The sequence below is a fragment of the Sorex fumeus genome, unplaced genomic scaffold (genome assembly GCF_029834395.1).
Source record: "Sorex fumeus unplaced genomic scaffold, SorFum_2.1 ptg000003l, whole genome shotgun sequence".
Lineage (NCBI taxonomy): Eukaryota > Metazoa > Chordata > Mammalia > Eulipotyphla > Soricidae > Sorex > Sorex fumeus.
The window spans coordinates 57,749,902-57,821,990 of NW_026606060.1; the positions used below are offsets into that span (position 1 = coordinate 57,749,902).

General features: G+C 38.1%; 2 protein-coding genes and 1 non-coding gene across 3 annotated transcripts in view; all 3 read left to right on the forward strand.

Annotated features, from left to right (window-relative positions):
- The first annotated feature begins 16,989 nt into the window (after positions 1-16,989).
- On the forward strand, positions 16,990-52,545 carry LOC130024205 (natural killer cells antigen CD94-like). The gene is made up of 9 exons (XM_056114852.1): positions 16,990-17,068; positions 19,104-19,196; positions 19,339-19,413; positions 21,048-21,137; positions 44,674-44,756; positions 46,067-46,184; positions 49,051-49,122; positions 52,096-52,244; positions 52,489-52,545. Exons 1-9 carry the CDS (start codon positions 17,062-17,064, stop codon positions 52,543-52,545), a joined length of 744 nt encoding a protein of 247 aa, XP_055970827.1. The 5' UTR covers positions 16,990-17,061.
- Positions 23,797-23,903, forward strand: LOC130029106 (U6 spliceosomal RNA). The gene has a single exon (XR_008793275.1). It is a non-coding gene; the product is annotated as a U6 spliceosomal RNA (small nuclear RNA).
- Positions 52,546-71,073: 18,528 nt separating the features above from the next.
- LOC130028821 (indoleamine 2,3-dioxygenase 1-like) overlaps positions 71,074-72,089 on the forward strand; it is a 16,081-nt gene continuing 15,065 nt past the window's right edge. The window contains exon 1 of the mRNA XM_056119670.1: positions 71,074-71,172. Within this exon, the coding sequence (XP_055975645.1) occupies positions 71,074-71,172 (99 nt within the window). The remainder of the gene's footprint in view (positions 71,173-72,089) is intronic.

Here is a 72,089-nt window from a genome sequence, read left to right on the forward strand (position 1 = left end):
ATTATACAATGATCAAATACCCATACCTCCACCAGTGCCCATTTCCCACCACCATGGATCCAAGTCTTTTTTTATGATACCCAAGAGTAATCAACTTTAAACATACATGTTTTTGCTTAAAGGTCAAGAGAAAAGGTCTTTTCAGTACATCTCAGAGTCTGAACATACTTGAGCTTTAGCCTTCAAGAAATGACCAATTTGTCACCCCTTTGTGTTAGTTCAGAGAACCCAAGCTACCCAACAATTCACCACAAGAGACTGTTTCCAGCTACACGGGGGTGGACACACCACAGATAAAACCAACACACTCAGGGCCAGAGTAATAGCACAGCAGGAAGGGCGTTTTCTTTGTATAAGGTCAACTTGGATTCAATTCCAGGCATCTCATATGGTCCCCCAAGCACTGACAGGAGTAATTCCTAAGTGCAGAGCCAGGAGGAATTCCTGAGCATTGCTGGGTGTGACTCAAAAAGCCAAAACAAGAAAAAAGCAAAAAAATAAAAAATAAAAACCCAACAAAGTCTTTGTATCTCCTACTGTTTAGTTGGATTTTGTTAATGAGAGAGAGAGAGATTTTTCAGTTGTTTATCCAACATATTTATCAATTAGTTTGCCTTTATTTGATTAGTTTTATTTGATTAGTTCATTATTTTCTCTTTTCTTTTTTTTTTCTTTTTGTGTCACACCCGATGATGCACAGAGGTTACTCCTGGTTCATGTACTCAGGAATTACTCCTGGCAGTGCTGGGGGACCATATGGGATGCTGGGAATCAAACCCCAGCCTACTGTGTGCAATGCGGCAAACGCCCAACCCGTTGTGCTATCGGTCCAGCCCCATTGATTAATTCATACTTTCTTAAAGGGAAAGTGATGGCAATACAATCTTCACCATGATGTTGACGTCACGCCTTCAATTTTTAAATTTTTATTCTAAAACCTTCAGTTTTTGGACAACAGCTGGAGGTATACTTGGAGCTTACTACTCTCTCTGTACCTAAGGATCACTCCTGGAGGAATTCAGGGGTGCTGGGAATCTAACTCAGGTCTGCCACATGCAAGGTAAATACCTACCCCCTACGATATAGTTCTGGACCCTAAAAACTTCATTTTATAAGTCTCTGGTACACTGTTTTATTTTTAGCATCTGTTTATACTGCAGTGACATATGATAGCAAAAACCTACTTTCCATTCCCATCTTTCATAATATAGTAATTGCTTTTTTACCAGTTAGCCCTTAATTTTTGTTCTACTCATTTAGGTTACCATGATTTTACTTAAGAGTATGATTTAGTTTTTTATTTTTAATTTAGCAACCATTTATATTTGGTTTTTAAATGAATTTAATTTACTGGGCTGGAGTGATAGCACAGCGGGTAGGGCATTTGCCTTGCACGCAGCCAACCCGGGTTTGATTCCCAGCATTCCTTATAGTCTCCTGAGCACCACCAGGAGTAATTCCTGAGGGCAGAGCCAGGTGTAACCCCTGTGCATTGCTGGGTGTGACCCAAAAAGCAAAAAAAAAAAAATAATTTACTCAGATAACATTGGTGGCTGGAGTAATAGCACAGTGGTAGGACTTTTGTCTTGCATGTGGCCGGCCCAGGCTGACCCTGGTTTATTTCCTCCGCCTCTCTGGGAGAGCCCGGCAAGCTACTGAGAGTATCTCGCCTGCATAGCCACACCTGGCAAGCTACCCATGACATATTCGATATGCCAAACACAGTAACAACAAGTCTCACAATGGAGACGTTACTGAGCCCGCTTGAGCAAAATCAATGAAAAATGGGAAGACAGTGCTATAGTGTAACATTGGTTTACATTAGTGTTATATTTGTATAGTTTAAAGGTACTGTGTTACCATACCATGTTCACCACCAAGGTGCCAATATTCACTCACTAAAGTTCACTGAATACTATCAGTCTAATCTGTCACCTTTGGTGAATATATTTTTTTTCATTAGGTTTAAGAACTTTGTCTATTCCCTCAACTTGTTTTATTTATATACCAAGTAAGATTATCATTGAATGTCTACATTACCTTTTCAGTGTTAAATCTTCTACCTAAAAAAAGTTTTATTTTTCCATTTACTAATGTCTTCTATTTCTTGTAATAATGATCTATTGTTTTCACTTTCTTTGTTAATACCTCAATACTTGATTCTTTTGTAATGGGAAGTATTTTATTTTTTATTATTTATTTATTGGGCTGGAGCGATAGCACAGTGGTAGGACGTTTGCCTTGCATGCAGCCAACATGGCTGACCCGAGTTCGATTCCTCCGCCCCTCTCAGAGAGCCCAGCAAGCTTCCGAGAGTATTTTGCCCGCACAGCAGAGCCTGGCAAGCTACCCGTGATGTATTCAATATGCCAAACACAGTAACAACAAAGTCTCCAATGGAGACGTTACTGGGCCCACTCGAGCAAATCAATGAACAGCGGGAGGACAGTGACAGTGATTTATTTATTATTTATTTTTAGGTTTATTTTTTCCCCTCTTCTTGAAAAAGGGCATTTTTTTGTATGTAAAGTTTCTTACAATGTTAAATTAAATTGATTATTTAATTAAAATAAAATTAAAACTACCAGTAATTTTAAAATATTTAAAACTAAATATTTCTGGGGACGGGCACAGAGGCCCAGCTCTGGGCAACAAAGCTGAACGGCTCCAATTCCAACAGGTACAGCCCGCCCCCAAGGGCCTGGGTTCCTCTCTGGGCACGCGCAGCTAGAAACAGCCCCGAGACAGCCGGTTTTCAACCCCTGATCCGCGTGGGACGGGCACAGAGGCCCAGCTCTGGGCAACAAAGCTGAAGGGCTCCAATTCCAACAGGTACAGCCCGCCCCCAAGGGCCTGGGTTCCTCTCTGGGCACGCGCAGCTAGAAACAGCCCCGAGACAGCCGGTTTTCAACCCCTGATCCGCGTGGGACGGGCACAGAGGCCCAGCTCTGGGCAACAAAGCTGAACGGCTCCAATTCCAACAGGTACAGCCCGCCCCCAAGGGCCTGGGTTCCTCTCTGGGCACGCGCAGCTAGAAACAGCCCCGAGACAGCCGGTTTTCAACCCCTGATCCGCGTGGGACGGGCACAGAGGCCCAGCTCTGGGCAACAAAGCTGAAGGGCTCCAATTCCAACAGGTACAGCCCGCCCCCAAGGGCCTGGGTTCCTCTCTGGGCACGCGCAGCTAGAAACAGCCCCGAGACAGCCGGTTTTCAACCCCTGATCCGCGTGGGACGGGCACAGAGGCCCAGCTCTGGGCAACAAAGCTGAAGGGCTCCAATTCCAACAGGTACAGCCCGCCCCCAAGGGCCTGGGTTCCTCTCTGGGCACGCGCAGCTAGAAACAGCCGCGAGACAGCTGGTTTTCAACCCCTGATCCGCGTGGGACGGGCACAGAGGCCCAGCTCTGGGCAACAAAGCTGAACGGCTCCAATTCCAAACAGGAGACATTCCCAACTCCTCGCCCAGTGCCAGGGACTCTTTCCGGAGCCGCGGCCGCTAACGCGGCCGCGAAATATTTTCCCACTACATATGCCATAGGAACCATAAGCTAACTTCTTAGATGGAAACTTCTCTATTTTAGCTCAGCCACTAGAAATACAGTTGCCAATAACTCATAAGCCTATCTTAACTCACACTGCATATCAAGCAGAATAGTAACACTGAACGTGAAGGACTAAACCACACCTCTCACAATGGTAAAGCAACGCAAAAGCCCACCAAACATTCATATTGAAGAGTCTAGCCCAGATGACACCAACAGTACTGTAGTGTTAGACAACCTCTCTGACAAGGAATTCAGAAGGGAGCTACTTAGGATGCTTAGGGAATTAAAAGAAACAATGGAAAGCAATGCCAATAGAAGACAAGAGGATCTGAAGGCAGAAATGAGGAAAATGCAATCAGAAATGTCAGACCTGAAAAATCTCGTAGGCGAATTGAAAAGCTCAGTGGAAGGCCTCATCAGCAGAGTAACAGCGGCTGAGAACAGAATCAGTGAGCTCGAGGATGAAGTTCAGAGACTCTCCCGAAAAGAGCAGAAAATGGAAAAGAGACTCACAATTCGGGAACAGATGGCAAGAGAAGATCGTGATGAAGCCAAGAGGGGTAACATAAGAATTATTGGAGTCCCAGAGGGACAGGAAGAAAACCTCGATGAAGAAGAAACTGTCAAAGACATCATTGCTACAACATTTCCAGAGCTGAAGAAAACTTGTGACCACATTCAGGAGGCCCGAAGGGTACCAGCTAGAAGAAATCCGAATAAAAATACCCCAAGACACATTCTGATCAAAATCACCAAAACCTTAGACAGAGACAAAATTCTGAAAGCAGCGAGATCGAAGAAAGAAATCTCTTACAAAGGAGCATCCTTAAAATTCACAGCTGATTTTTCTGATGAAACCCTCATGGCCCGAAAACAGTGGTGGGACATAGTAAAAAAACTCAATGAAATAAATGCCTCCCCCAAAATACTTTTCCCAGCAAGACTCTCATTCATAATAGAAGGAACAACACACAGTTTCACAGACAAACAACAGCTCAGGAACTTCATAGACTCAAAACCATGGTTACAAGAACAACTAAATGGGCTACTTTAAGGCAAGAAAGGCCCCTCAAATACACCCAATTTTAACAGAACAATGGGACAAAATCCCATAACAATAATCTCTCTCAATGTCAATGGGCTAAACGCACCAATTAAAAGACATAGAGTGGCAGGATGGATTAGAAAATTGAACCCAACATTCTGCTGCCTGCAAGAAACGCATCTCAATAGTCAAAGCAAACACAGACTCAGAGTCAAAGGCTGGAAAACAATCCTACAGGCAAACAGCTCCCATAAAAAAGCTGGGGTAGCCATCCTTATATCAGACCACATTGATTTCAGAGTGAGGAAGGTCATAAGAGACAGTGAAGGCCATTACTTATTGATCAGAGGATCTGTACAACAGGAAGAACTTACAATAATAAATGTATATGCACCTAATGAGAGACCAGCAAAGTACTTAAAACAACTACTCATAGATTTGGAAAAAGACATCAATAGCAACACAATACTAGTGGGAGACTTCAACACTGCTTTGTCACCTCTTGATAGATCAACCAGACTCAAGCTTAGCAAGGACATACTTCATTTGAGGGAAACAATGGAAGAAAGGGACTTAGTAGATATATACAGGACACTTCATCCACAAAAAGCTGAATACACATTCTTCTCAAGCGTCCATGGAACATTCTCCAAGATAGACCACATGCTGAGCCACAAAACATGCCTCCATAAAATTAAGAAGGTAGAGATTGTATCAACAATCTTCTCAGACCATAATGCGCTGAAATTAGAAGTAAATCACACACAAAAACAGAAAACTAAATCAAACACCTGGAAATTAAACAGTGCACTATTGAACAACGAGTGGATTAGACAGGAAATCAAAGAGGAAATCAAAAGATTCCTAGAAACGAATGAAAGTGAGAACACGAGTTACCAAAACTTATGGGACACAGCAAAGGCTGTGTTAAGAGGAAAGTTTATAGCTCTACAAGCATTCCTCAGGAAGGAGGAGCGAGCACACATAAGTAACCTAACCTCACAGCTTAAGAGCTTGGAGAAGGACCAAAAAAAGGAGCACAACCCGAACAGGAGAAAGGAAATAATAAAACTCAGAGCAGAGATTAACGAGATGGAAACCCAAAAAACAATCCGAAAGATCAATGAAACCAAGAGCTGGTTCTTTGAGAAAATTAACAAGATCGATAAGCCTCTAGCAAAACTCACAAAGAAAGGGAGAGAGAAAACCCTAATAAACCGAATCAGAAATGAAAAGGGGGTCATTACAACAGAAACCACAGAAATTCAGAGGATCCTCAGGGAGTACTTTGAGAAGCTTTATGCCACGGAACATCAAAACCTCGAGGAAATGGATAAATTCCTAGACTCCTACAGACTCCCAAGGCTGAACCAAGAAGACCTGGAATACCTGAACAGACCTATCACCATCAAGGAAATTGAAATGGTAATAAAAAGTCTCCCCAAGCACAAAAGTCCTGGCCCGGATGGATTCACTAGTGAATTCTTCCAAACCTTTAAAGAGGACTTACTCCCAATGCTTTTTAAGCTTTTCCACGAAATTGAAATATCAAAAACACTTCCGAACAGTTTCTACGAAGCAAATATCACACTGATACCAAAAGCAGACAGAGATACCACAAAGAAAGAGAATTATAGGCCGATATCCCTGATGAACACAGATGCAAAGATCCTCAACAAACTACTAGCAAATAGAATCCAACTACTCATCAAAAAGATCATACACCATGACCAAGTAGGATTCATCCCAAGGATGCAAGGATGGTTCAACATTCGGAAATCAATCAACATAATCCACCATATCAACAAAAGAAAAGATAAAAAGCATATGATCATATCAATAGATGCAGAGAAAGCATTTGATAAGATCCAGCACCCCTTTATGATGAAAACCCTAGCCAAAATGGGTATAGAGGGGACCTTCCTCAACATAATTAAAGCCATCTACCACAAGCCTACAGCAAGCATCATCCTCAATGGGGAAAAACTGAGAGCCTTCCCTCTAAGATCAGGGACGAGACAGGGATGCCCACTCTCTCCACTGCTGTTCAATATAGTACTGGAAGTACTTGCAATAGCGATTAGGCAGGAAAAAGATATTAAGGGCATTCAGGTAGGAAAGGAAGAAATCAAGCTCTCACTATTCGCAGATGATATGATACTCTACTTAGAGAACCCAATAACTTCCACCAAAAAACTCTTAGAAACAATAGACTCATATAGTAAAGTTGCAGGTTATAAAATCAATACCCAAAAGTCCATGGCTTTCCTATACGCAAACAGTGAGAGAGAAGAAAGCAACATGAAAAAAACAATCCCATTCACAATTGTGCCCCAGAAAATCAAGTACCTAGGAATCAGCTTAACTAAGGAAGTAAAGGACCTGTACAAAGAAAACTACAAAACGCTACTTCAGGAAATAAAAGAGGACATGAGGAAATGGAAAGATATCCCCTGCTCATGGGTCGGGAGACTTAACATTGTCAAAATGGCAATACTACCGAAAGCATTGTATAAATTCAATGCAATCCCTATAAGGATACCCATGACATTCTTCAAAGAAATGGAGCAAACACTCTTGAAATTTATATGGAACAATAAGCCCCCACGAATAGCTAAAGCAATTCTTGGGAAAAAGAAAATGGGAGGAATCAACCTCCCGAACTTCAAACTGTACTACAAAGCAGTAATAATTAAAACAGCATGGTACTGGAACAAAGGCAGAACTGCAGACCAATGGAACAGGGTTGAATACACTGACATCTCTCCTCAATCATATGCTCATCTAATCTTTGATAAAGGTGCAAGTAATGTGAAGTGGAGTAAGGAAAGCCTCTTTAATAAATTGTGTTGGCATCACTGGACGGCTACATGCAAAAAAATAGGCTCAGAACTCTGCCTAACACCATGTACAAAAGTAAGATCAAAATGGATTAAAGACCTCAACATCAGACCAGAAACCATAAGGTACATTGAAGATAAAGTTGGCAAAACCCTCCATGACATTGAAGCTAATGGTATCTTCAAAGATGCCACGCCACTGGCCGAGCAAGTGAAAACAGAGATAGATAAATGGGACTATCTTAAACTAAGAAGCTTCTGCACCTCCAAAGAAACAGTGACCAAAGTACAAAGACAGTCTACAGAATGGGAAAGGATATTCACCGAATACACATCTGACAAGGGGTTGATATCCAGGATATACAAAATACTGGTTAAACTCCACAAGAAGAAAACATCCAACCCCATCCAAAAATGGGGCAATGAAATGAACAGAAACTTTCTCAAAGAAGAAATCCGAATGGCAAAAAAGCACATGAGAAAATGCTCTACATCATTAATCATCAGGGAGATGCAGATCAAAACCACAATGAGATACCATCCCACACCTCAGAGACTGGCCCACATTCAAAAGAACAAAAGCAACCGATGCTGGCGTGGATGTGGCGAGAAAGGGACACTCCTTCACTGTTGGTGGGAATGTCCACTGGTTCAGCCCTTCTGGAAAACAGTATGGACGATTCTCAAAAAATTAGAAATTGAGCTCCCATTTGACCCAGCAATACCACTCCTGGGAATATATCCCAGAGAGGCAAAAATGTATAGTCGAAGTGACATCTGCACTTGTTTGTTCATTGCAGCACTCTTTACAATAGCCAGAAACTGGAAGAAACCTGAATGCCCAAGAACAGATGACTGGTTAAAGAAACTTTGGTACATCTACACAATGGAGTACTATGTAGCTCTTAGAAAAGATGAAGTCATGAAATTTACATACAAGTGGTACAATATGGAAAGTATCATGCTAAGCGAAATGAGTCAGAAAGAGAGGGATAGACATAGAAAGATTGCATTCATCTGGGGGATATAAAGTAACAAAGTATGAGATTAATACCCAAGAATAGCTGAGATCAGCACCAGGAGGATTACTCCATAACTTAGAGGCCAGCCGGGTATCCTAGAGGAAAGGGCTATTCAGATAGAGAAGGGAGCACCAAATAAAGGATGTTTGGAGGATCCTCCCAGGAGGGGAGATGCATGTCGAAAGTAGACTATGGACTGAACATGTTTGCCACTCAATGCCTCTTTTGCAGACCACAACACCCAAAAGGAGAGAGAGAACACAGGGGATTGCCCTGCCACAGAGACGGGGGGATGGGGGGATGGGGGTGGGAGGGATATTATCCATGGTGGTGGAAAATGGGCACTGGTGGAGGGATGGGTATCTGATCATTGTATAATTGAAACCAAAGCACAAAAAATTGTAAATATACAACTTTAAAAAAAATAAAATAAAATAAAGGGAAAAAAAAATGAAAAAAAAAACAAAAAACAAAAAACTAAATATTTCTAAAAATAATAAAAATATTTATAATAAAATACAAAATAAATTACTAGTAATTTTGACTATAAATGATATACTGTTGTTAGAAAAATGATTAAATTTAGAATGATAAAGCAGAGATATCATATAAGTATCAGAAATAAAATTACAACAATATGTTGGGGGCCGGAACTATAGTACAGTGGGGAGGGCACTTGCCTTGCACGTGGTCTACAGGTTCTATCCCTGCCATCCCAGACGATCTCCTGACCACTGCCAGGAATAATTTCTGAGTGCAGATCCAGGACTAACTCCTGAGCATTGCTGGGTGTGACCCCAAAATCCAAAATATAAAAAAAAAAATAAAAACAATTTATTGAACAAAAACTGTCCTCAGGAGTTGTACCAATGAAAATATTTCTTTACTTGGTTGGAATTACACAGTGATCATCTATATTCCTCGTTGAAGTTCAGAGCAAGATCTATTAAGAATAGTTGAGTCAACTCTTAACAAAACTTGTCTCAGTGGAGAGGATGGATTAATAAGAGGCTAATTATTCAGCTTTATATCACATCAGGTTCTTTATCCACCAGACAAGAATATTCAAATTGGGAGAAATATAAAATATTATTTTTATGATTAGTTTCCTCCAGAGAGTCTTATGTGTGTTCTTCCCAGCAGTAAAAGTATTGCACAGAACAAAATTCCTGGGGCTGAGAGATAGTCCAGTGGGTAGGGGATTTGCCTAGTAGCACGAATCTGGGTTTGGTCCTCGACAATTCATACAGTCCTCTGAGCTGGCCTGGAGTGATTCCTGAGTACAGAGCCAGAAGTGAGCCCTGACCTGAGCACTGCCAGGTGTGGTCCCCAAACAAACAACAACAAAAAAACAAAGTACAAAATTCCTGCCTTATAAAGTGTTTTTACATCACTAATATAGAATATTATTAACACATTTGACTGGAGTTAAATTTATGAACATATTTAAATATTTAATGAGTATAAAATGAATTTATTTATATAAGTTTTGACTATCTAAAAAAGTCTCACACTAAACTAACTCATTAAAATTCAGTAATTTAACTTGCTTTTTCTTTAACAAGTACATAATTTAGAGAAATAAAACCATTGGTGATAATTGCATTGTAGAAAATATAAAAACAAAAATTATGTGAAGGTATTTGTATAACTCACTTGTGATAAATTTGCATAAAAGTGTATGCATACACAGGTAAATAAATGTAAATAAACTGATGAATTCTGAATGTGGTCTATGCATGTACAACTTTCTAGCGAGTTATTTTTGCAAATTCCTGTAATTCTATATTTGCTTCAAAGAAAAATGAGAAAAAAAAGAAGAGGTTAACCAAAGACAGTGTATTTACTCTTTCAGTATCACCAATAGTTACTTTCATTTCCTTTTCTTTAAATTTCAACTCCATGGCTCTTTCATTAACCTAAAATTCTGTTACATTCCTTTTTTGTTTTTTTGCTTTTTTGCTTTTTGCGTCACACCCAGCTATGCACAGGGGTTACTCCTGGCTCTGCACTCAGGAATTACTCCTGGCAGTGCTTGGGGGACCATATGGGAATGTCAGGGATCTAACCCGGGTTGGCACATGTAAGGCAAATGCCCCACCAGCTGTACTATCGCTTCGGCCCCTCTGTTACATTGTTTAACAAACTGTAATTCCACTCTGGAGACAGTAAATTCAGAGATAGTGGATGTACTAAATGTTTTCAAATCAAGGTTCATGGGAATCATTGCTCTTCTTTTTTTTTTTTTTTTGTAGGAGTACTGCTATTTATTCAGCCACTGATTAGCTGATTGAATTGGGCATGAACTCCACCTTAATTTTTTTTCTTTTTATATTTATTTATTGAATCACTGTGGGAAAAGTTACTAAGCTTTCAAGTTTAAGTCTCAGTCATACAATGATCAAACACCTTTCCCTTCACCAGTACTCATTTTTCACCACCAAGAACCCCAGTATACTCCCCCTCCCACCCTTCCAAATGTCTGTGAGGCAGATGATTTCTACTTAACTCTTCTCTATTTTGATTACATTCATTATTTCGACAAAAGATGCACATTATTGTTTAGAATTTCCCCCAAACAATCAGAATTGCTGAAAAGGCATTGTGGAATATTTTGTTTTCTATAGCTGGTTATGAGAATCATATAATGTCACGAGGTCACGATTTTGGATTTCTGCAAAGAGTCAGATAATTACGAGATTGGTTTCTGTGTGTCTGGTGTTATGGCCATGCCGGAGAGCCGCTCGTGGGGAGTAACTCGTGACCTTGGTAGGGTGTCCCTCTTCCCACGTGCCGGTACCGCCCCCTTCCCATGAGACTGCAGTTGCCCCGTCACTCTCGGCTTGTACCTGGCTTTCCTATAAGCTCTGAGGCAGCAGCCATCTTGCTGCCAGGGGGGAAAAAGGTGGAAGGGAGCAACACCCTTTCCCTCCTGGGGAGGCATGGCGTGGTAGTTTAACGCATGGTCCATTCACTTTTCTGCCGTAAGCTTCCGGGCTCTGGATTAAGTCCTTTTGCCTCTGGAGCCATGGCCGTGCCAGAGAGCCACTTGTGGGGGACAACTCATGACCTTGGTAGGGCATGAAGGACGAGCCGGTACCGTCCCCCTTCCCATGGGACTGCAGTTGCCCCGTCACTGCCGGCTCATATATGGCTTTGCTATAAGCTCTGAGATGGCAGCCACCTTGTATGCGGTCCAGATGCATTTCTGCCAAAAGCCACTGGGTTTCAAGATTTGTTTCTGAGTCTCTGGTATCATGGCTATTAATCAGCTTGATCAGGAGCCAGAGAGGCTGTTTGTAGGTGGCGACTCGGGGTCTCATTGGGATGGGGAGAAAGAGTCAGCTCCACCCCAATGTGGTGAGGCCCCATGTGTCTCGTCACTGCAGGCCCAAACCTGACTGTCCAGTGGCCTCTGGAGGATGGCGATGACCAGGCCGCCAGGGGGAGCAGGTCAAGGCAGGAAACCTATTCCCACCTGGAGTGGCCCAGCACCAGTAACCTACTGTAGGAACAGGACACATTTCTGCAAAAAGCCACTGGATTCCGAGATTTGTTTCTGAGACTCTGGGATCGTGGCCATTAAGCAGTTTGATCAGGAACCAGAGAGGCCATGCCTCCAATTATATAGCTGAGCCGGAGGTGGTTTGTGGGTGTGTCTCCTACATACCTAACTTTTGGCCGTTTACTTTCTTGGTAAACTTTGCCCCAAGTTTTTGGGGTCTGGCCAAAGGCACAGCAACAATTTGGGGTATCTGAAAGTCTGACGTTGCCATCAGGCTGCTGATGCACTTACCTCACAGGTACAGATTGACCTGCTGGAGGCACCACACCCCCATCATTGCTTTTCTGTTATAGTATTCTTTCTTATTGAATATAGACAAAGAATTTTCTCAAAATAACACATGGATATATAGTTTCTTAATGGTACACAAGAATAAATTAATACTTACCTTTCACTGTACTTTTAAGTGTATTTTCACATACATCTAGCTGATAAAATACCCATTCATAGACTTATCTTAAACAAAACCCAACACATACAAAATTTTTAAAGAGTGTTAATACTTTCTGAAAATAACTCTTCTAGTTCAATAAATATGGAGATTGGAGACAGACACATTCTCAAAGATGATTTAAAAATGGCTAACAGACATAAGAAAAAAATTCTTCATAATTATTTTTAGGGAAATGCAGATCAAAATGGCAATGAGGTATAATCTCATTCTATCAAGAATGGAATATGTAAAACAATTCCAGAAACAGGAAGTGCTGACAAGGATGTGGCAAAATGAACCCTTATTCAGTACCAGTGGGATTGTTACTTGGTGCAATCTCCTTAGAAAAGTTTGAAGACTTCTTAAATTAAGAATAGAGTTTCCAGGGCTGGAGTGATAGCACAGCGGGTAGGGCATTTGCCTTACATGCGGCCTACCGGATTCCCAGCATCCTATACAGTCCCCTGAGCACCGCCAGGGGTAATTCCTGAGTGCAGAGGCAGGAGTAACCCCTATGCATCGCTGGGTGTGACCCAAAAATAAAAAAAAAAGAATAGTTTCAATTCGATTCAGTGGTTCCACTCTTCGGCATCCTAACACCCCTTTCCTCCCACCAAAACATAAAATATGTAATTAGAAAGGACATATACACATTATTAGTCATAATAAATAATATATTTTTATAATTATATAGTTATATAATAACCAAATATTGAAGCAACCCAAGTGCCCCCAAACAGTTTAGTGAATAAATAAATTATGGCATTTAAAGACATAAACAATGGAATACTATTCAGCTAAGAAAAGAGATGAGAGATGACATCATGCTGTTTTCTGCAACCATGATGGAACTGGAGGAAGTCATGCTAAGTGATGAGTCAGAAAGAAAAAGATAAACACCCGATGATCTCACTGAGGAATATGAACAAACAAAGCAAAGGGTTAGAGACAATCCCCCCCCCAAAAAACAAACCTGAGTTGTTATCTGAGATGGGTGCAGAGGGCTTGTGAGGAAAGGGACATAGGATAATGGTGGAAGGATTCACTCTGTTTGTGTGCTTGGTGTAGCCTCACTTCCCATTTAAAACAATTATATTAGTGCTATCATTTAAAATTAATTTAAAAAAGAAAAGAAAGGAAGCAACAATTTGTCTGCACCCACATTACTCAAATGGGTATAAAGAATGATATGCTTTTGAGCCATAAGCAGATTTTATATTTGTGCTTGTTTGTCTATGGGTACAGTGTACACACAGCACACACATGTGGACATGTACACAATGCACACACATATGTGCACACACGCCACTAAAATTTTAGCATTCAATAAGGAAAGAGAAAAATTATGAAATAAAATCTATTACATTTTTATTGTTTTTTTTATTATTATTTGGCAATGCACAGGTGTTCCTCCTGGCTCTGCACTCAGGAATTATTCCTGACAGTGCTCGGGGGAACATATGGGATGCTGGGAATAGAACCCAGGTTGGCCGCGTGCAAGGCAAACACCCTACTCGCTGTGCTATAGTTCCAGCCCCTCTATTACATTTTTAAAAACAGTTTCAATTGTTTCAAAGTTTTGGGTTTGCAAAAAAATCTATAAAAATGTTTAGATGGTTTTTCTGTATTCCTTGAACTCAGGCCCCATACGCACTGCCTCCTTCCCTGTAAACATTCTCTTACACAGTGGTGTATTTGTTAGAATCTATATGCATACAATACAAATCCAAGCCCCATTTTATTTGCTTTTTAAAAAATTATTTTAGGCATTGTGGTTTATACTGTTAATGATAGGATTTCACGCATGACACATACCCACTCCATACCCTCCACCAGAGTCCATTTTCCTCTACAGAACCATTTTATTCATAAAAAACAACTTAACTGCTTTGTAAGAAAGAATTCACTTGTATTTGGACTTGGATCATTTTACGTTTTATGTTTTAACAAATGGTGCTTACTTTTAAAAGAAAGTGAAATGTATCAAATGTGCATTTTATCTCATTGTTATTAAAACTATGCAAAAGCTTTTATTTATTCATTTATTTTTTTCCTATTTGGGGCCACACCCACCTATGCCCAGCACTTAAGAATCACTCCTGGTGGGCTCTTGGGAACCACAGGGGGTACCAGAGGTTGAACCTGGATTAGTCATGCAAAGCAAGGGTCTGACCCATAGTTCTGTCTCTCCTGCCCCAATTTTAAATCACTTATCACTGTCACTGTCACTGTCCTGTCCTCCCGTTTTTCATCGATTTGCTCGAGTGGGCCCAGTAACGTCTCCATTGTGACACTTGTTACTGTGTTTGGCATATCGAATACTTCACGGGTAGCTTGCCAGGCTTTGCCATGTGGGTGAGATACTCTCAGTAGCTTTCCAGGCTCTCTGAGAGAGGCGGAGGAATCGAACCTGGTCAGCCAGGTCGGCCGTGTGCAAGGCAAACGCCTTACCCGCTGTGCTATCGCTACATCATTTATATTGTTCATTAAATTGGTCTTGCTTAAAATAAAAATATTGCAGTAAAATTTTTTAAAATCTTGATTTGAATGTATTTTGTAAAGCAATTTGAGCTTTTTGCTTTGAAATCAATTTTCCCACAATGCTTACAGATTTTCTCAAAGAAAAAATCCCTTGTGCTATTGTGACTTTGAGTCAGTAATTTTCACTTTTTCTCTTGGGTGCTCTTACAGGAGAGGACAGACAAGTTTTTTTTTTTTCATTTAGAGAATACTTCTTAAGTATTTCACTCTTCACATGGATTATAATATTGCATAAATATCTTGCCTTTGGATGGGGGTTGACCACACCCAGCAGTGCTCATGGATCACTGCTGGCTCTGTGCTCAAGTTCACTCCTGGTGATACTTAAGGAAATATAGGTAGTTCCAGGGACTAAAAAAGGGTTGGCTCTGTGCAAACACTCTGTTTTTAAAGTTTATTTATTATTATTATTATTAATTTAAGGGGTTTTTGGGCTTTACAAGGATTGCTGAATTTTGAAAAAAAAAAGTACAGATAGTGGTATTTAAAACAACAACAACAACAAAAAACACTTTCTCTTACAAAGGTAAATTACCAGAAATTTTAAAGGAATAAAGGAATAAATTTTAAAGGAAAAAAACCCAGAAAATATTAAAGGAATAAAGTTTAAATCCCTTATCACCACTTGGATTTATACACAATCTAAACAAACATATTTTATGTTTATAATCTCTACTGAGGGTGTTTAGTTTTTATAATTCAATGAAAGTAACTCCATGTACACAATTCAAATGGAAAAGATGGCAAGCAACACTATGGAAAACTGAAATCAAATCACAGCTGTTTTGTATTTCTGGTACTATTTCACTGTTCAGAAATAAATTGACAATAAAAGCCACATTTCGAAGTCTGCTTTAAACTGGTGATAAATGTAGAAAGTGTTTCTAAATGATTATAGATCAAAATCCCTTGACTCTTAGCCTGTGCTTGCTTCACACGTTTGGTTTTTGGGTCACACCCGGCAATGCACAGGGGTTACTCCTGGCTCATGTACTCAGGAATTACTCCTCCTGGTGCTTGGGGGACCATATGGAATGCTGGGAATCGAACCCCGGTCATCCGGCCAAGTGCAAGGCAAATGCCCTACCCGCTGTGCTACCGTTCCAGCCCTGCTTCACACATTTGAAATTCCATTATGAAGTTACTCTTTTGAGGACAAAAGTCCTGCAAATAGCATGATTAGCACATTATCTATGAAGTTATAATAATTTACGTATTTGTAAAATATTGGTAAGTGAGCAGCTGTCATGTTCAAAGAACTCGAAAGCAATGGAAATCAGTGTCATGTGTCGGAAACTATGATGAGTAATGCGAACAGTTTCTGTCAACTGAGACAGTTGGAGGATACAGGTGGATCCTCCTAAGTTAATAAGACCGGGTCAGCAACTCAGAATGAATGACAAAAATTCCAGCTACTCAGTGCCAAAGAAATGAAACTCGGCAAAATAGGTGGACACAGAGATACAGAACTGATTGAAAAAGCGTCGCCTGTGTCCTGTGGAGACAGACTTCTGGTTTCACACTTAATGCTGGTTACCTCCACTGTCTTGATTTTCATATAAGTTCATTTGTGCGTATTCATTTATTATTTCAGAAGTAAATGAAATAATATATGTTAAGTGCTTGGATCTGTGTAACACAGGAAAGTAATGATTCTCATTATTGAAACTAGCAACAAATTTTATTGCTAGTATGACATACTAGGTAAATCTTTTAGTTCACCCATTTTCTCAATCATTTTTATGCTCAATCATTGCAATAAAAAACTTCCTCTCACTTGTTTTGTGATAGTTGAAAGGCTTTAGGTATGTAAATCTCATGAGAATTTCCTGTATTGTGGTTATGGAACATAGAAGTTAGTGATTTTGCTGCTTCTTGGTTGTTCAATACAACTTTGTCTCAGCAATAAATGATTTATGAGTATCGTTTAAATGCACAGTTTTTGTCTTCTTTATTTAAAATTTTTCTGATATAACTGTCTTATTACTTCATTTCTAGCTTAATTCTGTGTCTTGGCACTGTTCATGAAGGAGCAAACGGGTCATCTGGGTCAACACTGGAGTATTTCTCATGGCAGGTACGTGTAATCTCAGTCATAAAATTAAAAAAAAAAGTAACTAGGAAACTTATATTATGAATATGGCTGCTTTTAGGGCAGAGCTTAAGGGGGAAAATGAACATTTTCATGTCTCAGTACTTTTGACTTTTTTTTTTTTGCTGATTCTTTGTTTTGTAACACAAAAAATTAATTTGAAAAGTCTTTCCAAATACTTCCAAAGATCAGCTTCTGGTATTCTGACAGGGATAGTTCTATATTCTAAACGGGAATTGATTTACCAGATTAAACACGAGCAACATAATGCAAGAACACTAGGAGAGACTGGCAAATCTAAATGCCAATGACTAACAATGCTCTTTTTGTTTAGTATTTCTGTTGTCATATACCCTAAATCACTCAGTTAACAAACTGACGCACTGTACTGTTGTTAATAGCAATACTCTTTGGAATGTGTTACTGCTAACACAGAATCTCCTAAGTGTTCAATTGTCTGAGGGAAATGTCTATGAGCAAGTAATTTGGGAGTATGAGGACATTTAAAGACCTTGTAATAATTTGTTTCTTAGATATTGTGATTGAGCATATTGTAAAATGCACTTGTTGGAGGGCCTCTCATTACATTAGATTGGGGTGGGGGGCTCCACATTTTGCCTTTGTATGTGACCTCTAAAGGTTAAAAACAGCCTCTAAAGGTTAAGAACATCCCTTCCTCAGAGCAAGGGATGCCTTGAGAATAGGACACATTTCCATGATGTTGTATTTCTACAATAATAGAATGAATAAAAAGGAAGACTCTGGTTCCAGAGCAACTAGTTGCTATTTCTCACTTGGATACCTCCATGGGAAAACAAAACAAAACAAAACACTATTACAGGAAGCTAAACATTCTCATTTTTCTTACTGGGAATAGTACTTTCTTGTGAGTTTTATTGTGGAAATGAAAGCAAGAAAATATTCAAATAGAGAAGGGGTGGGGGGAAATATTGTTTCTGTGAAAATAAACCCATTTATCCATTAATGGCATGCTCATTCAGCTCTTAGCTTTCTTAATATTCTTCTAAGTTATTTTGCTCTCAGTATCCAACAGCAACATCAAAAGAACAATGCAAAACTTCCTGCATACCTGTTTGATTGGAGAATTTAAAGTTTTTCCATTTATCATTTTTAAGTAAGGTCAATTTTATAACTTTATTGTATGTGGTTGTTAATGTAGGGGAATCTGCTTTTAAGTAGGAAAAGGTTACTTCGAAAGAATAGAATCCTAGATAGATTTCCCTCAGGTCAAGGGACTTGTTGTTAAACAGCTTGTTTAATTTTTAAAATATAAGTCTCAATGCAAGTTCATGAAAGAGTACTTAGTATCTGTTGCTCTTATCTTGCTTCTATCTTATTTCTAAGTCTCTTTGCCAAGTTAAACCAAAAATAAACACAAGGTCAAAGAAGTAACTCAAAGGGTTGAGATTTGAATGTAGGAGGCCCGAGATCTAGTCCATCAGCAACCATATGGTCCCCTGATCACTGCCAGGAGTGAGCCCTGAATAACACAGGAGGATGTGGTCTGCAAACAAACACCCCTCCCACCCCCAAATCCAATAACAACAAAAGCTGAATCTATTCACCTCACTGAAGATGTAGCTGATAGAGAACTGAAAGCACGATGACCTCCCTGAAGTATTAAAAGTACAACACACAAATTTTGGTAAAATACTTATATTTTACCAATTGTGATAAAATACTTATATTGTCTAATGTTTTATTGGCAAGATGATTGGATTGCAAAACAAAAAACTTTTTGTTTGTTTGTTTTTGCCATACCCAGCATTGCTCAGGGCTTACTCCTAGCTCTGAACCCAGGTATCAGTCCTAGTGGGCTCAGGGAACCATATGGAGGGCCAGGGATCTGACCGCGTTGGTCAGGTAAGAACCCTACCTGTTGCACCATCTCCAGTGCCCAAACCAGAGATTTTTCCTGTATTTTCTCTTGTTTCTGCTTAAAAACTCCAGCCTACGAGTGGTCCCTTGAAGTCATCATCTTATCTTGTTTTCTCTACAGCCCCAAGGACCATCCCATGGAAATGGATTTCTGGAATCTTAGGAGTATTGAGTGTTTTGCTGGTTGCTACTGTGGGAATTCTGCTGAAAAAGTGTAAGTTTTTCTAGGTAGATCCATATAAATATAGAAATGGATGAAATCATTTAATAATGAAGGCTTCATTTGACTCTAGTGCAATATTTTAAGTTATTTAAATATCTCTGTAATTAACTACATTTCCAATTCTTTCTTCTAGCATTTCTTCAACTAAATATTCAACTAAATATTAAGCCAACCATTTATCCAGGACTCACCGAAGAACTCCAGAAAGGTAGGTTCTAAATTACAAAAACCCTGAGAGTTGGAAGAAATGAACCAGACAGCTTTTAGTTTTTATCATGGAATAATGATTCAGTGCATTCAAATCCATGCACCTACCAATTGTAGGATAATCATTGCTTTTTAGCATAAAAGTTACTAATTTTTGTTAGTAACTTATATTAGGATTTATCGCTTACACTTTTACTAAGGAAAATATTAACCCCAATGACAATCCATTTTTCCTATATGAGTGCTCATGTTTTCCTCGCATATGGTCTATCTGGATTTGATCTTTGACACCACATACGGTTCCCCAGAGCGCTGTCCATTAGCACAGAGCCAGGAGTAAAACTTGAACATCACCAGGTATGACCCCAAGACAAAGCAAACTCAAACAGGAAATGATTTATTACTCACTATTACTTACTGCCAATATCCATTATTGATCTGTATTTGCTCATAACCCATACTTTATCCTTTATCTTTGCTTTTGTTTCTTTGATGATTCTGTTAACAGTGCTCAAATTTCTGCAATCCTAAACCACTTACCCAGTGCAAACCATCCCAAAGCGAGGTTTTGATGCGTTCCTTACCCCCAACGCTTTCCAAATTATTTCACAGTCCTCTATGAGCTCAGAGAACTTCATTTATATCATTTTCCCTTATCAATTTCCCAGTATTATTAAAATATAATAGATTTAAGACTGTGGAAATTTAAAAGTTTCAACACGTTGATTCATACATTTTTATATTGCAGTAAGATTTCCACCTCATCATGAGTGTTTATTTTTGTGATGAGACATTTCAAAATCTACCCTTTCTCATGAATTGCATGTAGATAATATAATATTTTTAACTGTAATCACAATGTTGTACAATAGAATATTAGAACTTTTGTGTCTTCTAACTGGAAGTATGTTTTGACCATCATTTCCTCATCCCTTTTCTCACTCCATCACCCCTCAATTCTGATAACCACCAAGCTACTGTACAACTTCAATTTTAGCAGCAAGTCATTAGGGAAAGATTTAAGGACCTGCATGTGCCAATGCTTTTTATTTGTGAGAGTAGTAAATCTTCAGAGCACTACCACTGCTAAACTCTAATCATACTTCAAATCGATTTTTTCATTTAACTTCATTTTGAAAATGAAATATTTGGCACATTTATCAGTATTACCCTGATAAACATTCTTTACTTGAGAAATAATGCTGAAATACTTTCCCCAATTAAATAGCTCGTTCATCTAATGTACTTCTCTGGGCATAACAAAGAACAGCTTCACATCCTTTACTCAAATGTTTCTTTGCACTGTTCCACTATCATATTCTACACTCAAGGACACAAATCTTGCATACTGGTTTTCATTTATTTATGGACCCAAATCATCACTAAATTTTGTCAGGAGTAATTGGAAGTTATATAATTCTGATTCTTTCATCAGAATAAAATTAACATCCATGTGGAAAAAGGGTTGTCTGAATTTATCACATTTGTATTATCTGAACTATGATATTGATAGTAGATTCTAGCAGAAAATTTGTAGAAAAGAAAATAAATAATGAAGGCATTTTGAATGTGTACTAGCATTAGAGAATGAAATCTTCACTGTCATAAGTTATGTTTAAATTTTTTTTTTTGTAGGCTCTGGCTGCTGCTCATGCCAAGAGAAGTGGATTGGATACAAAGGCAACTGTTACTTCATTTCTGATGAACTTAAGATTTGGGTAGAAAGTAGGAATTTTTGTATCTCTCAGAATTCCAGTCTACTTCAAATAGAAAAGAAAGATGAATTGGCATGTATTTAATTCTGCTTTCCTATATTTTTTCCACCTAGAAAAATATTTTATCTAAATAACTTATATATGTATATATAAGCTACATATGTTACATATATATTATATATGTAAAATTATTTATCCACATATATTACAATTATATAAAAGTATATAATTATATGCTAGAGCAATAGCACAGCGGGTAGGGCGTTTACCTTGCATGCGGCCCACGTGGCTGACCCGAGTTTGATTCCTCCGCCCCTCTCAGAGAGCCCGGCAAGCTACCGAGAGTATCACACCCACACGGCAAAGCCTGGCAAGCTACCTGTGATGTATTTGATATGCCAAACACAGTAATGTCTCACGATGGAGACATTACTGGGCCCACTCGAGCAAATATAATTATATATCATGATGTTATAAATAACATTGTTTATTATTATATAATATACAATAATATATAACATATTTATACAATATTATAACATGTAATATATTGGATATAATATGTATTCTATGCATAATGTATTATGATATGTGTATTATATATTGGATATTATATATTATTATATATTATATAAATTACATATACAACTTAGATATAATATTTTTCTTATTTTTAACATATATATTAAAATATATTTAAACATATACATATACATAGATATATTTCAAGGGTGTGTTCTGCAACGTGCTTGGTGCTGTCAGGCCACTCCTGGAGACACTGTGCCAACCCGGCTGGGGGTTCAGTGCTAGGAGCTGAGGTGCTGAGCTGCTCAAGCTCCGTGGTGCTGGGGACCATCAGGACACAGCTGACAACCCCCAGGGGACCATCTGGTGTCGGTGACTGAGCTCTGCTTGGGTGCTCCACTGCTTCATGTCCTGGCCCCTGAGACAACAAAGTGATTCAAATCTTTAACCAGATAGTAAATCGATCAGACAAATTGGACAGATGCCTTATTTTACTAGTGGTTTCTTTTATCTTAAGGCAATTGTTACAAATCTTATAATTTCTTGAAGAATTGTAGTATAGGCATAAAATTCAAGGCAGATACCAGATAAAGTACAAGAAACTTTTTACAGAGAATTTAAGGCTGATATAATAGACTCTTTTACGAATTCAAAGAACCATCTAAACAACTTGTTAAATTTTGTTTCTTTTGTTGAATATAAACTTCTTTAGAATTATACATAATATTGTTATACATAATATGGGATGAATATGCAGTATATGATATAAATATTCAATATTTATTACAAAAAGTAAGACATGTCTAGTGAATATAACAGCTGTATTGCGTATAGACTAATTAGTTTTTATACATTTAAATTTCCCCAAATCTTTTCATTTGGTGTCCAAACTAATCTTCAATCTGTGAAAGAAATGTTTCATGAAGATTCTACTTTTATAACTCTCTCTCTTCTTCAAGAATAGTGTTTTGCGGCATTTTTCTCCTCAAATCGGTAGACATGGCAAGTGCAAAGCTATAAGACATGTGACTATGATTAACTGGATTTTTTTTTATGCATCTTGTATAAATATTCTTTTGTTTTAATTTTTTAAATTTTTTTGTTTTTTTATTAGTGAAACACCATGAGGTACAGTTGTAGATTTACAAATTTTTGTGCTTGGATCTCGGTCATACCACAATCAAATGCCCATCCCTCCACCAGTGCCCATTTTCCACCACCAGGATAATATCCCTCCCCCCCCATCCCCCCATCCCCCCCTGCCACTGTGGCAGGGCATTCCCTTTTGTTCTCTCTCTCCTTTTGGGTGTTGTGATCAGCAAAAGAGGCATTGAGTGGTGAACATGTTCAGTCCAGTCTACTTTCAACCTGCATCTCCCCTCCTGGGAGGATCCTCCAAACACCCTCCACTTGGTGTTGCCCTTTCTATCTGAATTGTCCTTTCCCCTAGAATACCCGGCTGGCCTCTAAGTTATGGAGTAATTCTCCTGGTGTTGATCTCAGCTATTCTTGGGTATTAATCTCATATTTTGATTAACTGGATTTTAAAACTACTTTCAGTTTATGTGATTGGAAGTGGTATATCTGCTGCTGGGCCCTAATTTTCTTAAAAATACATTATACCTGAAGATCATTCGATAGATGCTAAAATGTTTGTAATATGACTGTCTCTGGTCCTGAGCAGAACTTCATGAACTCCAATAAATTCTTTTTCTGGACTGGAGTTTCCTACAGAGAAGATTATGGTGACTGGTTTTGGCTGAGTGGCTCTGTCGTCTCTCCAGATTTGTAAGTTTTAGGCAGTCAGAACTTTGCAATTCTTTCTGGGGTTATTTTTAGATTAAAATTCTGGGACATTGTCTTTAAAATAACCTAACTGTGACAGGAGAATATAACAAAGACAATAGATTATAACAGTCTAATAATTTTATCTGCATTCATATATAATTATTTGACCAGCTATAAGTGAACTTTGACATTCCTTATTTTTTCATTAAAAAAGAAAGAAGCATAGTATACTATGTATGCTTCAAGATAATTATTAATAATGGCAAAAAATAATTTTACTTTATTTTATGGATTATCCAAGTAGTATTGAATTTTTTAAAATATTTAGGCTAAAATAATAAAAATTGTGCCTATTTGTGCTTGCTTTGGCAGCACATATACTAAATTTGGAATGATACAGAGAATATTAGCATGACCCCTGTGCAAGGATCACATGAAAATTCGTGAAGTGTTCCATATAAAAAAAAGTGCCTATTGAATTAACAACCCACAATGACTCAATAGGGTAATACCTTATTTAAATGCTTTGAAAAGTTTTATAATTTAAATTATAAAATGCCATCGCCAATTATTGTTTCTTTTTCCTTTTTTCTAACATTAGATTTTTTTTTTTTAAATTACAGATTGCATATCTCTCCAACTACAAATTCAAATCACTGCATAGCATACAGCCCAAGTAAAACTGTTTTAAGTGAACTTTGTTCAAGGAAAAATCGTTTTATCTGCAAACAACAATGTATGTAGCTGTTTCTTTGTGTGGTATATGTGGGCATTACTTTTTGGATTTGTGAAATGTTTCTAATTATGTCATACAATTTTTAGATATTTGAAATTGATGAATTTTTTTTAGATATTTGAAATTGATGAATAATTTTTGCATCTTCTGTCACTTAAAGCATCAAGTTAAATAATTTAGCAAGTGTTTTAGTTCAATGTATGTGCACAATATTAAAATTTACTTTACACATGTATCTTTTAAACTTTCTTTGCAATAATATAAATAAAGCAGTTTACATAAAATAGTATTAACATAATTTTAGTTCAACATATGGCATACTAAATTAGGACATTGCATCTTCCATCTCATATTCTTACAAGTAAGATTTTTCTGGATATCTGAAAGAAGTCATTCTTGATTATGTTTTATAAACAAATGAAACATAGTATGGACTGGAGAGATAGTACAGTGGGTAAAGTGCTTGCCTTTCATACAGTTGACCTAGGATTAATCCCCAGCATCACATGCGGTTCCCAGAATCTTTCCAGGAATGATCTCTGAGCACACAGCAAGTCCTGAGAATCACCTAGTGTGATTACAAAACTAAAACTAGAAACAAAAAATATGTTTCAATCTAGACAGTTTCACTTACATGTCTTTATAGATTCTTTTGCATGTAAATAATTAGGTGTCTTATTTGGCTATAAGGTCTTGCGTGTATATGCAGTTCCTTCTCTAGGCTTGTGAAATTCTTTGCTGTAGTTTCTTGACTCTTTCCTCCCTTCCAACTGTCTTCACCTTCTACCTGTTATCCTTGTTTATTTTCTTATAGATAGAGCTTCTGGTTTTTCATAAATCTTATTTTCTCTCTTACCTCTTTTGAGTAATTTTTTGATTTTTATCTCTAGCCTCATGAATTCTTTTTGCCCGAAAGATGTATCATTTTTCTCATGTTTCTATAATTCTTCTCATTGACTGAATTCATCGCATCCAAAATTTTTCTTCATTTTGGTAGGCTTGATTCTTTTGTTGAAATACTGCTGCTTCTTGATTTTCTTACTGAACTCATTAAGCTGTCTTCCATTTTTTTTTGTAGTGTGACTTTCTTCATGACAGTAATTTTGAGATCCATGTGAGAGTTAAATTTTTTTGTCTTAAATAATTATTCACTTCACTTAATCACTTAACTTCCCGTTAGTCGTTGATTTTCTCGAGCGGGCGCCAGTAACGTCTCCATTTGTCCCTGTCGCGTGCTAGTGTAGCCCAATGGCATCTGTTCACTCTGGGAACATGAAGAGCCTCAAACCGATCGTTTATGATCTTGATGAAGAAGTCTGATCATCTGGTAAGTGGGCGGCCAAGCGGTCTTTTGACATCCCGTGGAATCCAGTCGGTAACAGCTCTAGTCCAGTGGTCGTCTTTAAATCTCATTACGTGACCAGCCCATCTGATTTTTGACACCTTGACAAGTGAGACAGCGTCCCTGATTCTTGATCGTCGACGGATGTCGAAACTCCGGATTCTTTCTTTCATTTGAGTGAAACGTGATATTCCAAGCATAGCTCTTTCTATTCTTCTTTGCCCTACTTAAATAATTATTGTTGGATATTTATTATTTTGGATATTTATTATTTTTTGTGATAACCTGTTGCTGCTATTTTTCATATTATTTCACAGTAATTTTCTTGATTTTGATTCTATAAAAGAAATTAAGCACTTTCTGTTTTACCCAGTAGGTGGTAGTATAGCCTTAATTTTAGGGTTTTTTTTTTTTTCATCTTAAGGTAGCCGGTGATTGAAAAGGGAACTAGGATACTGCATGCAGCTATTGTGGAGGAAACCCCATTCCACTTCACAGTTCAGGACTGCCTTGCTCTATTTCAAACTATTGTGGTGTTTTGCATGCACAGTCTCTGCCCTTGCCCTTTTGTAGCTGCAGGCTCTAAGATTTGCAATCTGTAACTAAAGGGCTGGAAAGACAGCACAGCGGGTGAGGCTTTTGCCTTGCACGCAGCAGACCCGGTCGGCCCAGGTTCTATTCCTCCACGCCTCTCGGAGAGCCAGGCAAGCCAAGCTATGAGAGTATCTCGCCCACACAGAAAATTGGATATGCCAAACACAGTAACACATATTGTATTGGATATGCCAAACACAGTAACAAGTCTCACAATGTTACTTGACCCGCTCCAGCAAATGGGAGGACAGTGCTACAGTGCTAACTAAAAAAAAAAAAAAAAAAAAACCAACAAAACACTGTGGACTTTAGAACCACATATCTGTGGGTTTCTTGCATTCTGGAATTATGAACCAAGAAGCATAGCTGAGTTATAAATGCTACACTAATTTTACCTTAAAGGTGAGAAACTAGCAACATCTTGTTCTGCCACAGCTGACATTATACTCCCATTTTACATTTTTTTTTGCTATAAGTTTTAACATTTTATAGGTTTCAGATAAACAGTTTCACTGAGAATGATACTGAAAGGCCAGGTTCGATACTGCAATGAAAGGAATAACATATTTTACCCAATTTACTCACCCCTATTTCTTCCCATCTCTTATCACATACACCCATCCCTCCCATCTGGTAGACAGAGTCTAGGGATTCATTTCTCTTTTTAAAAAATGGGAGATTGGGCCACACCCAGCCGTGCTCATGACTTACCTCACATGCAGGGGCACTGTGTTGGTCCATGGTTCCCAGGTTCTTCAATATTTTCAGGAATGAAAATATTGAGTAATAAAGATGCTCAGACTCAGAGTTGGAAAATAGAAACATTTATTGACCCAGGACTTCTGGGTGCATTGCTTTTCTCTCAGAAAAGTATTTTGAAAGATGAGCAGTGAAGCAAAAATCGGGCTTTATTTACAAATTTTGAGAAGAGAGAGAAGAGAGAGAGAGAAAGAGAGAGAGAGGCAGAGAGAGAGTCATAATTCTAGTTTATTGGAAATTAGAAGAGAAAAGAAAGGGAACTTCCCCATATGGGGAAGAACTTGGTATGGGACTAAGTTAACTATGACCCTTTTTGGGGCTGTTTTTATAGGAAAACTGGGTCTTTGTGTTACAGAGAATTCAGAAAGATAAAAATTAGGTTTTTTTTGTAGGCCCCTTTAAAGAAAATTGATCTCTTTGAATTTCTTATCAATTGACAAAAATGTTACCAAGAACAGATCCTTACAGATCCTTGTCTGGTTATTTGCCTTGAGTAGTTCTCATTATCTTAGCCTACAGGTGAGCCTAAACTCTATGGCAGAATTTTATGTTGAACAACTATTAACTCCCTGTTTATCAGAAAGAGCTCCGGAATTTGCCAAAAATGTAGGCAAAAATGTAGGATTGTGCGATCAAAAATGGGACTACTCAGAGCAGTTGATTAAGGGAAACTGAGATTTCCTCCTTCACTCCTAGCAATGCTCAGGGGAACATCTGTAGTGCCAGGGATCAAACTGGAAACAGCCACATGCCTGATTTACCGTACTATTTTTCAGGTCCTGTTTTACTTTGGTATTGTCAATTTACTTGCTTTACATACTGTATATGAGATTGTTCTGTGTTTAATCTTTCTCCTCCTGACTTATTTGGCTGAACATATCCCCCTTTAGTTCTCTCCAGGGTTACACCTTTTCCTATAACTGACTTGTATCACATTGTATTTATATAAAACTTATTTATCCACTCACCTATAATAGAATTGTTGGGTTGTCTCAGATTTAACTATTCTAAATAGCAAAGAAATCTGTCATAGGTATGCATAAATCTTTTCTTTTTTTGCATAAATCTTTGTAAGTTAATATTTTTTGTGTTTTTGCTGATAAATACTTAGGAGAAGAATGCTGGACCTTATGGTAGTTGTGATTTTAATATTTCAAGAAGTCTCCATACTGTTTTTCAAAGCCATTGAACCCATCTCCATCCCTGCCAACCCTAATTGAGGTTCCTTATTTCTCAACATCCCAACATTTGTTTCTAACACTGTATCATGTCAAAGTATCATGTCAAAGGTTGAAGCGGAGGGCCCCCAATGGCAATGAGATCTTGGGAAATAATAAAACCAACTAACTCTAAGGCTGTCAAGACCCATTTTGGGTACACAAGAAATAAGACCCAATAAGGCCTTTACCTGGCTCCAGCACAGACCAGAGAAGGCCAGACCTGACTCTGAGAGAAGCTGCAGCAGAGCAAAGGCCAGTAAAGGACTATCAAATACTCCCATCTCCACCCCCTTGGCAAATGCCCTAGCAATGGACTCTTACCTAGGTAGAATTCACAAGTGGGGGCAAGTTGGGGGAAACCCTAGAAGAGCCATCTTGGACAAAGGAAGAGCACAAACGCTGCTTGAGTTTGCGTTGTGCTGACTGTGCCCCATATGTGGCAGCACAGCACATGTGGTGCCTGAGCACAAGTGTCGTCATGAGGACTTTCATACTTTCATGTTTAATGCTGGGATGTGTACTGGGGCCCCTCTCCACTATAGAGAAGTGCTGTTCTCTCTTGAGTATGTTGCGCTTTCTCTCTCCCTCTCTCTCTCTGTGTCTCCTTTCTCAAAATTTGTAAATAAAGTCTAAGTTTTGCTTCACTGCTCATCTTTTGAAATTCTTTTCTGAGAGAAAGGCAATAGGCACAGAAGACCTGGGTCAGTTCTAGGCCTTTCTTTTTTTTTTTTCCTGCAAGGTGCAAGTCTCATGGCAGAGTCTTTTTTTTTCTCCATAAAAAGAGTTCACAATAGTTCATTATAGATAATATTCACCAATAAACACCAATCCCACCACCACGCACGTTCCCACCACAATAAGAGGTAAGTATGTAAGGGTTGTTGAATGGCTCATCCTGGAGCCATTTAAGCCTGAATATAAAACAAAAATCTTACTATCTTAAGTAGAAGATACTATTATGCCATTTCAGTTTTGTATTTTGAAACATTTTAGATCTAGTTAGGAAAATTTTTATGGTTTCAGAATCTCTTTCAGAATCTTTCCTCAGAGCATATTGTCAAATAACCAAGAATTTCTACTTAGGTTCAATTTGAAGGGAAAAATCTGCTAAACTTACACAGTCCCTGTGTAAAGTAGATTTAGACTAATTTTCTTTTCTTTTTCTTTCTTTCTTTACTTTCTTTCTTTCTTTCTTTTTCTGTTTGAGGCCAAATCAAGCAATAGCACAGCGGGTAGGGTGTTTGCCTTGCACATGGCCAGCCCGGCTTCGATTCCTAGGTCCATCTCGGAGAGCCCAGCAAGCTACTGAGAGTATCCTGCCCACACGGCAGAGCCTGGCAAGCTCCCCGTGGCATGCTCCCCGTGGCATATTCTATATGCCAAAAACAGTAACAACAAGTCTCACAATGGAGATGTTACTGGTGCCTGCTTGAGGAAATTGATGAACAACGGGAGGACAGTGCTACAGTGCTATGAAAGAATACAAGCAAGTATGGTAGAAACCAAACAAATGTGTGATACTTTTGATAAATAAGTGAGGTAGAGTATAAGAGGTCATGTGGCCACGTTCCATCAAATTCTGCGGCACTCTCTTCTGGGAGCTTTAGTTTATAGTCTCTGGGTATTGGCCGTTGATTAGATTACTTGGGATGGGAGGGGGAGAGGGCAGTTTGTGGGTGTGACTGCCAACCTACTGGAAAACTGGGGAGCTGGGAGGAGGAAGCCCAGTCCTGGTCTGAGTGGACTTGGAGATCTCAGTCACAGGTTCTGGAGTACCTGGGTTTTCCTGTCATGGCAGACTCTTGCTAGTCCAGATTTCCTCAACCATTCACTGTGAGGCAGAGATGGATAGAGAGAAAGCTGCAGATCCCCTTCCTAAGGCTGATACCTCCCTCCTCCACAATTCACTCAAGTCACGTGGAGACCCCACTGGCATCAAGGTTAAACACCTATGTATCTATCCAGTAAATTGCAGTGACTACATGATATATAAATTATAGAAGAGTCAGAAAGAGCTAGAGAGTAACAAACTATTAAAGGTAATTCTAACACAAGACAAAGTTTGGATAAAGTAAATTACATTATTGACCATCTAAATTATGTAATGAATGGGATAGATATCTAAGTACATATTTATCATGACAGACTGATAATAGAAAATGAAAACCTTATCTTCTTAAATCATCTGCATTATCTACAAAAATTGAATATGGTAGACTTGAGTAAAGTAAAAATGAACTGAAAAGAGTACAGCTGTCTAATTATATCTAAAGTTGGTAATGGAATACAAAGAAACAAACTCTAGGAAAATGTAGTAAGACCAGAAATAGTCTCAACTACTTATTGGAATTTATAATATATTAAAGATAGTATTACATAGCATGGTCTCTTTAATAGATATTGTTTTTAGGACATTTGGAAAGGCATTTAAAAATTAAAATTGGTTGGCAGTTCCCAAGTCATCTGGGCTGGGTAACCTGTGAGAACATTCCAGAGGATCATGGAGGCGAAAGTTTCAAATGTCAAATTGCAGTAAGGGCAAAGAACTGAGGCCAGGAGACCCAGTATTCCTTGGAGAACAGTATAGATTAATAATAGATTAATAATTTACCATTGACCAGGCTTGGGGATGCAAGTTGCTTTTGTTGTGTGAAACCTTTAAAGGATTATAAGCTTTGTTCTTATTTAGAGCGCTTAGAGACCTTGGGCAAGCATTTGGCCTGACACTGCTCCCCAAAACTTCCCAGGACGCCATTCATTTTCCTTTTCATTAATCTTCCTGGTAGGGTGTTTGCCTTGAGCACAGCTGGCCCAGTCCAGCCAGATTAGATTCCTCTGCCCCTCTCAGGGAGCCCGGCAAGCTACGTAGAGTATCTCGCTCCCATGGCAAAGCCTGGCAAGCCACCCATGACGTATTTGATACGTCAAACAGAGTAACAACGAGTCTCACAATGGAGATGTTACTGGGCCCACTTCAGCAAAACGATAAACAATAGGAGGACAGTGCTACAGTGCTTCATTTTCCCTTACCACATGCTTTTTGTCCTGCACCTACTGCATTCCTTTTACTTCTGTATAAGCAGTGCTTGCCTGAATAAACTTGTCACTGTGCCATCAGATTCTAGTCCATGTCTACTAATGATCAGTTATAGACTGCATCAGAATAGGTTCCTCATGGTAACAGGTCACACGCATTGCAGGACAGTGGCAGTTGTCATCTTGAAAGTATACGAAAGAGTAGCTTCAAAGGTATAGCATATATGGATTTATAAAACAAGATGAAACTATCTGAAAAATTGAATTTATTTTTTTAGGGTCTGGAAAAAGACTTCCTAATTATGACAAAAATTGTTTACAATAATTAGATGCAATAAGTTATAAAGATTGAACACTCACTCTAAATTTTGATTTATATACCAAAACCAAATCAGAACACTGAAAACAATGTAAAATTACATATCTAAACCCTGGAATAAGATTATCAATATCCATTATAGAATTATATAACCCCTAATTTTTCTTTGGATCCTCAATAATTTTTAAGAACTGGAAGGGCTCTCAAAATGCTGAGAGTATTCTTGTAGTATAAATAAATATATTTTCTTAACACAATGTTAACATTTACATATTAATGTATTAATAAAGTTAATTTCAAATGTTTTCATTTTGTCTGTGTATATGCCAAGAATTTTCATGACAAAAGATTTTTAGCATCCCCCTTCCAGCCACTTTTGTATGAAAAAAAAAAACCTCTCATAAAATTTAACTGCTACTTTTTTCATTCAATAGTCTTGAGGTTGTGATAAGTTTCCTGTCAGATTCCAGAATTATGTAAATATTGGATTTGACAGTTTTTATAATATTTATCACTGCTCTAGAGGAAGGGCTATGTTACAGATATCTTTAGCTGTCATGCTCCACACTGACCATTTGTCTGAAATAAATAAATATGTCTGAGAAATATACCAAAAATGCAAATATACATATTTGGCATTATAACTAATGTATTATAACTTTCATAGAATTAATATATAAAATTAAGTTTTAAAGTATAAACTTTTCTTCCTTCAATTAAAATGGACTCTATTATCTATTGAGATTTTATCAATTCATATCAATTCATATCATCTATTATAAATTGACAAATTTGTGATGATGAAATGTTTTTTTTTAAGAAGATGGAGATTCTTTTTTAAAAGCCTGTGAAAAAATGAGGATATACCAAAACTTTTTAGGTATTTTTCACTTCATTTAAGAAAAAGAAATCGTTTGCTTCAAAATGTGAGCCCTTAAATGTTCTGTAGTAAATATGCCACCAATTGAAAGACATTTATTTGGGTCTCTTCCAGAGGTGCTTGGGGTCACTCCTAGTGGTACATGGCCCCAGCCCAGTAGTGCTTGCCTGTGGATCCATTAATCATGCAGCCATTGGTAGGCTGGGAGTGATCAGTGCCACGCTAACAGTGCCCCGGGGATCTTGAATTGCTGGAATCAACCTTGCGGCCTCATGTATGTAGCCACATACTGCACCCCTAGGGTTGTCTCTCTGGTCCTACTTTTACACATATTCAAACAGCAGGATTCAACCATAACATTCTTCACTTAATGCATGACAATTTAAGGGACAAAGATAGAAATAACAAAATCACTAGAAAATGAAAGATTTGATAAATCTCTAATTACTATTTTAATCATTTGAACCCTACAAAATTTAATAAGTATGAGTCACTCGATGTAGCTTTACATGAAAGAGAAAGTTTGGGCATTTTCTTGTTTTAGGACAGTGACATTTAATATCTGACTGCTGCAATTTTGTAAATACCTTTCATTCACTAACAGCAAAGAATGAATAATAAAATGCCAAAATTGAAAACAAGAAATAAATTTACTTAACTTTATGTGAAACTGTGATACAATGGCACAGAAAAGAATTATTGAAAAGAAGTCACTGCATCTGAAACCCAGTGACTTGTCGCTATTGCAACTTGTGCTATAAATCCAATGTGCCTCGTGATTGCACAATATTCATTTTCATTTTACTTTTGGTACTGCTATTTTGAAATCATTTCATATCTGAGGTAGCAAAAAAAGCAAAGTACAATTATGTTATTGTTATAAGAAAACAAAATTTCAACAACAAAAAAGACCTCATTATAATTTCAGATGATACAAGCCCAGTTATCAACTAAAACTTGAACATAAAAGTATGGTTTTTAAAATTGTATTTTTATTTCTTAGCTCAGTGTTCCCCAAATCATAAAACCAAGAATATCTGAGTAATGCTAAATACCCCAAGTGCTATGGATTTTTAAATCAAAAAACTTTAAAGATTCCTAGTAGCTCTTAAGTGTTCCTTGGAGAAATAACTCATTTTAGCAAACATGCTAACACACACGCACACACACACAATATCCATACTCACATATGCTCTCATCCACCACCATCACCTCTATCACTAGGTAAGTTTGTTGTTAGGCAGAAAAGAAGCTATGTGAATGTTCTAATTCACAAGTGATATTTAAAGAAACCAAAAAAAGGAGTATCTAATGACAACAACCCGTTTGGATTTGTTGGCTTAGGATATAAGACCAAGGTTACCAAGAGGAAGTTAGGAGGAGGAAGAGGTATACCACAAGTGACATGAGGATATTGGTAGAGGGTCTTGCATACTGTCATGGTGGTGGAGGTGTAATTTTTTGTACACCCTAAGTATGAACGTAAACATCATTTTGACACAGTAAAAAATAACAAAACCATAAATAAGGCAGGGGACAGAGTCATCATGTACATGAGTGGTGTAGTGGTATATGTGTGTGTATAAAAGAGCACAGAACCAACAAAAGTGAAAGCAAAAGATCCAAATGACAGTATATGCTCTGCTTTTGTAATGTGACTCTCAGTGAGATTTTCCTCCTGGACATCTGTTCTCTCACCTAAGCCTCTGCTGCCTTTACTTCCTAGTGCCTCCAAAAGCAGGGTCCCTAGGAGGGACTGGATGGAACCAGGGCAAGCGGTAAACTATGTGCTACCCTGGCATGGAGATGGACCTGGCCAAAGCGCCATAATGCTTAACTATAAGAGCTTGGTCATGGAAAAATGCTGTCACGATCCAAAAAGTAATAACTAGATTCCATGAGACTGAGTAGATCAAAGAAGTTTATTTAGTAAATTTATTACTGTCATCAATATTATTGTTTGATACAATGTTTAACATCTGTAAAATTTTAAGTGGGCAACATAAAATAATGGATAAAAACATCCAATAAAGAAACTGAAAATTTAATCAAGGCAAGGCATGGGGTATGTGCCAATTTTTTAATTTGAGAATTTAGGTGTATTAATTTGTAATAAGAGAAAAAACTATTTTCACTTTGTTTCCAATTTTCTAAAATTCATTAGTGAGAAGAAAGTTCGCATTCAAATATTTCTGAATTATAGTATCTTTAGTATGCAACTATGAAGATAAATCTGTTTTATGCTGCAAAAATATCTAATAAGTAATTACTGCAGTTACAAAGATTTCTTCAAGATATCAAGGACTGTGCAGGAGTGAAAATACAGCAATTAGGGCGTTTGCCTTGCATGTGGACAGCCTGATTTCTAATTCCTGGCATCCCAAATGCCCCGGCATCCCAAGAACCGCCAGAAGTAATTCCTGAGTGCAGAGCCAGGAGTAATCCCTGAGCATCACTGGGTGTGACCCAAAAAAAGTTTAAAAAAAAAAGATATCAAGGACTTCATAAAAGAGTGGGGAAGACTTGCAAGAAAAGGGAATATAATTAATAGAATGATGGAAAATAAAAAATAATGAGGAAAACTAGAGGAGCAAATTATTAATGAAAGATCTGAGAGCTTTATTGGTGGCTATCATTCACTAGATTTGTAGATTGAATCATTTCAAAGGAAAATAATAAACATTTGAGATGTCCAGTGTGATCATATCAAAATGATCAGGGAAAATGACAGTAAATATTGAAATACCTCTTTAACTTTTAGCTTTAATTAATAATATATAACACAATAAATATAATAAACAGCATATTAGTAGCAGAAATAATACAAAGAAAATAATAAATGTAAATGAACATTATTGTGACATATGAAATAAAACCCTCCATTACTGAGAGAGGTATCAAATAAATCTGCTTTCAAAGTGGTCAAACTTTCAGATCTTTCAAAATAAATTTTGCATTATAGTAGTTTCATGGGCTGGAGCGATAGCACAGCGGTAGGGTGTTTGCCTTGCGCTCAGCCAGCCGACTGAGCCAGGTTCGATTCCTCCGCCCCTCTCGGAGAGCCCAGCAAGTTACGGAGAGTATTTCTCCCACACCTGGCAAGCTACCCGTGACGTATTCAATATGCCAAACACAGTAACAACAAGTCTCACAATGGAGACATTACTGGGCCCGCTAGAGCAAATTGATGAACAATGGGAGGACAGTGCTACAGTGCAGTAGTTTCATACTGATTTATTTTTGTATAAAAAACTGTGCTTCTTTGTTTCATCATAGTCATCTGTGGAGGAGTGAAAGATCAGATTAAGAAGATAAAATTTTCCAATAAAGTGAATTTCAAAGAAAAGATTAAAAATTTTTGATAAGATTAAAAATTATGGTTTGATAATAGTTATGAGTAACCAGGAAATGGTGATGAAAAACCAGATTTTTTAAAAAATAATTTTTATTACTGAAACACCATGAGGTACAGTTGTAGACTTACAAATTTTTGTGCTTGGGTTTCGATTATACAATGATCAAATACCCATCCCTCCACCAGTGCCCATTTTCTATCACCATGGATCCCAGTATCCCTCCCACCCCCATCCTCCCAGATTTTTTAAACATTGCGAATTACGAAAGGTATGGAAATGTACAGCCTCACCATTGATGTAGCAAAAATGAACAGAAATTACTTTATTTAAAAACAGCATCCTCCGGCTATGGATGGACTCTGAGCTCTAGTGCTGCAGCACTCCTTGTGCAGATCAAAGAACTACAGCCCATTTCCCGGAGCTAACAAACCAGCATCAGGACCCACAAGTAGCTATAATAATCATTTTAAATGCTACACAAGAAAACTGAAAGAGAGATGGCAGATAGTTACCAGATTCTCAGAAAGACCTAATTTAGATCAAAAAGCTCGTGAGGTTTGAGAAATAAAGATTTTTTTTTAACCAAAGGAGCATGCATGGTATTTAGAAAGTAAGATGTGGAGAGAAAAATCCATCAGCCTTTTGGATAGGGTTTGTGATGAGTGAAGACCCAACTGGCAGTCTCCCAGAATTGAGAGGAAATCTGGGACTGATTGAGAAGAAAAAGAAACCAGAAAACCAGGCTTTGTTAAAGACCTTGAAAAAGCTGGTGATATCTCCAGGACAACTTTAATCCTTAAACTTCCCAAATGACAGTGTCAGTAATGATCTGACCTACTCCCCCAGGTGCTACTCACCAGCAGGAGTTCCTACATCACATGCCATGGGGCTCCCCAGACAAGTGTTGTTATATCCCGAAGCAGCCCACTTATCTAAGTGAAACACGGCAAAACAAAAGCTGTTTTAAAATGAAATTGATGCAAATATTTAAGATTTAATTATTTAAATCTTAATGTATTTTTTTCTTCCAAATTTTATATAAAACACTGACCCACGAAGTTATTCACAGTTGGGCTTTTGACATACAACGTTCCATCTCTGATCCACCCCCAATGTCAACTTCCCTCCACCAGTATTCCCCGTTGTGTTGACTGTGTGGTTTGGATATTTAGCCCTATCACTCCTTAACACCATCAATATACATGAATACCCTTGACCCTTGCCTTTATTACTTCTCATCTATCTCTTACCCCTGTTCCTTTACTCTGTTTTTTTCCCTTTTTTCCCTATTCTCTGGGGCCAACGGAAATCTAGGCATTCCCCCTCTTTAAACCAATGCATTTAAAATTATTTACATTTTAATCAAATCACAGATTTTAAGTATTAAATTAGTACTGATTTTATTTAATCATAGATAATAATTAAATCTTAATTAAATAACAACTTTAATTAGTTAAGACAGGTATTTAAGAGAAATAAAACTTTTACAACTTGTTAAAAGTAGAAGACCTGGGGCTGGAGAGATAGAAGAGCAGGTAGGGCATTTGCCTTGCACGCGACTGACCTGGGTTTGAATCCCAGCATCCCATATGGTCTCCTGAGCACCGCCAGCAGTAATTCCTGAGTGCAGAGACAGGAGTAATCCCTGAGCATTGCCGTATGTGACCCAAAAAAGCAAAAAAAAAAAAAAAAAGAGATCTGATAGTATAGGTGATGATTCTGGGTACATACTGGTACTTCCATGCACATACAAGTATATATAGGTGTATATGTATACACATATTTATGCCAATAGCTGTATACCAATCAGAATATAGATGTTTGAGATGCAATCAAGGAAAAGGCTACAAGGATGGTTTCAGATTTTCTCTAACTTTTGACATAATTGCAAAAATACAAAAAAACCCCACCTAAAATAATACTAAACAGTATTACTGCATACCATTTACCAGGGTTCTGTAATTTGTAAAAATAAATTCTCATATTTATTTTATCTTTCTTGAAATTAAAAAAATGATTTTATTTTTATACAGTTGTTCATAATATTTGATTACATTTCATTTGAACACCAATTCCATGACCATTATACTTTTCCACCACCAGATATCCATTTCAAACTCCAAACCCTACCCCCAAAGCAGAATCAAAATAATTTGTTTTGTATTGCTTTTTATGAATACTCTACTAAAAATGAGACAAAAAAGGTTTCTTAGAGGAAAGTGTGTGAAGACTGTTGACTTTCACCCAGGAGTCACTAAGCCTTTCTATAAGAGACTAGTAACATGTTAAAGGTTAAGACTTGTGTACTTATATCTATATCTGTATAAATATATTTCCCCCTAAGATTGGTTGCCTAAGAATCTCCTGCCCCCGCGCCTGGCTGTCTTCACCAGGGCCCCCTGGAGGAGGGTGGGTTAAGTTTTCCTCTCTGCCGGGAACAGAGCCCCAAGAGCTGAAGACCTCCGGGACCTAGCCAAAGCCATGCTGAGACCATTCTCCACACGCTTGTACGAGGAACCGGCAGAGGAACCCAGGTGTGCAGGACCTGGGACTGAGATCTCTGAGCCTGCTCGGTTTGGGACTGGGCTTCCTCCACCCAGCTCCCCCACCTTCCAGTAGCTAGACAGTTACACCCATCAACTGCCGTGTAACCCCATCAACGGCCATCCAGGGACTATAAAACCAAGCTCCCGGAAGCGACCTCTTATTCTTTAGTTCTCACTCTCAGAGTACCTGGCAGGCTACTGAGAGTATCATACCCACCTATATGCCTACTAGGAACACCTGTAAAGGTGATTAGAGGCTGCCCCAAAAGCCTCCATCCATCTTGGAGAGCCCGGCAAGCTACCGAGAGTATCCCGCCCGCATGACAGAGCCTGACAAGCTACCCGTGATGTACTCGATGTCAAAAACAGTAACAATGAATGGTCCTCATTCCCCTGACCCTGAAGGAGTCCCCAATATGTCATCAGGCTACACTTTCACGTGACAGAGATGAATGGAGATGTTACTGGGCCCACTCCAGCGAATTGAAGAACAATGGGGTGATTGTGATAGTGATAGTGAAGATTGGTTGCTTTCTGCCTCAAACCCAATCAAATATGGTATGCTATTCTTCGTATATTGGTGGTGAAAAGTACAAGGAATAGATTGACTCATGGATGAGGTTTATCTGAGTGTATGAAGAGCAGTTGTGGGCATGGCAGCAGTTGAGTTCTGGAGGATTTTGGCTGCGTGGTCTGGCTCCATTGGTGTGAAGAGGGGCTTCTTCCACCCACCTCTGGGTTGCCCCGAAGTGAAACAGTCTGGTGTGAGGTCTGGTGGCATGGCTACGTCATATCCTCTTTCTTGAAATTGTTTTCTTTTTATACCCCACACTTTGGGCTGGAGTGATAGCACAGTGAGTAGGGCATTTGCCTTACACACAGCTGACCCGGATTGATTCCTCCGCCCCTCTCGGAGAGCCCGGCAAGCTGCCAAGAGTATCTTGCCTGCTCAGCAAAGCCTGGCAAGCTACACATGACGTATTCAATATGCCAAAAATAGTCACAGCAAGTTTCACAAATTGTTGTGAGACGTTACTGGTGCCCACTCAAGCAAATTGATGAACAACGGGAGGACAGTGCTACAGTGCTACCCTACACTTTAGTGGTGTTTAATTTTTGATATTCAAAAATTTGGAACTGTGTCTAAAATGTGTAAAAAGTGGATTGAAGTTTCTTTTCTTGGAAAGCACTTGAATTTTATTGTGTGTGTGTGTGTGTGTGTGTGTGTGTGTGTGTATTGGTTGATTGGAGAGGGGAGGCCATACTGTGGTGCTCATAAGGGATTCCTTGCTTTGTGCTCAGAAATGATTCCTGGCAGTGCACTGGGAGACTGTATATAGTGATGGGGATAGAATAGGCAAGAGAAATCCTTAAATCTCTACTATCTCTGGCTCCAGAAACTCTGTATTTTAAATAAGTATAAGATATGAGTATATATTTGATTCCAGCTTAATTTTGTTGTTAATTTTTTTGGGGGGGGTCACACCTGCCTATGCACAGGGGTTACTCCTCGCTCTGCACTCAGGAATCATTCCTGGTGGTGCTCAAGGAACCATATGGGATGCTGGGAATCGAACCCGGTTGGCCGGGTTACCTGCTGTGCTATCTCTCTAGCCACCCTGTTGTTAAATTTTAAAAAAATGGGTGAGGAGTTAATGTCTGAGAAGGCAAAACATTCTAATAAAAATGCATGGGAATCTTTGCAGGGAATCTTTCAGAAATCCATACACATGAAATGGCAGAATTGTTTTTTCTAAAGAAAACAGGCTGGAGAGATAGTGCAGCTCTAGGGTGTTTGCTTTGCATATGCATGACCTGGGCTCGATCCTCAGCATTCTATATGGTTTTCTGAACACAGCCAGGAGTAATTTGTGAGTGCAAAGACAGGAATATCCTAAGCATCACCAGGTGTGCCCCACCCAACACAACGTAATCTTATTATTATTTTATTTTTAACAAGAGAAAACCATACCAATTGATTTACTGTAAGTCTTATGTGACATGGGAGAATTCATAAGAAAATTGAAACCTCCAAAAATGGCTTAAGCTGAGTGATTGTGTTCTTTTAATTGAAATAATATTAGTTTATAACATTACATAGCTTTCTAGTATGCATAATTTTAAAACAGAACAGAAGTCACATGTTTTATCTAATTTATCATAAGTGTGACAGTTATATTCAATTAAAGAAAAAAGTAGCTTGATCACGATCATGATCACCATCATCCTGTTGTTCGTCAATTGCCTCGAGCAGGCACCAGTAACATTTCCTTCCTCCTAGGCCTGAGATTTTAAAAAGTGCCATATTCAAGGCTCTTTCAGGGTTAGGAGAATGAGACCCATCATTGTTACTGGCATTTGGCATATTGGGTACGCCACGGGGAGTTTCCCAGACTCTACTGTGTGGGCAGGTTACATTCGGTAGCCTGCCAGGTTGTCCAAAGTAAGAAAGAGATACTAAAATATCTTCTGGGAGCTGTGTTTTATAGTCTCTGAGTGTTGGCCATTGATGGGATTACACGGCGCCAGTGGGGGTGGGTTGGGGGGAGGGGGAGCAGTTGGTGGGTGTGACCCCTGCTTACTGGAAGATGGAGAATCTGGGTGGAGGACGCTCAGCCCCGATCCAAGCAGGCTTGGAGATCTCAGCCCCGGGACCTGCATGCCTTTGCTACTCTGCTGGTACCTTCATGCGTGTGGAGAGTGTTCTCAGCATGGTTGTGGCTGGTTCTGGAGGTCTTAGGCTGCCGGAGCTCTGCTCGGGGTGTGTAGGGAAACTCAACCCGCCTCCCTCTAAGGGGTCCCAGCGAGGACAGCCAGGTGTGGGGGCAGGAGACTCTGCGCTGTATATTATATGACAGTATATGACAGTTATATTCAATTAAAGGAAAAAGTAGCTTGATATATAAGATAATTAGAATCTATCTACCTATTATGCATATAAGAGACTTAGATCAGACATAAAGACAAACATACTAAGAGTTACAGGCTAGAAAATCTGCCAAACTGTGGGACACATTGTGGGCCATATTTGGGGGCGAGCAAATAGGGGTAAGGATGGAGTCCTAGAGCCTTGACTCAAATGGAATGAGCAGTAGGTGCCCCCTCCCACCGCCAAAATGCCCCTTTTGACTTCCCAGAAACGGTCCTCCTCCCCTCCAGTAAATGTGATCTCAGTAAAACAATGTTAGGGGACAGTTCAAGGAACAGGACTCCAGCCAAAAGAAATCAGCATTCTGTTTTACTTTGCTTTCAATTTGTGCAAGTGTGTTATTTACTTTGTTCAAGTATGTTCTGGAAGTTCCCCTAAGATATTTGTTTCTTGCCCCTTAAAGTATATAACGTGGAACCTGTTTGCAATAAATAAGCTGGTTAACTGAAGTGCTCCCAGAGTGTAGAATTTTTTTTTAAATGGACAGATTTTTAAGGAAAGCAAACATAAATAAGAGGGTCTATATAAAACTAAAATATTCCTTAACTGGGAAATAAAGTATAGCTAAAATAAAAGGCACAATCCTGAATATAATTAAGTCATTTTTACACCTTAAATTTTACAATGGCTCATACCAAAGATATTTAAAACACTCAGAAAACACAGCAACAAAAAAGCAAACAACATCACCAAATATTTTGCAAAAGAGCTATAGTTATTCAAAAAGTATATTTCATGTAGTTTCATATAGGTACTATATGAAAAAATGTTCACCATCACTGATTATTAAAGGAAAGAAAACAAAAATGACAGATATTACTTCACACCAATAAAAATGTTTTAAGTTAAAAGCCAGGAAACAGCCAGTGTTGGCAGGGATGTTGTGAAAAAATAAACTCTCACCAACTACTGGTGGGTTTATAAATGGAGTCAATCTATATGGAAAATGGTGAGGAAATGTTGAAAAATGTAAAGCACAGCTACCATATGACTCATCCATTATACTCACAAGAACACCAAAGCTAGATAGAAATGATATACTCTTAACTATGTTTATTGTACTTTATTTGCAATAGCCAATATCTGAATATCCTGTAGAATCCCTGCTCCATAGCCAATGAGTATAAAAGTAAATTTTGATCTATATTCATGATATAATTTGTCAACAATCTGTAAGAAAACATGAACATTTTTGCTGCAGAATGTATTGAATTGGAAGCATCATGTTAAGTCAAATGAAGAAGAAAGACAAATACTAAATTATCCTGTTCATATGTGCTTTAAAACACACATACACACAGAGTAAGAGAATAGTACAACACACATACATAAAAACAAACTTTTAGGCTCGAAGAAAAACTGAGATGAGCAAATTGAGGCACAGATAAGCAAGGTAAGAATATGATGGTCACAAGCGGAAAAAGGGGAGGGGTAAGAGAAATAAATCCAGGGGTTATTTTGGTGGTCTATGGGACTGGGACCATGATGCTGAGAGTTATGAATAATATACACACATGCAGAGCTGTGGCACTGTACGTCAGTTACATAGGAATAAAAGGGTTCTTACTGATAAAACAAGGAATGATTATTCTTTCTTTGCATATTGTTGTTTTGTGTTTTGGACCACTTCCAGCAGTTCCCTGTGTTGTTCTGGGAATTCTTCAGTACTGGGATTCAGTCTGGACTTCCCACATACAAAGCATACGCTCAGAATCTTCAGCCATTTCCTGAGTCCACTTTTTAAAACATTTCAATCACTCTTCAGTTGTAAGTTTTCCTGCTTCCTTCGATCAAATTCACATTTCATTATATTTATGCTTTTCCAATATAATTTTGCAATTTATAGGCATTAAATGCTCACATGCTGTTTAGTTATCTGTCTGTTTAGTTATCTATTACTATTTGCCTTGTAATCAGATGGGCTGGTCACGTAATGAGATTTAAAGACGACTGCTGGACTAGAGCTGTTACTGACTGGATTCCACGGGATGTCAAAAGACCACGTGGCCTCCCACCTACCAGATGGTCAGACTTCTTCGTGAAGATCATGAACGATCAGTTTGAGGCTCTTCATGATCCCAGAGAAACAGATGCCAATGGGCTACACTAGCACGCGACAGGGACAAATGGAGATGTTACTGGCGCCCGCTCAAGCAAATCGAAGACTAACGGGAAGTTAAGTGATTAAGTGATAAGTGATTTGCCATTAATTAGATAACAATGTTGGAAAATGTCAAGATTTGAAAATCTTAAGGCATGGTGCAAAGTAAATTCTAATTTAAATAAACCTATGCTGAAATAGTGCTAACTTGTCAAAATGTTTTAGACTTTTTTGGTCACCCCAAAATGGAATTATCTGGAGTTGATTTTTCTTTGATTTGACTTTTATTTGAAGTATTGATTCGTATTTACTGCTGTGTGTGTGTTTGTGTGTTTGTGTGTATGTGTGTAGGCGTGTGTGCATGTACTCCCTTCATTGACACAATTGTTGGAAATGATTCTCAGAAATTGATAGACAGTTCACTAACAATTAATGGTTAAGTGTACCAAGAATAGTGTCTGTATAGTCTAATGATACAGAATAGTGCCTACTCTCTAAGTGAAAATGTTCAAAAATTTCATTTCATTTCATTTCATCATCCTGTTATTCGTCGATTGCCTCGAGCAGGCCCCAGTAACATCTCCTTCATCCTAGCCCTGAGATTATATTCAAGGCTCTTTAGGAGAATGAGACCCATCATTGTTACTGGTATTTGGCATATTGAGTACGCCACGGGGAGTTTGCCAGACTCTGCCCTGTGGGCAGGCTACATTCGATAGCCTGCAAGTTTGTCCATTGCCTTAGTTCTGGTGAGGAATATTAGAATCTAACAATTAGAGTAAAATGAAATTAATTTAAATATTTGCAGCTCAATAATTAGCAATGTATTCAAGTGATTGACTTTAGCGGAACTACATCAGGTGGCTTGTGTGAACTTAGACGAGATTTTGAAAGGCCCAATATAGAGAGAATGCAAGCTAAAAAGAGCTGCAGTAGATGAGTTTCCTGTGTGGTTGCCTCCAGAGCACGAATATTCTTGAATTCTGTGCTCACCTATAAGAGTCTCTCATAGACAGACAAGGACATTATTAGCTTGTATATTTTTTTCTTTGTCCTCTTTCCTGTCTTCCTGATGGTTACTTAGCACTATCAAAATCTTTAAATTAAAACTTCTTTGATGAGAGTTAAGATCTGTGTCTTCCTAGGATACATAAGCGACACTCTGCAAAGCACAAGACATTTTCTACTCAACATCAGGTATTGAATACTTTCCATCTATTAATCGTATTTTTCTAGATGTGTGTGTCTGTGTTTTTTTTTTTATAGAAGTTTAGGGAAATTGGATTAAAGGAAATTAAACTCACAGTCAGACACATGATTTTATTATGTACAAATATATGTATTTCTTTCAAGAAATAGATATACATATATTAAAAATGAGATTTCTAAATCTATATATTTATCTTTCTCAAAAGAAAAATATGGAGATTTAGTAGGTAGAAAGAAAGAAAAGGACTTGACAGCTAATGAAACATGTGAGGTGCAGGAGGTAAATCAGGTAAGATTCAGTTGTCTTCAGATTTTGCAATCATTTATATTTTATAATTATCTAATTAATTTATTTTATATGACATTTTGTGAAGCTTAGAGATTTTTAAGTTGTTTGAAATGTGGGTTCAAAGAAACAAAAATAGAAATAAAAAAATTCAGGGGCTGGAGCAATAGCAGAGCGGGTAGGGCCTTTGCCTTGCACGCAGCCGACCCGGGTTCAATTCCCAGACCATTCGGTTCCCATATGGTCCCTTGAGCATCGCCAGGAGTAATTCCTGAGTACAAGAGCCAGGAGTAACCCCTGAGCATCGTTGGGTAGGACCCAAAAAGCAAAAAAAAAAAAATTTAATAGAGGTAGAGAATAATGAATGTGTCTTTTGATTATGCAAACTGCAAACTTATGTCAGCTCTATTGTAGAAGGAGAGTTGAAAAAAATCTCATATTGATTTATGTTATTTTAGAAAGTGTTTTAATAAAAAATGCTTTCCAAATCTCAAGATACGAAGCAGGATTTATTTAGTATGCAAACAGCTTTGAAGATAAAACCAATTTTTAATAAAAAATTTACTTTATGTGAGGTAGGTTGGTTACAATAGTGTTAATGTCAATGTTTTGCTGCAAAGTTCCTGCACCTTCCCTACCACCAAAGTGCTCAAGATCAAATGCCACTGACCTTAAGTAACTTCTATGCTGCCTCCTCTCCAAGGATGCCCCCCTGCCCCCACACTGGGTAACATCAATTCTGTAGTCAGAGTCGTAGGATTTATTATCATGTGATATTGTCCACTCTCTTCTTTGTTTCTTTATACACTACATGTGAGACATACTACATGTAAGATATACTGCATAAGATCATCTGGTGTTTGTTCTTCTCCCTTTGTCTCCTGTTGTTTATACATGATATCCTCTAGCTAAAATCACGTTGCGGCAATAAACAAGACCTCACCTTTCTTACAGCAATCTAGTGCTCCATAGTGTGTACATACAATCACAATTTTCAGATTATACCTGTATATGTAAAAACTAATATTTTATAACAGCAGTAATAAAGATAATCAAAACATATCAAAGACTTCATAACAGATTTAAGTGATAGGAAGATAAACAGATGATAGAACGCTGATGAAGAATGAGAACAAACTATGGAAGAATTTTTATCAGAAAGTATGTGAGTTTCATTTAAGATGGTGAAATTTTATTTACACATTTGAGTCAACTAAATTCATAGTGATCAAAATGGGAGAAAAATATTTCAGCAAAGGAAGAATTTGAACAAAACGCGCAGTATATAAAGTGCTTGTATTATGTTGTAAAAGAGTAAAAGAGTAAATGTAACAGGGAATCATGGAGAGGCAGGAAGGAATGAGAAAACAGAAATGCTGGAAGAATCCAGAGAAAGCATGGAGAAACTGAAAAAAGCAAAAGAGAAAAAAGGTAACTTTCATTCTACAGAATTCAAAAATAACTTGATCATCTTTTGCACTTTTATTTACCAGAAAAATTTGCAGATTTGTGAATGGACTACAAAAGGAATACCCAAAATGTGGTAGCATGTCAATTCATTAAGTGACTTAAAACATTTTTATATTTTAAATAGATATAAATAGTTTCTGTTTCTTGAATCATTTTTGCATTTGTAATTATATCCAAATTACAAAAAAAAATTACTTTTTGAGTTTATTTCCAACACAACTTCTTCAAGATCTACTTCGCCATTATCAGAATCACTGTCACTGTCCTCCCATTGTTCATCGATTTGCTCGAGCAGGCCCAGTAACATTGTGAGACTTGTTGTTACTGTGTTTAGCATATCGAATACGTCACGGGTAGCTTGCTAGGCTTTGCCATGCGGGCGAGATAATAATAAAATGGAATAATAACGATGAAATAATAATAATGAATAATAATGAAATAAAATATTTTTATTTTCATCTCTCTGCCTCTTTAGTTATGACTGGAAAAAATGAAATATATTGCAATATACTTGAAAATTCGTCTGAACCACAGAGAAGTCAAAGAATTAAAAAGCCTAAAAAAAAAAGACCATCATGTTTTAAGCATAAAGGTATGTGTACTTTCTACATTTTCTTATTTCAAATTGCACTAAGATATCCAAAATGATGCAAAACCACAGTCACATATGGATGAATACATACACACACACACATGCATAATTAAACTGTTTACTTTTATTAAATGAAATAAGTCAGCACCCATAAAATCAGATTAAAGAATTCTCCCATGAGGTTTAATACTTTCACTTAATTGCAAATATTGTATTAATATTTTTGAATTGGTAACAGTTTTGTAGACTAAATTGTGTATCCTTTTTGTTAGCTGAAAACATCATTGCTATAATAGTATGTTTGGGACATACTATCAAAAAAAATGTATAGATGAGTTAGTTTTTTACAGGATGTTACCTGTGAGTTTTTTTTATTACTTCCTTAATTTAGATATTTGTAACACAGTAAGTTTAAAAGGTATCATTTTAAATGATATGTTTTAATGTAACACTAATAACACTTATAGTGCCATAATTTTACTTGAGCATACAAATGCATGAAGTTTGACATTCCTTTCTATGCTTGAAATTTGTTTTAAGCTATATTGTAACTATCCTAATCTGCATTGCTCAAATATTTTAAATGAATATATAATTAGAAAGGCACACATAATAATTAACAAGTTCTATTTTTTTTCCTCTTTGGCCACCTAGTGATGCTCAGTGATTACTCCTGGCTCTGAATTAAGTAATTACTCCTAGTGGTGCTCAGGGTTCCATATGAGATGCTGGGGATCAAACCTGCATTTGCTGTATGCAAGGCAAATACCCTACTTGCTAAACTCCCCAGCCCCCTAGTTCTATTTTTGTCACATATAGTAAGTCAATATGACTATGATTGAGATGTGATAAAAGTTTAAGTAACTTTATATTTCATCTTTGTTTTTTTCCTTGATTAATTCATTTTTTAAAAAAACATGATCTATGTGGTAGTAATTAGAAATTTATATCACTTGAATTTATTCATTGAATTCCAGATTAAGAATACAAATCTGAATCCAAATCAGTTCTTATTTGTATTTAAGTAGAAACTTCCAGCTGAATTTATATAATCCCCCTCTTGCTTTCTGCATTTAGGTAAGTTATAAATCCATGCTTTGGGTTATCTTTGCCAATAAAGTTGAAACATGTCCTTGGTTCATCCTTTCCACTCACAATTGCACACCAGCCTATTCTGTCAGGTTTTTAGAAATATGTCAGCTGTAGTTGAAATGATAACACGGTGGGTAGAGTGTTTGCCTTGCACACCACCTGACTCGGGTTCAAATCCATGATACCTCATATGGTTCCCCAAGCCCCGCCAGGAGTGACCTTTGAGCACAGAGTCAGAAGTTAGTGCTGAGCACCTATAGGTATGGTCCAAACACAAATAAATAATAGATAAATAAAGAGTTGTATCATCCGATTTTTCCCCCTTATGACTATTTTGGCTTCACATGACTTAACACACCAAATTGAGTACCATTTTTGTAGATCATTTTTCTTTTTCCTGTTTTTAGTTTGCAATTTGTTGTGTAGTTATTATATCTGAAACAAAAGCATAAGTTTGAATGAACATATAGGAGTTGATGTCAGAAGATTTACTTGTCTCTTTCTGTAGATCTTATTTCACCTTCATCATGGAAATTAATTGCAATGATTCTGGTGATCACTTGCCTGGCACTTCTTTTAACTGTTGGTCTCTTAGTCACAGCATGTAAGCCACTGATTTTCCATTATTCCTATAGTTAAATATTGAAGATGATACTGTTTTCATTAATTTAGTGACTTGAGCAAGAATAATATTCTCTGTACCCTTCAAATTGGATTTGTGCAATTAATAAATTGTAAGCATATGAATAGAATCTTACTAGATATTTTATTTAACATTACTTATTACTTAAGTTTTCTAGATCACAAATGACTTTTAAAATTTATTTCTCTGGGGGGCAGAAGAAGTAGTTTAGATTGAAGCTTGTACTTTGCATGTACTAAACTTTGAGTTTGATCCCAAACTGCAACTTTCTCTGTTAAAAACTTGCTATAGCATTATTGGAACAAAATTTTCTTTTTCTGTGTTTGATTCCTATAAAAATTGTCATACTTGCATTAAAAACTTGATAAATCCTTGAAATTAATAACGTTTGATGAATTTTTTTGTCTTACTAAATTTACTCAGTGTTGTATGTGCAGAAATTTCTTTTTTATTCTTTTTTCTTTTTTGATGTAAAATAGTTTTTTCCAAATTCTCTTTAGTGAATCAGAAGTCATTTCATTCTGAAGAATACCCAGTGAATGGCTCTTCCTACAAGGAAACAAACCAAAGAGGTAATTATGGAAGAGTCTTGCATCACAATTTTATTTTCAGGATGGAGAAAAAAATGTGCATAAAACTTCCTTGTGGCTTTCTACATCTAACCAGAAACATGTAAGAAGACAAATCAAGTTTACTTGTTTGTCAAAGCAAATTTCTTATGTTGTAATATGTATATTAGTCATGTGCTCAAAATGATTAAGTGCTGGTGGCAGCTTAAAGTACAATGTAATTTTTTTTGTAAGAGTACTGCTATTTATTTGGCCACTGATTAGCTGATTGAATTTTTTTTCCATAATTCTATTTATTGAATCACCGTAAGAGCAGTTACAAAGCTTTCAGGTTTAAGTCTCTGTCATACAATAAAACGCTCGTACCTTCACCAGTGTCCAATCTCCACCACCCAAAACCTCAGTATATCCCCATCCCACACCCTCCCCCTACCTGTGGGGCAGATGATTTCTACATTACTCTCTCTCTACTTTGATCACATTCAATATTTTGACACCAGACCCACCATTATTATTTGGGATTTTACCCCAACACTCAGATCTGCCGAAAAGGCAACAGTAGACAATTTGTTTTCTATTGCTGGTTATGAATAACGTATGATGTCGCGCAGCTGCAGTAGTGGCTGCGTGATTTTGAAATTCCGAAATTTTAACACAAATCTGGAGGAATTTCTGCCAAAATCTGCTGGGCTCCAAGATTTGTTCCTGAGTCTCTGGGATCATGGCTGTTAAGCAGCTTGATCAGGAGCCAGAAAGGCCATTCATGGGTGGCGACTAGGGGGTCTCGTTGGGATGGGGAGGAAAGGGATGGCTCTACCCGCATCCTGTGAGGCCCTGCCTGTCTTGTCACTGAGGGCCCAAACCTGACTGTCAAATGGCCTCTGGAGGATGGCAGCTACCAAGACACCTAGGGGAGCTGGCAGAGGGACAGCACACTTCCCCCCCCCGGGGTGGCCTGGCAACAGCAACTTAACGCGGGTCTGGACACATTTCTGCCAAAAGCCATTGGGTTCCGAGATTTGTTTCTGAGTTTCTGGGGTCATGGCCATTAAGCAGTCTGATCAGGAATCTGAGGCCATGCCTCCAATTATATAGCTGAGCCTGAGGTGGTTTGTGGGTTTTGGCCACATACCTAATTTTTGGCCATTTACCTTCTTGGTAAACTTTGCCCCAAGGTTTTGGGGTCTGGCCAAAGGCACAGCAGCAATTTTGGGGTATCTGGAAGTCTGAAGGCGCCATCAGGCTGCTGATGCACTCACCTCACAGGTACAGATTGACCTGCTGGTGGCACCATAGCCCCTTACAATATAATTTTTGACAAAATGTGATGGTTTTATATTAGACTTACATCCATTTATGATTGGATGTTATACTCATCAAATTTTTAAAACTTAAACTTTTAAGTAAGTGTTTGAGGTTGAGGAGATGGCTCAAATGATACAGAGCATCCTAGCATAAATAAGGTCCTGAGTTCTATGTCTGGCATAATAGGGGCCCTGGGTATTACTTACTGTCCCAGTTCCTAGAAAGCATAAACATACAAAAATTGGGGTTGGAAAGATATCTCAGTGGTCTGGAGCCCATGCGTTGCCTACAGAAGACCCATGTTTAATTCCTATAACTGTGTAGTTCCCAGCACTTCTGAGATGTCCCCTGATCACCTAGCTAGAAGTAGTCCAAGAGGACAACTTGGTGTGGTCTAAACAAACAAATACACACACAATAATGTAAGAGTCTCACTTTTTAATTTTGAACAAGAAATTAGCAATTTTAGCAGTTATATGTATTTAATAGACTCATATATTTCTAATTTTCAACATAGTTTGCTTTAGAATGAATCATAAAGACCAAATTGTTTTTCATAAGATGAATTGCTAATTAAGAAATCTAACACCAAACTTGTGCATCTAGTTTTTTTTACATAAAACTCGAATAATTTCTTTACCTTATTTTTTCCAAATAATTTCCAAATAATTTCTTTTAGAGGTTAGATTTACTATGTGAACTTGCTCTAGAGGTGATTTTCACAGATGCAAGGTCACTGTCACTGTCACTGTCACTGTCCTCCTGTTGTTCATCGATTTGCTCAAGCGGGCCCAGTAACATCTCCATTGTGAGACTTGTTGTTACTGTGTTTGGCATATTGAATACACCACGGGTAGCTTGCCAGGCTTTGCTGTGCGGGTGAGATATTCTCGGTAGCTTGCCGGGCTCTCTGAGAGGAGCAGAGGAATCGAACCCGGCTCGGCTGGGCCGGCTGCGTGCAAGGCAAACGCCCTACCACTATGCTATCGCTCCAGCCCCAGATGCAAGGTACTTGGTTATATATATTTTTTATGTTTAAATTATTTAAATGTAAAAAATATAGTAATTTGGGACTGGAGAGGTAGTAGAACAGGTACTGAACTAAGGTAGGGTCCTTGCCTTATACAGGGTCAACTTGGATTTGACCACTGGCATCCCTTATGGTCTCCCAAGTCTGCCAGAGGTGATTCCAGAATGCACAGCTAGGAATAACTCTTGAGCAGTACCAGGTGTGGGACCCCAAGCACATATTATGCATATATATATATATATATATATATATATATATATATATATATATGCACTGTCCTCCTGTTGTTTATTGATTTACTTAAGCAGGCACCAGTAATATCTCCATTGTGAGACTTGTTGTTACTGTTTTTGGCATATCGAATATTCCACAGGGAGCTTGCCAGGCTCTGTCTTGCAGATGGGAGGCTCTCCGCAGCTTGCCGGACTCTCCGAGAGGGGTGGAGGAATCAAACCCAGGTCGGCTATGTGCAAGGCAAATGCCCTGCCTGCTGTGCTATGACTCCAGCCTGCATACCTATATATCTATATAGATATAGATATAAAATTTATGTAAATTACAATGGACTAAGTAAATTACAATAGGCAAAAAATAGAAATTTTTACATTAACAAGTTTTTTCTAATATATATTTTTTGATAGTTTGGAATTATACTTGTTCAAGGAATTGGCATCAACATGGAGAAAACTGCTACCATTTTTCAAAAACTGCGCTTCCTGGGGAAGAATGTGAAGCATACTGCATGAGTTTATTTTCAAGATTTCTTAAAGTAATTACTGAAGAAGAGATGGTAAGTTTTTGTAAAATAGTAAGTTTAGTATGAGAATTTTCAGACAGACAGAAACTATCATATTGTTCAGACAATATTTTGTACAAAAATCACAAAAATATTTGCAATTTGATTGTAATTTTTAATATGTACTTTAGTAATACCTCAATGACTTTTATCAGCACTTTGGATAAAGTGCAAATAAACTTGAGCATCCTTTCATTATGTTTGGATCCCGCTATGTCTCTCTTCTCTCCTCCATCAGGAACTTCCCTCCATCAACGCTTTTGAAAGGGAACTACATTACGCTCCCAAGCTGTAGATACTTACAATTCTCTTGATCCTTTGTGTTCTAATAGTTGTTTTAAAGTCTATGAAGAAATTTATTTACTCCATCTCTCACTCCAAACTCTGTTCCATTAATGTATGTTTTATTTTTTAAAGTTTTCAATTTATTAGACACTCCTCTTAAAAATTATGCTTATTTCTCTAAAACCTTTAAAGTCTTCATTTCTTCTTTCATCTTTCGATTCTTGTCACCTGATCGTTGTTATGTAGGCTCAATAAATGATTTATTTTTTATTACCTATTAAAAGTGACTCATATAGGGGCTGTGCCTTGCATGCAGCGAGCCCGGGTTCGATTCCCAGCATCCCATATGATCCCCTGAGTACCACCAGGAGTAATTCCTGAGTGCAGAGCTAGGAGTAACCCCTGTGCACAGCTGGCTGTGATCCAAAAATAAAAAAATTTAAAAAATGTGACTCACATAAAGTTTATTGATTATTTTTATAATTAAATACCAAAAATGTTGATAATATAATATAGACAGTATAAAAGTTAATGACTGTTAAGTGGATGAATGAATCATTAGTCATATGATTAAGTTACCCTTTAGGTTCTTTGATAGTGTAGAACAGATATCCCAAGGGAAATTTATAAGTGAAATGACATTTAAATCTTTATACTTCTCTTAGTGACAGTTCTACTTCTGATTTATTTTCTTCTCACTCTGCAGAATTTTGTAATGGATTTGTCAAAAATACAATATTATGTGCAAAAAGGAAAGTTTTCAGTCGCCTTATACTACAACATAGCACAACAAAAATGGGTTTGGAGAGATGGCACGGATTTTACCCTGCACAAGTAAGTCTTGTGCTCTTTTAAAATTCACCGAAATTTAATATTGTTTACTTTTAAGCCAAATATTAGTGAAGACATAGACAGTAGTTATATAACTGGTATAATGTCGATGACAACAATAGGTGGAAAAGACAATAGGTGGAAAATAGGTTCATGTACCTGACCTAGATAAGATTTCTGACACAATATATGATGTCCTGATCCCCATCAGAAGTGATTCCTGAGCACAGAGCCAGGAGTAAGCCCTGAACACTGCCAGGTGTGGCTCAAACACTGCTAACAAGTGAAAGGACTGTATGAAAGTTACAATAGAAGTTATCCTTAAATCCCTGAGGTCACAGTGATGACAACTCAAAATCTTTAGTATCCTTCAAATACGTGCCTCTAGCTTCACATTGTTTTCTCTTCATCTTTCTGTTAGTTACCATACATCCACCCATCCTTGATTCAGATCCTAAATCCAGTATGATTTAATCTTAATTATTATATTAAATTACAATACTGTCAAACAAACACTGTCCTCCCATTGTTCATTGGTTTACTCGAGCAGGCCCAGTAACGTCTCCATCTGGAGACTTGTTGTTACTGTGGTTGGCATATCGAATGCATCAGGGGTAGCTTGCCAGGCTTTGCCGTGCGGTTGAGATACTCTTGGTAGCTTGCTGGACTCTCTAAGAGGGGTGGAGGATTCGAACCCGGCTCAGCCAGGCTGTCTGCGCACAAGGCAAATGCCCTACTGCTGTACTATCACTCCAAGGAGCAATAACTTCATATATTGGCATTTTGAGTTATTCTACCCGCTACATATGTTCACAGGAAGATTTCTAGGCTGCAGATCATGATTTTATTATGAAAATAGAAGATTTAAAATTGCATTTATGGAAAGAAATCTTAAAATTTTTCATATAGAATCTCGATATACACTGTATTTTGCTGCTCTGTGTCATTTAAATATCACAAACCTTTTCACTGTGGAATGAAACATCACTATGAACTTCATACATTGTAAAATCAAACCATTGTCAGCTGAATGAAAAGAATGATCGGCTCTTCATTACGAAATTGTTCAGAATAAATGGTCCAAATAATAACAATAAAATTCCCTTACCAATAAGTTAGAAAAAAGTCAGGGGCTGGAGAGGGCAGGGTGTTTGCCTTGCATGCTACAGACCAAGTTCAATCCTTGACATCTGTCTGTTCTCAGCACCGTCAGGAATGATCCCTGAGCGCAGAGTCAGAAGAAAGTACTGAGCATTGCCAAATGTGACCCAAAAATAAAAATAAAAGCAAAATTATATGAGTTTGAGATAGACAGACATCTATCTTAAGATTTTCAGAAAGTTAACAATTGTCTATAATTAGTTATACATGCAGTCAATCATCTTTTATGGAATTATGGATAAAGCCATGGCTAAAATTTTAAAAACTACAATAATGCTGAATGTTACCTATCAGCTGTCCATATATTTACTACATGTTTTACCTTAAATGTATAATAAACACATTAATGAAACTGATTATTATGCTATAGAAAAAATATTTTGAAAATTAAAAAAATTAACAGACTCTGTAATTTATTTTGAGCTACATTTCTATATTGAAATTGAATTTAATATATGAATGGACCATATATATTCATATACAAAAAGAATCAAAAAGTAATTTAATATGGTTAGTAGTCAGTCTCTGAAGCAAACCCTGTCTATTCAGATCTTGGCTCTGTTATGTAGGTAATCTTTGCTATTGTATTGTATTTGCTATTCAATATTTTATGTACTGGTTTCTTTTATCATCTATATAAGAGGTGGACAATAGAACCGACTTCACAGGCTATTTGTAAAAAATACTTAACTGAAAAATTTAAAGTATTTAAAAATTTTCACATGACGACTCGAGGTATATTCTTACCCTAGTCATTCTTCCCATACCTACCCGAAAACTTAATTAATGTAGGTCATAAAGGTAAAGGTAAGGTAAAGGCCCTCCCGTTGATCATCGATTTGCTCGAGCGGGCCCAGTAACGTCTCCATTGGAGACTTTGTTGTTACTGTGTCTGGCATATCGAATACTCTCGGTAGCTTGCCGGGCTCTCCGAGAGGGGCGGAGGAATCGAACTCGGGTCGGCCATGTTGGCTGCGTGCAAGGCAGACGCCCTACCCGCTGTGCTATAATGTATCACAATGTAGGTCATATATAACCTTAAATGTGTTTTTATTTTTAGATTAAATGAATGAAATATGCAAGATTTCTTTCATGCTGCTCATTCTAAACAGTCTCAGCTTTCCAACACAAGACCTTGTTGAATTTAAGATTTCAGATGCACCTAAAGTCCAGAGTGATTGTAAATTCATTTTAATTGTTGCACTTTATCACAGGAATGATTTTTAAAATTTTTTTCTAAATTTTCTGACCTCATTGGTATATTGAAATATTTCATTTTGTGGAATCATTACTCATGTTTATTAGTATGAGTTATCTTGGTTCTTACTCTGCAAGAACAGATGTCATTTCTAGAAAACAGAACATTACTATTCCTGATTGACAATGACTTTGAGTTGTTTATATAGTGAAATATACTTATTGAAATATTAGTATTTAAGAAAATGTGGTAAAACCCAGTGAAAATAGAGAAGAAGTAAAAGAGGCCATAATGAGAATTAAATTGACTCTCACAGTTCCAGATTTAATGTTTACTTTTGGGTAAAACTATACATTTATGATTTGTATTATTAGAGAATTGAGAAGGTGATTTTCTAGTTATTTATAAGTACTTGAACATATTATAGACTTAAACTTTTAATATATAAGTCAATTTCATTATTTTTGCATAATATTTTCTATTCTAGGTTTAAAATTCTTGGACATGTGAATGAGAAGACTTGTGGATATATAATTGAAGGCGTGATAATTGCTGGAGATTGCCAAAGTAATGGCTATTGCATTTGCAAGAAGACAATATATTTCTCTTAGATAGAACACACAAGTGAACAAAAAAAAGAAAATCTCAGAATTTTCAGTGTGGTTTTCTCAAATATGTAAACGACTTAATTAGCTAAAAGTAATTGACATTAAACAATGAAGTTCAAAGTTAAATTTTAATTCATAATAAATTAAATTTATAAATAAAAATGAACAGCAGGAGGAATAAAAATCACAACATATTAGAAATTGAAAATAATACAAGGTCAATTAAAATGTGAAGGAACACTAGTGGGTTTATTAGAAATGCTACATAAGGGGCCTGAGGAATCAAGTGAATCTATTGATTTATAAGACCATATGCTCTATGAGCTCATTTTATACATTTAATAAATATTTGCTTTCATACCGCACCCACCATGAATTTCAAACATCCTCCACCACAATTCACTGGACCATCCTCTGTTCCCTTTAATCACCTTTCATTTTCCATTCTGGTGACCTGGGTCCTGAGGTCAAAGTCCAAGGATTTGTTTAGCTTTGGCGTGTCTGTTTCTATCCTTTGCTTCTCTTCGTAACATGATACTCGACTTCTAATATTTGTCTTTCTATATCTGCCTTAACTGAGCATGACCCCTTTCAGTTTCATGCATGTGACAAACAGCAAGGCTTCATAGTTTCCTCTAACTAAGCGTTATAGGAAACGGAGTGTTATATCATTTACTATAACTGGGTGTTCCATTGTGTGTTATCTTACACATCCTCTTACTCTTTTCATCTGTTATTGGTGTTTGAGTTACTTTCAGATCTTGATGGTTGTAAATAGATCTGCAGTGAACACGGATGTGACTATGTCACTACGTATTCTTTTTTTTTTTCTCTTTGGGTCACACCCAGGATGCTCAGGGGTTACTCCTGGCTCTGCACTCAGGAATTACTCCCGGCGGTGCTGGGGGTGGGGGGCAGGGAAGGGGACCATAAGGGATGCCAGGGATGGAACCTCAGATAAGCCGCATGCAAGGCAAATGCCCAACCCGCTGTACTATCACCCCAGACCCTACTATATTTTCTTAAATTAGTATTTTGTATTCTTATGTTAAATATCTGGGATTACAAATGACGGATCATAGGACAACTCTATTTTTATTTTTTTGAGAAATCACCCAATTCCCATTTTCCATAGATTCTGAAAAACTTTATATTTTTATCTACCTTAGCCAATGTATTCCTTCCTTCAAATTTCTAGTTGCACTAGTCATTTCTGGTCTTTTTATGCAGTATATTTTCTTATACAGGGTGATAATTGCCTTAAAATGAGAATGACAGGATCACTGAATATTATTGGCCTATAAAGTCACGGAGTAGAGGATTTCCTGAAAAATAAAATCTGAGATAACTTCTCTGGGTTTGGGTGGTAGGGACACATGGCAGTGCTCAGAGTGTATTCCAGGTTCTGTGCTCAGTGATCACACTTGGTGGGACTCAGGAAACCATATGAGGTACCAGGGATGGAACCAGGTTGGCCACGTGCAAGGCAAGCACCCAACCCATTGTACTATTTCTCTAGTTCAATAATACACTTTTCAAAAATTGTCACATATTATTACAGATGGGAGAGTCAACTAGTCCCGTGCCCAGAAGAGGAAAAACAATTCAAACCAGACAGGGAAGAAAGTGTATGAAGGGGAAACCTGTAAAGTTTCCTGCAGGTCTCACATGGAGTCTTAGTCAAGTTTCCCATATTCTTAACTTTGGGGTGGGGGTTTTGTTTGGGAGCCACACTTAGCAATGCCCAGACTCTGTTCAGAATTCACTCCTGGCAGTGCTCAGAGGACCTTAAGGGATGCCGGTGATAGAACCCACATTGACCATGTGCAAGGCAAGTGCCCTACCTGTTGTACTATTGCTCTGGTCCCTCCCAGATTCTTAATTTGAATTGAATCATTGTAGCTCAGGTAGATTGGGCATTTTAATTCCACAACGCATATGGTTATCACTGCCAGAAATGTATACGTTTAACAGGCAGCCACTAAAAGACAACAAAGATAGAAACTGCCAGCAGTGAGTCACATCTATTTAAGTGTAAACATCTGATTCGGGTTCTTAGGCATTCGAATGAATCAATGCTCATGGCCAAGTTTATGTTGACAAGGACACCAACGCCTCTGATACCTCTTTTATTGCATGTTCTGAGGAACAGTTCTTCTCCAGTGTCAAAAACAGCGTGATGTGATTGATGCCTTCTTGTCTCGGTCAGATCAATGATGTCGTACTTGATCTTTCGTGCTTGAAGCATCAGGTCCTCGATGAATGCATCCGATGCTAACGTACATGCATTGAAAGTACAGACAATCATTTTTGTCGTCCTTCGTTTTGGCAGCCTAGTTCGGCCTTGAGATTTTATCAACCTCTCCTTTCTCATCCTTCTCAATGCTGCCATATTAGTGACGCCTTCAGGGTCAGGGGAATGTTTCACAATAAAAAATAAAAATAAGCTAATCTTAATATTAAAAAATAATTTTAGGGATAGAACTTTACTCCATGTCCTCTTTTTTTGGGGGGGGTCACACCCGGTGATGTGCAGGGATCACTCCTGGCTCTGCACTCAGGAATCACTCCTGGCGATGCTCGGGGGACCATATGAAATGCTGGGAATTGAACCCGGGTCAGCTGCATGCAAGGCAAATGCCCACCACTGTGCTATTACTCCAGCCCCCATGTTTTCTTGACATTACTGTAATTCAGAGGATAATAAAGTGCCGAAACAAAAAAAAAGTTGTAATTTAAAACTTACTACAGCATAAAATGTGGCCACAACACTCCTGACAGGAAAAACAGGATGAAGAGTAACAGACTTGAATTATGCTCCCTCAGCCTGCATTATTTTTTCTATGATTGCACTCCTGGTTCAAAAGTTGGAGGATTTACATTCTTTCCATGCAATTTTAGTTATTGTAAAGGTGTGAAAGTACTTGCCTTGCATTCTACTTACCCTGGTTCAAATGCTTGAGACAACATGTGGTTCCTTGAACACCACCAAGTCCCCCTTGAGCAAAGAACCTGGAATAGCCTCTGGCTATATTGATTTCTCAGACAGAAATATTGGGGTAACTCGACATTTAATTGATAATACCTTAAATAGTAAAAAAAAGTTTTTGGCTTTTTTTTTTTTAAATTGATTCACCGTCAGAACAGTTACAGAGCTTTCAAGTTTAAGTCTCGGTAATACAATGATCAAACACCCATCCTTCACCAGTGCACATGTTCCACCACCAAGAACCCCAGTAGACCCCCCTTCCCACCACCAAGAACCCCAGTAGACCCCCCTTCCCAATATTCCCCCTGCCTATGCAGCAGATGATTTTCACTTTACTCTCTCTTTACTTTGATTACATTCAATTTTTTGACATAACACCCACTATTATTATTTGGAACTTCCCCCCAACAATCAGGCCTGCTGAAAAAGCATCATTAGATAATTTGCTTTCTATTGCTGTTAATGAACAGCATATGATGTTGCTTGGCCATGACAGCAGCCACACGATTTTGGATTTCTGGTATTTTAGTAACTAAGTCCAGAGGGATTTCTGCCAAAAGCCACTGGGTTCTGAGATTGATTTGTGTGCCTCTGGGATCATGGCCATTCAGGAGCGGAGGAGCTGTTCGTGGGTAGCAATTCGAGGTCTCGTCCGGGCAGGGAGAATGGCCGGTTCCACCCCCTCCCCCATCCCAAGAGGCTCCATGTGCCCCATCACTGCAAGCTTGTACCTCTCTGTCCAATAGGCTCTGAAAGATTGTGGTCACCATGCTGCCACCAAAGGGGTAAAGGCGGAGGGACAAACACTTTTCCCCTCCTGGCATGGCACATACCCTAGCTTAGTTCACAGTCCAGAAACATTTCTGCCAGAAGCTGCTGGGTTCCCAGATTTGTTTGTGTTCCTCTGGGATCATGGTTTTCCAGGAGCAGAGGGGCATTTGTAGACGGCAACTCGGGGTCTCTTCCAGGAGGGGAGATGGATTGGTCCTGATTTTGGCATTTGGGGTCACACTCTATGATGCTCAGGAGTTACTCCTGCCCCTGCACTTAAGAATTACTCCTGACAGTGCTTGGGGGAACCGTATGGGATGCCAGGGATCGAACCCAGGTGCAAGGCAAAGGCCCTAACTGCTGTACTACCACTCCAGCCCCTTTTATATAGCAATTTTTTTTAATAAATAAGATTGTGTTATAAAAATTTCCAGAAGATGGGTATTTAGTGCCTTATGATGTGTCGCGCGGCCGCTTGCAGCCGCGCGGGTCCGGAAAGCGTCCTGGAGTGTGGCGACGGCCGGGTAGTGGAAGTAGTGTCCCATCTTCTGGAATTGTCGTACCATATTTGATAGGGTTCAAATATGGTAACACCTACAAGGGTGATTAGAGGTCACCCCAAAAGCCTCTATCCCTCTCGGAAAGACTGGCAAACTACCGAGAGTATTCCGCCCGCACAGAAGAGCCTGGCAAGCTATCCGCTGTGTATTCGATATGCCAAAACCAGTAACTATAACTGGTCTCATTCACCTGACCCTGAAGGCTTCACCGACATGGTAGCACTGAGAAGGATGAGAAAGGAGAGGCCAACAAAATCTCAAGGCCGACCTAGGCTGCCACAACGAAGGAAGACAAAAATGATCGTCTGTACTTTCAATGCATGTACGCTAGCATCAGATGCATCCATTGAGGACCTGATGGTACAAGCGCGAATGATCAAGTACGACATCATTGGTCTGACCGAGACAAGAAGGCACGAATCTCACCATGCCGTTTTTGACACTGGAGAAGAATTGTTCCTCGGAACATGCGATAAAAGAGGTGTTGGAGGCATTGGTGTCCTTGTCAACACAAACTTGGCCAAGAGCATTGATTCATTCGAATGCCTAACAACCCGAATCGGACGTTTACATTTGAATAGATGTGGCTCACTGCCTGCAGTTTCTATCTTCGTTGTCTACGCACCAACATCTCATTATGATGAAAGAGAAATCGAGAAGTTATACATGGAGCTAGAGAAGTTCTATAAAGAAGACCACACCTTCTACAAGATCATTGTGGGTGATTTTAATGCGAAGATAGGACCGAGAAGATCAGCTGAAGAACTTCACATCGGGACGCATGGCCTAGAATGGAATGAACAGGGTGAGAGACTGTCTGAGTTCATCATGTCGACCAAGACCATTCATGGTAACTCACAGTTCCAGAAGGCAGAATCTAAACGATGGACATGGGAGTCTCCCGGTGGACGATTCCACAACGAAATAGACCACATCATATTCAATCCACGGTTTTGCCTGACTGATGTCGCTGTTGTCCCAAAATTTTGAACGGGATCGGACCACCGTCTCCTTCGTGCAAAATTCTACTTCACAGAGTGGGGAGAAAGGGCTGCAAAGTTCAAATAGAGAACTCCCAGAATGACCACCAACTGGGAGCTCTTTGGTACTATTGCCGCAACATGGGAAGATGCCATTGTTGACAACATTGACGAGGAATACGATCGACTGGTTCAGCACCTCCATGAATGTGCGAGGAACGCCAAGAGAGAGATAGCCACAAAAAATCGCCTATCTTAGAAAACTCGAGCTAATTCGCCAGCGTGGTTTGGCGCATGCCTCAGGCAACCGCAAGCTAACGTCCGAGCTCGCAAAGCAGTGCAGAGATGCGATCAAGGAAGCCCTCAAAGAGAGAAGAGCAGAAGTACTGGTAGATGCGGCAGAAGCCGGGAAAAGTATTCGTAACGCCCGCCTGTCCTTCGCCAACTATAAGAGCAAGATGACTGCCCTCCGACGTCCTGATGGATCCATCACATCCTCCAGAACGGCAATGGAGAAGATTATCCATGACTTCTACTCAAATCTCTTCAATAGCCATGTCCACTTGCAGACATACCAAATTCCACAGGATGGATATTGTGTTCCCAACGTTCTCCCTTCCAAAATCCGACACGCCATTTCGTCGGTAAAGAAACAAACAGCACCCGGCCCAGACAAGGTCAGACCTGAACACCTGAAGAACCTGCCGTCAGTACTCATCAATACACTGGCGCGGCTCTTCACTCGCTACCTGTCTGAATGCAAGGTTCCGTCCCAGTGGAAAACCAGCAGGACCGTACTACTGTTCAAGAAGGGAGACATCCATGACATTGGCAACTATTGCCCGATCTGCCTCTTGTCTGTCATCTACAAGTTGTTCATTCGAGTCATCCTAAATAGGATTGGCAGAACACTAGATGAAGGACAACCATGCGAGCAAGCCGGGTTCCGCAAAGGATTCAGCACCATCGACCATATCCACACGATAACCGAGCTCATTGAGGTTTCTCGGGAGTTCAAGATGCTGCTCTGTTTAACGTTCATTGATTTAAAGAAGGCCTTTGATTCTGTTGAGACGGAAGCGGTCATTGAAGCCCTAGCCTATCAGGGCATTCAAGCCCAATACATCAGGATTCTCCGTGAGCTGTATTGCGGATTCACTACCAGGATCTCACCATTCTACAAAGAAGTGATCGTTGATGTCAAGAGAGGGGTGCGGCAGGGTGATACCATTTCACCGAAACTCTTCAGTGCCACCCTTGAGAACATCATGTGACGACTGGAATGGGAAGGAATGGGAGTGAAGATAGATGGTCGGCAACTACACCACCTCCGCTTTGCTGATGACATTGTTTTAATAACACCAAACATTAGCCAAGTGGCACAAATGCTAGCCGACTTTGACCGTGAGTGTGGAAAGGTAGGACTACAGCTGAATCTTATGAAGGCAATGTTTATGAGAAACAGCCTTGTTCCTGATGCCCCATTCGCTCTCAATGGAACGACCATCTCCGAATGCAACAGCCATGTGTACCTAGGTCGAGAGGTCAACATGACAAATGACCTGGCACCCGAGCTGCGCAGGAGGAAGAGAGCGGCTTGGAACGCCTTCAAGAACGTCGAAGAAATAGCTAAGAGGATGAAGAACCTCCGGCTCCGGGCACATCTCTTTGATTCCACTGTTCTTCCTGCATTAACATATGCCTCAGAGACCTGGGCCCTATGCAAACAAGATGAGAACGCTATTCAGGTCTCCCAAAGAATAATAGAAAGAGCTCTGCTTGGAATATCACGTTTCACTCAAATGAGAGAACGAATCCGGAGTTCTGACATCTGTCGACGATCAAGGATCAGGGACGCTGTCTCATTTGCCAAGGTGTCGAAAATCAGATGGGCTGGTCACGTAATGAGATTTAAAGACAACCGTTGGACTAGAGCTGTTACTGATAGGATTCCACGGGATGTCAAAAGACCGCGTGGCCGCCCACCTACCAGATGGTCAGACTTCTTCGTCAAGATCATGAACTATCGGTTTGAGGCCCTTCATGTTCCCGGAGCGAACAGATGCCATTGGGCTACACTAGCACGCGACAGGGACAAATGGAGACATTACTGGCGCCCGCTATCGACGACTAACGGGAAGTTAAGTGATTAAGTGATTAAGTGATAACAATTTCAGGTGAACATTATTTAAAATCAGCATTTGTTCTCATTGATTTCTGGTGGGAATGCTGATTGGTCCAGAACTTTTGGAAAGTGATATGGATACTTTTTAATGGATAATCCAGCTTCCACATGATCCAGAAATTTCACTTCTTAGAAAATAGCCCAAAGTCCCAAAACTCTCTCCAGAAAGAAGAGTTCCAAAACCTCTCTTCAGGAAAAGAAAAGCAGCACTACACACTTTAGTCAAAACCTGGAAATAACCCAAGTGTCCAGGAACAGATGATTTAGTAATAAACTGGCACCTACATACTGTAGGATAACATTGGTTTGCCCTTCCTCCTTGGCCACAGGAGCTTGGGTTTGTTGATTACTCCCCCAATTTGTCAATACCTTTCTCTCTTGATCAGATTCTGTTGAATTGTAAATATTTTTTTTTCTCTTCTCCTTAATGTCCTTTGCATGGTTAGTAACTTCAGAGCAATTACTTTTTGTATTTTTTGGACACAGGAAGACAGTTTAAAAGACATGCTTTTGTAATTTGGGAGTTAACTCACTCTAGATATTACCTCCTGGACATCTGCTCTCTAGACTTAAGCCTCAGTTGTCTTTACTTCCTATATTCCCAAAAGCAGGGTCCAGATGAGGGACAGGACGGACCCAGGGCAAGCTGTTAGCTACCCTGGCATCGAAATCGGCCAGGCCAAAGTGCCATAATACTTAACTATAAGTTAAGAGCTTGTTCTTAACATGGGGGAGAAAGTTGTGGAGAGTTTGGGAGAGATGAGAGCATGGACAAATTCTGTCATGATCCAAGAAGTAATAATTAGATTCGAACCCTACTAGGGTTAGGGATGATTAATCTGGCCTGAGCACTGTAATCTGAGTCTTTGGTGAGATGTTCTCAAAAGAGTCACCCTACAAGCCTAAATGTATCTATTACTGTGTCCATACAAAATGGCAAATATTAGGAAGTAGAATTAAGATATTAATTAAGTCGCTGGTCTAAGGAGAGGAGAAACAACACCTTAATTGCTGTTTTGTCCTGGTGGGCTGCAGGTAGTCAGGAAGGCTTGATAACATGTTGATTGCGCTTCCTTGGGGGAGGTATGATTTTGGAGACAGGGTTAGAGAAGAGGTGCTTTAGGTGCTTGCAGCAGCCAGAGTAGCAATTTAGAGAGAGGCTTGGAGAGAGCTGGGGGAGAGTGAGAGAGAGAGAGTTGTGGGCAGAGGGGTAGAGAGTTGTGGAGAGTTTGGGAGAGACAAGAGATGGAATAAATGCAACTGATCACCAACCACCTTAGCCCAACCAGTTCCTCCTTCATCCGCTCATTGCAACTGCCATATCTGGTGGGGAAGTGGTTCTAGAGCAACAAACATGGTGCTGTGAGAGAAAAGTTGCCCGGAGAGCCCAAGAACATCCGTTAATGAGTATAGGGTCACTTGAGCTAAGGCGTTTACACAGCGTACAATGGAATACTTCTCAACTTTGTGAAAAGAAGCCGTTCAATTTCCCGTTAGGTGATGGCTATGGAGAATATCATGCTGAGTGAAATTACTCAAAGGAAGTGGAGCAGACATAGAATGAGCTCTGTTACAAGTGGGAGACAAAGAGAAAATCTAGGGTGTGACTGTTACTCAAAGGGGATAATAACTGAGAACTGGTCTTTAGTACAAAGCTTACCATAGGGAGAGGGGAAATAGGATTGTGGGAGAGGGACACTCTGGGACGATGGTGGAGGGAAGTGGACTCTCAGAAGGAGGATGTAGCATGGGGGAATGTGTTGTGCATAAACCCTATTAACAGTATTGTAAACAAGGGGGCCTAACATAAATTATTTTTAAAAACTCAAGAGAAAGTTAACATTTGTATAAAATATGTCAAGTCACCACTAAAACTACAAATACTATCCATTTACTATACAGCTGTTTCTTTTGTTCCAATTTACCTCTCCCAAATTGCTTCAGTTAGTCACTAACAGATTTTAGAGTTCAAAAGTTTTTGTTTTATTTACTGCATTTATTTGTTTATTTTCTCTATATATCACAAGGAGCCAAATGGCATCATGTGTATGTTTGTCCATATGGCTTTTTAAAAACTTAACAAAGCATCTAGAAATGACATAAGAACAGTGGTGGAGGGTCTTTGGAACTTTGGTGGCGATGAGAACACAGCAAGCTTTTACTCCCAAACATCAATAATAATGCTCTTGCAACCATGTTGCTTCAACTACAAAAAATAATCGGCAAGCTAAAACTTATAAACTACATTCTTGCAGTTTTTAAAATTTATTCGGAGGTGGGAAGTGACTTTGAATCATAGTCAGAAGTCCTTAGTGCTCCTGGCTCTGTGCTCAGAAATCACTCCTGATGGTACTTGGGGTGAGAAGGATCAAACCTGGGTCACCTCTGTGCTAGGCAAGCACATTAATTTCTGTACAATCCCTCTAGCATTTGTTCTCATGATTAGACTCTGATTCAGTTTTCCGAAAATGTGGACACACAGTGTATCCAGTTAAAAATTATATCCTCATTTGTAATCTAGGACAATGACACATATAGTTTGTTCTATAGTTGAACATTAGTAGCCACTTATTATTATAAATTGCTTATTAAATTATTTATTAAATTTACGAAAATGGATGATTTATTAAATAGCATTTTGGCCTTAAATGCTTTTTAAAATTAATATTTTATCATTTTTACAAAATTAACTATTTCAATTGATCAACATGGAGTATTTTTCTAGTTCACTGTTCCTTATCTTTTTTTCATTGTTCTTTATATGTCCTTTAATTGTGACTCATAGTTTATGATGCATAAGTATGTCTCTACTTAAGTTTTTACCTGTGAAATTTGTTATAAAGTTGTAAATGGAATTGCTTTTTTAATTTCTTTATCTCTCGGTTCATTTTTTGGTTTTGTTTTATTTTTATGGGTCAAACCCAGTGATGCTTGGAGGTTACTCCTAACTCTGTGTTCAAGAACTACTCCTGGAAGTACTCAAGGAATCGTATGGATGCTGAAGATAAAATCTGGGTTGGCAGCATGCAAGGCAAGTGCCCTCCGACCCACTGTTCTGTCTCTATGGTCCCTCATTCTGTTCATTTTTAAATATAAAAGGTAACACTTTTGAAGATTGATTTCATAGCTTTCACTTTAATGAACTTGTTTATTGTTTCCAACAGTATTTGGTGAAGTCTGTATATAGGGTTTTCTATGTAGATGACTTGAATATAATGATAGTTTTACTTTGTTTCAATTTGAGTTTCTTGAATTGTTTTCTTGCCTGATTGTCTAGTACTTCCAATGCTATGTTGAACAATGATAAGAAAAATCCTTGTTTTATGTCTGATCCTAATGGAAAAGTTTTTTTTCTGAGTTTGATATGAGATTTTTTTATGATAATAAATATGATATTTTTTATGTAGGTAAAATTATAAATAAGTAAGTGCCTTCTATCCCCATTTTGTTGAGAGTTTTTTCTCTCTGGAATTTTGTTTAAACTCAGTTTTCTTCTGATATATTTAAGTCAACAGAATCTTCACTTAGATGTTCAAGAATATTCATTTATTTTTCATTTTGATTTTTTTCACTCATTTTCATATTTTATAGGATTTTATCAAACATTTCGTATCTTATCTTATATGGTTAATATATTGAACAAATGACTTTTCTTGTTTTTTTACTTGGTTTCTTTTATCCTACCCAGCGATAATTGATGCTTTTAGGACTACACCCTGTACTTCTTGCCTGACCATATCAAGTGTTTTATATAAATTGTATTTGCTTTTTCTTTTATCTAATGCCATATAGATTTTTCAACAGTCTGTGGTTTTCCTTGGAATTAAATGACTAGTTATTTAGTAACATCTAGATAAAATATTTTGTTTCACTTTTGGATTTCCTTCTTTAAGTGTTTGGTTCAAGCACAAACAAGTCTTTGAATCATTCTAGTTTCCTTTAGGAATATATCATCAAATTTACCATGATAATAATATAATTCAAATCAATTATTATGAACATGCTCTTTTTTTGGTGGGTCAGACTCAGAGGTGCTCAGAGCGTACTTCTGGCTCTGTGCTCAGGGTCTCTTGTAGCAATGCTTGAGGAGCCATACGTGGTGCTGTAATTGAACCCAGTGTGGCTGTAGGTAAGGCAAATGCTTTAATCTCTGTTCTCCTTCTCTAGCCCTCTCTAAATATATTTTTACTTATTTATTTATTTATTTATTTATTTATTTTGCTTTTTGGGTCACACCCAGCGATGCAGCAATGCTCAGGGGTTACTCCTGGTTCTGCACTCAGGAGTTACTCCTGGCGGTGTTTGGGGGACCATATGGGATACCGGGGATTGAACCTGGGTTGGCCACATGTAAGGCAAATGCCCTACTTGCTGAACTATAGCTCCAACCCCTAAATATATTTTTAAAGAAAATATCTGGCGTTACAAGGTGTTCAGGAAGAGATTGTATATTATTAAATTTCACAAAATAGTAGATATTATGATGACCAAAGTATTCATGATATTATATGTCATAATTTCAAGGTTCTTTCTGTATATTTAAAATCCTTGACTATTTTTTTAAGTAGGGATCACACTGGGAGGTAATCTGGGATGGACATGTGGTTCTGGAAGAAGCATTTGGGGAGGGATGCATGGTTCTAATGCCCCACATCTGCTAGCCATATGCTCTCCTATTTGCTCTCTATATGTCCCCAGCCCAGAAACTTGAGACTTTATAATAAAAGCTTTTTGCTCATAAAACAAGCTACTCTATAAATTATCATAGCATAGTGATAACGAGGAAGTAGGATATATTGTAGAGATATATTATACAGAAATACATTTTGTTTATCATGGTTGTAGATAAAACTATTTTTTGGGATTTTCTCATAGAAGACTTTTTATCAATAAAGACTCCAGTGAAACAGGATGCCTAGATTTTCTGGAGAAATATTCACCAGGCAACTGGCAACGTAGTTTGTAGCCATGGAAAGAAGTCAGATGATATAACCCTTACAGAGATCATTCAAATCATCAGTTAGGGTACATATACAAGGTAGACTGGTTCACATAAAGTCTCAGTTCTAGCTGACAATAAATCAAGTGATTTCTGACTTTCATGAGCTTTCTATTATAATGACCTAGTCACATCTAATAATTTAAAGAAATCTTTATGAAATTGCAATATTTAAGATGTTCTCCCAATACAAGGCAGGAAAAAAATTAATGGGATATGCTTACTAATGAAGAAACATTATTATGAATCAAGATACTGTTAATGTGGCTTCAGAAGCATGAAAGGGGATTTCCAAGGTGTTATGACATAGCAATATGTGTCTGATAAAAGAAGTGGTGGTACAGTAGCGCTATCAGATTTGAGGAAAACTTTTTTAAAAATATGACTTAAATGAGACTGACTGACACGTTACCTACTGTGCTAGAGCTTTTCCTAAAACACAATAATTTAAAACTTTATCAAACACTTCCGTTTGAAGTCATCCATAAAAGAATCAGGGACAGAGTGAAAAGTTACAGAATAATCTATATTCTATCATTCTCTATAAAATGTTGACATTTTGTCTTCCATGTAGATTTGATAGGAGAATATCACATACTTCTGATTGCTTTCTAAAAACTTGGTCTTGGTTTCAAAAGTATCACTTTCATAAAATATTCACTAAAACAAGCAATACAGAACAAAAAGGTTTAGCTGCTGGGTAAAACCAGGTCTTAAAAAACCCTAATGTAATAGGAAAGGAATCTTAAGATTCTAGAAAGCCAGAGTGCATCACGATCACGTACTCAGTGGGTATTTGCAGTACTGGTACATTGTTTGGCAAAATTACATTCTTTCTATTTCTCCATCTTTCCTCCTTTTCAGGAAATGCAATTTGCGTTATAAAAGGAATCAAAAGAGGTTGCAAGTGAGTCATCAAACCTGGTATGAGAAATGGCTTCTGTATTGGACAGAAAATAAAAGAAACAAGTTCATATTCCAGTTCCTGCTTCAGATACTCCTGTCCAGTGCAGAGGTCACAATTCTTGGCCCCAAATTGCATTCTTTCAGTGTATTGAACAGTAACTCCTTCTCTTTCCTTCCTTGATAATCAAAAAGAAGTCTTTTGCCCTTTTACCCTAAAAACTTTAACCAAATACAATCTTATTTGAAATAAATGTTGCAAATGAATTTTATCCTTATTTCACTGTTCACTATGCTTCAGAGTATCTGGATGTGAAGAATTTCTGCTTCAATAAACTCAATTAACCCTGCGATATAGTAGAAAGGCTGGTAAATCTTCCTAAGATGGATTTGGTAGGAATAGGAAGAATTGTACCCTTGTGAATACTGGGAGAAAAAACTAAAAGGTGGAACAATAACAGCTTTCAAAATTCTCCATGTTTTTCTGTGTCTTTCTATTTTGAAGTCATTCAACATTCCTGGTGCCATGGGTTACATTTTCAAGATGATGATGTGTTCAAAGCATCCTGGTAATGGTCGGAGTGATAGTACAGTGGATAGGGCATTTGTCTTGCATGCAACTGACCCGGATTCAATCCCTAACATCCCATATAGTCCCCCAAGGATTCCCAGGAGTAATTCCTGAGTATAGAGCCAGGAGTGATTCCTGAGCATCACTAGGTGTGACTAAAAAAAAAAAAAAAGAAGAAAATTCCAATAACTGGAAAAGAAAGCCTGTAGTGGTAACAACTAAAGCTAAAATTTAAGCCTTGGTCAATTTCATTATTTTAATTCAAAAATGGAAAAGCTCTAAAAATTAAAATGTCATTTATGGTCATTAAAATTCATGGATTTGGGGCTGGAGTGATAGCACAGCGAGTAGGGTGTTTGCCTTGCATGTGGCTGAGCCGGGTTTGATTCCCAGCATCCCATATGGTCCCCTGAGCACCGCCAGGAGTAATTCCTGAGTGCAGAGCTAGGTGTAACCCCTGTGCATCGTTCAGTGTGACCCAAAAAAACAAAAAAAAATTATGGATTTAATTCATTTGGGGCTTTTAGACTTCCCCTTTGTGGGGGACACATGTTTTTTCTAGTGATCAAAATTAAAAAATTTCCAGTTTTTCCTTATGAAAGGTGATACTTTCGTGATTTTATCATTTATCAAATTACAAATAATGAAAGTAGAAAATGAAAGTATTCCAAAAGTGAAAGACATTTCTTTCTACTCAGGTGATAAGTAATGACAGTCCCGGTAATAAATAGATGTTCTGAAACATCTGAGTGACTTAGAAGTCCCAAGGAGAAGACTGAGAGATGGAGCAGGACAAGGCATCTCTGATGGGAAATTCTTGGGAAATCGGGGAAGAATACCATATCGATGAAGAAGTGGGCTTTGCTCTGCCCAATCCATTGGTAAGAGAAGGGACTGAAATATGGATTAAAGTATTTCTTAGCATTACTTTCTTGGACAAATTAACTTCTTCTAGAACAATTGTAGTTCAGGAGTTTCTACTGAACAATAACGTGGTGCCAATGGTAGTGGCAGAATTTTAATAAATGGTTCTCACTGAACTTTCAAGACTTTTTGCTTAGAAAGTTAGATTTAGATGGACTTAAGGCTTATTTGTTAACAGCTTACTATGGGACATGATAAAATCAGGAAATTATAATTGTATTTTAGTTTTGAAAGTAATAATACTATATTAATCAAAAGTTGGTTTAATGCAATTGTATTTTTAGAGGGCCTTTAAAGAATGCAATGACTGGATTGTGAACAAAATAAAAACTTTTTTCTCTATAGACAGAACTTAAACTTTTGTAAAATAAATGCTCCTTATTTTGACTACCTGAGATGGTATACAAGTTGCTTTGTTTTGTATTGATAATGTCTGCATATTGATGCAAAGCATAAGGGTAAAGTGAAGTTCAAGACTATTTTATCTATTTATTACTTTATTTAAAGACCACAGTTTACAAAGTTGCTCATAACGCAGGTATGGACATGCAATGGTCCAACACCAATTGCACCATCAGCGTGAACTTCCCTCCACAACTGTCCCCATATCTGAACCACTACCCAAGCCTTAGCTTGCACAAAACAATATACTTTATATTGTTTGTTACAAGTAAATGACTAATAAGATTATCAAAGTAGTGCTTCAGTTAAAAAAATTTATGAAAAATTTTATAACTCACCTTGGGGCCATTAAGTCTTTGTCCAAGGGTTTACTAAGTGGTTTGTTGCTAGTTGAGCCATCTGCTTTTTTTCCTGCATTGTCATGTTAGTTTATTGAGCTTAGTTGGCTTCTGTGTTATTTAAAATTTTTGGC

Coding starts and splice junctions, on each gene's coding strand:
- LOC130024205 (XM_056114852.1), top strand. Junction 19,197..19,338: donor GGGAATTCTGCTGAAAAAGT/GTAAGTTTTTCT, acceptor TCTTTCTTCTAG/CATTTCTTCAACTAAATATT. Junction 46,185..49,050: donor AAAAGCAAAAGAGAAAAAAG/GTAACTTTCATT, acceptor AATTCTCTTTAG/TGAATCAGAAGTCATTTCAT.